This window comes from Ictidomys tridecemlineatus (assembly GCF_052094955.1).
Source record: "Ictidomys tridecemlineatus isolate mIctTri1 chromosome 12 unlocalized genomic scaffold, mIctTri1.hap1 SUPER_12_unloc_4, whole genome shotgun sequence".
NCBI classification, from domain to species: domain Eukaryota; kingdom Metazoa; phylum Chordata; class Mammalia; order Rodentia; family Sciuridae; genus Ictidomys; species Ictidomys tridecemlineatus.
Window position 1 is genome coordinate 269,303 of NW_027520962.1, and position 60,948 is coordinate 330,250.

The following is a 60,948-nucleotide window of genomic DNA, read 5'->3' on the forward strand; positions in this document are numbered from 1 at the left end:
TTCTTTGTAGAGGGATATCACAAGGCAATAGAACCCTGAAGACAGGAAAGAGGAGGAAGCAAGCCTGACCGGAACTCAGAGGCAGCAGGAGGTAGTATGACAACTAGGGGATGGCTCCTGGTTCTGCCACTTCTCAGTCACATGAGCCAGGACAGACATGGATGTTTCCTTTGGAAATCGAGGTTGAGAAACAATCCATTTGTCCCTCAAGGACTCTGGATGACATCTGTCTGGAAAGAAGGCATGGAGCCATCATCTGAGGATTCTGAAAAGTAAATGCGAGCAGAGATGAGGGAAGGAAACCAGAGTAAAGGAACTATCTTTAAAAAGAAAAGAAAGATGAGTTTCCTTGTTTTATTCTTCAGTATCTCTGAACCTAGATTCAAAGCCAATCCAAAACCTGCATAAGAGGAGGAACAGAGAAACTGGGTTCTCCATGTCATGAAGAGAACCCCGCGGGTTTTTCGTTTGCTTGCTTTTCTCTACCTATTCACTCATGCCATGGCTCCGGATGCAGACAGGGTCACAGTAAGTAGGTAGCAGAGTGGGAAAACTAAAACCTGAGGTTTCCAGCCAAAAGATCGGAAGCAGAGGACCTTGGGATTGGTTTAAGCATGAACCTAGAATGCAATTCTGGCCAATGAGAAATGAAAAGAGGCTCTGAGAAGCAGGGAGAGAAGGCAGATTTTGGTAAAATTTTCTTTGCTCTTATGAGGAAAGAGAACAAGACAGTCCTGTGCATCACACTGTGGACTGGGACCCCAGCAGCCATGTGCAGCCACCATCTGAGCCCACAGAGGACAAAGCTAACACCGACACAGAGCGAATGGGGAAAAAAAAAATAGAACCCGGAGCCCTGGAATAAACCAGTCTGGAGTGCAGGGCTTCTTGTGATGAGACATCATTTTTTTCTATTTTTGAGTCAACGAAGAAGAATTTATGGAACCTGCAGCCAAAACGTACCTAAGAGTCATGTCCTATAAGGTACATGCAAGACAAGAAGTTTGCTAGACCAGAAGCAAGGGTCAGGCCCTTAGCTTCCCAGCCGAATATTACATCAGTCTTCCCCAGCGCTCAAAGGATATGTTAACTTGAGGAAAAATGAGGAAATAATGTGTGGAGCAGAGAAGGAAGGGAGATCCCAGGTATTTGCAGCCTCCCTGAAATGGCTTCCTGAACAAGCCACAGGCTCTACTACAGGGATGACCCAGCTATAGAGATAGTGAGGTCAGTTCCCTACAGGAAGCCGGAAACACCAAGGTGCTAGAAAAGATAAGAACTTGTCTATTCTTCCCTAACCTATCATCTTTATCTAATTGATGTTCAATAAATGTTTAAATAAATAAAATTTATAGGGAAAAGTACCCCCCCATGAATTTAAAACTCCCAGATTTTTACATTCACCTACATTTTCCCCCCAAGACTCATGAAAGCACAGACACCATTTCCTTGAAGCTGTAGAAGTGGGTGTCTTGTTCTGCACTTTGCCTGGTGATGAACACAGACTTTCACCCAGGAGCACGGTTCACGGACTTGTCAATTTTAGTGATCACACAGAATTCTGATACATGATGGTTCACCTAACCATTCCCATTCACTGGGAATTTTGGTCACTTTCCATCTTCCCCTAGAATGAATATGCTGCCATAAATATCTTTGTACAGATGACTTGTTTTTTTCAATTTGGATTATTGCCTTAGGGCATATTCCCAGAAGTAGGATTACCAAGTCAAAGGGTATGAATGCTTTTATAGTTCTTATTACAAATTGCCAGCCTGCACTCCAGAAAAATGGGGACACCTTGCAGGGTGGCCAACAATGTATGTGGGTAGTCTTTGTCACAGAGTCTAATACGGTGGATTTTATCCATCTTATTTAGTTTTTACCAATTTAACATTGACGCTCCATAGCTGTTCAAATCCCTATTTCTTTCATTCTTATTTAGGCTGAACATTTCTTCATGTTCATTTACTATTTATAAAACAATAAAATAAAAAAACACATGCCCAGAAAGCAAATCTATCTATTATATGATCTGGTGACATTATAAGTTATAAAGGTGAAAGATATCATCTGCATTTCTTTATATGTAAGCAATGTCTTCATAGCTTTGATAAGTCATCATTCCGAATTCAGGTCTTAACTATAAGACTATATAATTCTTTATCTATGTTGGGCTGTAAGCCTTATTCATAATAGTTATAATAATTTTCTAATTTCTTCATTTCACTCAGTCCTTTCTTTTTTTTAACTCTCAAAAGTCAAAATTTTTAATGATTGATTCGACTCACCTTGTTTCTGATGATATCTTCTATTACCTTGAATAATACAAATATATTTCTCTTTCGCTGTAGATATAACTATTCTATTTCATCCTCTTTTGATTTTTTTATGGTTTATGTTACGGTCATTTGTAAGGGCAAACCTGAGGTAAACTTCATTACTTCCTGGACTTCTGAAATGCATCGCTAAGCCTTTCCCTTATAACATTAACCTGCAAATAAGAGCATGCAGCTATTTGTTTCTGCCCTGAGAAGGCTGGTGCAGAGCAGCTCTGGGTCCAGGATGCTGTGGTACCATATGCATGATTCCTTAGTGTGTGGTCCAGATCTTGAGGGTCCCTCCAAAAGCTCGTGGGTTATAAGCATGGTCCCCCATGTGACAAGGTTCAAAGGTAGAACTTTTAGGAAATGATTGGATCATGGGGGACATAACCTCAGTAATGAATTAATCCATTTGAAGGATTAATAATTTAAGTGGACTACTGGGTATCCGCTGCAGGCAGATGGGGACATGGCTGGAGGATGTAGGCCCCTGGAGAAGTGGCCATGGGGACTGTATCTGTCACTGGCCCCTTCCTGTTCCTCTCCTCTTTTTGATTCTTGGCTGCATGTGCTGAGCACCTTTCTTCCACCACATTCTTCTGCCATGATGTTTCTACCCTGGAGCAGCAGATCATGAGCGGAACCTCTGAAACTGAGAGACAAGATCAATCTTTCCTCTTCTAAGTTGTTCTTGTCAGGTATTTTGATCACAGTGACAAAGAGTTGATAATGTGCTTAGTAACCAGAAAGACTAAGTAGAGGGGTACTTAAGCATCCTAAGATTAAAAAATAAATGCACACCACACACACACACACGCACACACACACACACATACTTTGTATATCTTTCTGAACTATTTCTTACAACTGCATGCGAATCTATAATTGCCTCAAAATGAAAATTTTGAGAAAAAAAAACACATTTTGCTAATGTGAACATTTAGCAAAGTGTTTTCTCTTAAATATATAAATTTCCAAAAGTATACCCTGACTCTCAATAAAAGGCCTGACACTCAAGGCAAGGGACACCAGGTTGTGAAGTCTTTATCCTCAACCTCCCATTATTTAAGGAATCCGTCTTCCAACGCTGCAATGTTAAGGCCAAAGGTAGGTTTCGAAGTGCTAGTTTTTATCAAATTACCAGATATTTATTAAAGAGAACAAGCAATCTTGTTTGAAAGTGGGGCACCAGCTGTCAAGTAAACAACTTGGAACAGGGAAAATTAATATGTTTTAAGCTGCTACAGGTGAAGTTTAATTTTTGAAGCTGCGTAGCTGTCATTGGGGTAACCAAGTGGGGTTTGCATCCTTGAGTTTCAGCAGGAATTTGTCCTTGGTCGGGTTTCCTTTCTGCTGTCAGGGCCCACTCCGCTTACCTTTTCAGCCATGCAGATTGATAAAGCAATTTCTTCCTTCTTTTTCCTGAGAACATCCCAGAACCAGCCAGTGCTTTGGACAAAGATTGTTAAGTATTCTCTTCGCTCATGAAAATTTGGCTTATATCTCAACAGGACTGCCCTCACAAATCAGTTGTTTTAAAATGTGAATTTAAATGTCCTGGTCCATGAAAATTATTGCTTATTTATGAGAGAATTCCTTTTTTTTTTAAGTCACCAATGCTTATTCCCAGAAGGTTACCAGACCAGCCCTGGCCAGGTGAAACATAAGCCGTAATATCCTTGGCACAATGCAGAGACAGAACCTGGGCTGTGCTCAGCAAGTGCTCCCTTGGCCTATCCAGCTGGGACCCCACACTTGAGGCGCTGCCCCTTCTGCTATTTTTGCCTCCATCCCAGCAGTCCCAGGCCCTGAAACAATCCAAATAGAATAAATGTAGATTTGAACCTCAATTCCACCAGGGTGCAGCTGTGTGACCTTGAGAAATTCACTTTACCTCTCCTGTCTCAAGTTTCCTCATCTGCAAACAGGCGGTGGGGAATGTTACTTACTAGAGGGGTGCCAAGCAAAAGTTATTCTCTTTCCCGGGCCCCTGCCCTGGATTGGAGAGTTTGCCATCCTGTACATACAAGCTGCCCTCCAGTCTATCAGAGGGCTGGGCAAAGGCTCCAGCAGCCCAGGTGTCGTCCTTGGAAGACTTCCTGGAAACTGGGGCACCAGCTTCAAGTAAATGACTTGAAATATGGAAAATTAATATTTTAAGCTGCTAGAAGTAGAGAAATTCCTGCCCATCCTTCCAATGGACACACCAGCAGAATCTGTTCTTAGCAGGCAGTGAGATTTAACAAGTGTGGGGACAGCCTGGAACTCTGCCCGGGGTACAGGGTGGTGACAGGGACTCTGAGCCAAGATCCTCAGCTTGCATGTCTCCTCACAGATTATAGGGAAGATCTTCCCACACTCTGTCCCTCTCCCCCAGCACATAGAGTAGCAGTTGGCACCAAGGCTGACCTCGGTCTCCTCACATCTAGCAAAGAACATGAAGACCCTGGAGGGCAGTAGCCTCTGCCCAGTGGGCCACTGTCATTGATCTACCTGTTCAAGCTTCTGCTCAGTTGGTCTTCTTGGGCCAGAACCAATACCCAGGGCTCTTCTTCTCCCCACGCCCCTGCATCATCCCTCTGCTCCTCGAAAGAAATCTCCCCACACCTCCAGTCCTACATTCCTCAACACACAGACACTGATCTCTGCCCAGACCCCCTTTGCCAGGTCAGAGTGTCTGTCCCCGGGGTTCCTCTTCCCCAGTGTGCTTTGCTTCTGAGCGCTCTCACCCTGCAGTCTTCTCAGGATGATGCCTGGGCTGCTGGAGCCCTTCCCCAGCCACACTGACACACAGAAGAACCTCGGAGGGTAAGTCCCAGCTCTGCCTGAAGCCCATGCATGACAGGGGCAAGGGTCTCAAAACCAGCTCCATCGCCTTGATGAGGAACAAAATGGGGGTGACTTGGGCTCCTGAATGCACCAATAATCCAGCAGGTCTGCAGCTCCACCCAAAGCCACATTCTCTCTCTCCTCTGGGGTCACCCTACTCCCTCCCTGGCCTCCCGCAGGAGCACTGCCTTCATAAATCACTCACCTGCTCCCCCCATCTCAGATCTGCCCCTGGGTACCCTGATCTAAGGCACCACACTTACTTGTTACACTCTGATGAGACAGAGGGTTGGTCAGTTCACCACATATGTGTCATTGGCCGTGTATATGCACATGCACACGCACATTTGTGTGGAAAGGAGTATAAGAACAGGCATGTTTGTGTGTAGGGGTGGACGTGTGTAGGTGTGCTGTGAGTTTGCCTGCATTTGTGTGTATGTCCAGATGTATGAGTTTCTGTCTGCAAATGCAGGTCTAAGTATGGGGGGAGGGTGCGGGGGAGGAAGTGGTCGTGTGTGTACACATGTTCACACCTGTGTCTTGCTCTCCCACTGGGGGGGGTCAAGGGAAGAGGCAGCTTGAAGCATCTGAACACCCCCACAACCCAGAGCTCACACGTTTCCAAGGGTCCTGGATCACAGTGGGATGACATTTCACCATAAACACAGCCCCGTTGCTCAGTTGAGCAAACATCAGCTCCATCTCCACACATGTCCACTGACACATGAACCAAAGTCTCAAGTAAGAGAAGAGTCCTGGGATAAAGGAATCCTGGTGGCCAAGCAGCTGCTCCATTTAACTACTTCCCACACATCTGGGTGCCTGGGAAGCTAGAGCCTGCCCCCCACTACCACCCAGAGGGCTGGAATCACAGTCTTCTACTTGGTTTTGTACATTTAGATCCATAGCTTCTCCTCTCTGCCTCGGTTTCCTTGACTTAAAATGAGATTTAAATATTGTGATAATAGTGTATTTACTATGTTAATTTGCTACAGCTGCCATTACAAAGTACTAAAGCTGAGTGCCTTTAACAACAGAGAGTTATTGTCTCAGGGTTCCAGACAGTTTAAATCAAGGTGTTAGCAGCATCGGTTCCTTTGAAGGGCCATGAGGGAAGCCTCTTCCAGAACCCTCTCCTTGGTGTATAGATAGCTGCCTTCTCCCTGTGTCCCTTCACATCATCTTCCCTGAATGTATATCTTCATAACTACAGTTTCCATTTATACAAGGACACCATTCATATTGGGTTAGGGCCCACCCTAATAACCTCACTTTAACTTGATAGCCTCTGTGAAGACCCTACTTCCTAACAGGGTCACTTTCTAAGGGTTAGGACTAGGAATACAATCAACCCCTCACACTTGCCCATAAGGTTATTATGTGGATTAAAATGAGTTAGTTCTTATAAAGTGTTTAGATCAGTACCAGGCAAATAGGAAAGATTTTTCTATAATGATAATGATGACAATTATGTAAACTTCCTAACTTTCATGTCCTATACTTAAAAATAAAAATAAAGTAAGAGTAATCACTAAGTGACTGTGAGACAAAGTATAAAAAAAAAAAACTTCATAAAACACAAAAGGGGACTGGGTACGGTGGCACAAACCTGTCATCTCAGTGGTTCGGGAGGCTGAGGCAGGAGGATGGCAAGTTCAAAGCCAGCCTCAGCAAAAGCAAGGCACTAAGTAACTTGTTGAGCCCCTGTCTCTAAATAAACACAGAATAGGCCTGGGGATGTGGCTCAGTGCCACTGAATTCAATCCCTAGTACCCTCCAAAACACACACACACACACACACACACACACACACACACACACACAAGGTGAAAGAGAATACAGAATCCATCCAAAAGTGTTTACTCTCTGGTTATTGCCAGACCAATTTCCACAAGTTTAAGAATCATTTCAGCCTACTTTGTGCAAAGCAAAACTGAAGAGGTGGGCAAAATGAACTTACATTTAAATAATTCTTTTAACGAATGTCTATCACATCTGCAAGACACACTTCCCACAGATACCACATAGGAGCTCCCAATAAACAAGCAAAATCAACCACCATTGGCAAATCTCAGCAAAGACAGGACATGGGGCCTTGCCTCAAGGAACCTCTCTTTTCATTAACTGGTTCTCTTAGATCACAGAACCAGAGACAAAGGAGAGGAGATCTTTGAATGCACTGTTCAGTTTAAGGCTCAGGGGAGTTTCCAGGATAAATACTATAACTGTGTGTTTATATTGTGCGGGTCAATCAGGGAGCCCTGCATGCACGCAGGCCAAGAGAAAATGGAAGTGACGTCCCTGGGGACCCCTGGCAGGAATATAGAGGCTAGGTTTGCTGAATGAGCCTCCCAATCAAGGTGTCCAGCAGAGACCCTGGAACTGAATCCCAGTGTGCTCCACCCCACAGAGCAGCTTCTCTCACTGACCAGCATTTCTAGCTTTCCCCTGCAGGCCTGGGAACAGAAGCTGCACCCACAGGCCAGGCCAGAGGTCACTGTGGCCTCAGCTTTCAAAGGATTGGTTGACTGTAAGTGCAGATACTTAATGTAATGCAAATATTATTATAAATAGACTTTTCTAGGACTTGGATAAATATTGCATCAGACATATTTGTCTCTAAGTAACAGAAAATATCACTAACAGGTTCAAAATATGCAGACATTTATGATTTGGAAATAAGAAGATAAGAAAAGGGTGATTTTAGAGTCAGTATGCAGCCTAATTATGCTATAGGAGAACCAAGAGTTTTCTCCATCCACGCTCCTATCCTGGGTGGTTGCTCTTGGTTCTTACATTTGCAGCCTCACATTAGCATGATGATGGTCGCTGGTTACACCATCTCTTGTCCGTTTTTCTCCTCCAAACTAGGGGTGTTAATTTCTGGTTTCCTCATCCACTGCTTTTCTTTTCTGCTCCTCTATCATTGGCTTACACAATTTCCTATACTGAAGTCTTTCTGTTGTAATAATTGAAGTATTTTTTTCTCAGTTAAAACCCAACTGCCATATGGCTAAAGCAATAATAAATTCATACCCTTAGGAAGTTAGGTTTTAAAGCACATGCTTATGGCAAACACAAAGGTAGAAAATTTTCAATGCAAAGTAGTTAATAAGATCATATTGAAAATAAGACATAGTGATCATGCGACAATGGCAGTCCCCTTAACAATAAGAAAGTGGAAGAGGGTGGCATCCCTTTAAGTTGGTTCTATACAAGGCCCCTGGGCAGGGGATTGAGGGGGTCATTTCAGCCTGTGTTCCCCTCACTTTTCTTTGCACCCTGTGTGGGGATATTCCCCCAAGGAAAAGGCTCCTTTTATTACATGCCCAAAGATTCCTCAAAGTTGCCTCGAATTCCCGCAGGCTAGCCTTGAGCTAGTCTTGGCTCCATCCAGAGTTTCCAATAGTCATGGCAGCCAGGAGGAAGATGAAGAGGAACATGAAATAACAACAGAGCCTAAAATGCTGCCAACCTGAACCCTGAAGAGCTTTGTTCAAGATTTTTTATTTCCCAGGAACACAGGGGAAAGGATGTTTAAGAAGGAGGCTCAAAAAGAAGAAGAAGAGGAGGAGGAGGAGGAGGAGGAGGAGGAGGAGGAGGAGGAGGAGGAGGAGGAGGAGAAGGAGAAGGAGAAGGAGAAGGAGAAGGAGAAGGAGAAGAAGTCGTCTCCCCATCCAGAAGCAGGGTTTGAACATCAAACACAGAGTCTGTCCTCTGAGAAGCCTATGGTAGTCCACTGGAAGAGGTCTCATTAGAAAGGGACCCCATGCTTTTGACAAGTGTCCTGTTCCTCAGATAATGTAATCTGAATGTTTGTGTCGCTCCAAAATTATTATGTTGAAATCCTAACCCCTAAGGGAATGGCGTTAGAAGGTGAGAGCTTGGGGAGATGATCACATGATGAGGGAGAAGCTTCCATGAATGACATTAGTGCTCTTATAAAAGAGGCCTAAGGAAGCTTCTCACCACTTCCACTGTGGGAGGACACAGCAAGAAGGTGCCATCTGTGAACCAAGAGATAGGTCTTGTCATAGGCCAAATCCACCAGAACTCTGATCTTGGGCTTTCCATCCCTCAGAATGGTGACAAATTTCCTCAGATGCCCTCCAGGTTCTGGGGTCCTTGTAGAAGTGGAGAAGTGATTCTCCTTACCAACTCTGTGACGCTCCTCCTCATCTAGGTCCCCAAAGCAGCTTAGATGGTACCCAGAGCCTCATTGAGCATCTCCATCAACTCATGGACCACTCCACCCCTCAGCCCTGGGCCTAGCAGCCTAGAGAGACCCAGGCTTCAGAAGGGATCCCCTTGTCTTGCAGAACCCCCAGTCCAGCCATGAGGCCTCACTCCCAGTCCCCTGAGCTAACTGGACAATGACCTGGGTAGACACAACTGTACCCATCTGTTCTCCTCCTCTTCTTCTTTTACCTCCTCCTCTCACAAAAAAAAATAATATTTCTATGCTTTTCCAATGGTAAAGCAAACACTCCAAGATGCTGGTATGTCTGAATGAGAGAAACAGAGAGAACTCAGTATCCGACGATGCACTGTCTGGTGTACTTGGCAGAAAGGAAAGTGGCTCTACTCAGCAGGCAAAGGCAAAGCAGATGGCTGTCAGAGTGAAAAGAAATCATGGCAGAGACAACTATTTCCTTCTGATGGATCTCCAAACCCCCAAAGGTGGCTCAGCAGCAACATCCTAGGACAGCAGGGACTCCCCAGAGAGTCTGGAGAGGGGCCAGCTCTCTCTGGAGCAGGTAGCTGAGCAGCTCCCTTTTCTTTCTGTTCCCGTCTTCCTCTCCATGTCCTATCTCCATCCCTTCCTCTTTATTTCACCTCCTCTCCTTCCCATTCCTAAGCCTCCAATTCCTTGCTCTTCTCCACCTCCCTCTTACTTCCTTGCTCTCCAGAACCACTGTGGGCAGTATCTCTCCTACATGCTGTTGGAGGTGAAAAAAGAAATAGCAGACTCTGGCCACACCTCAGAGAGTGAGCGATACAAGAAGTAATGGCAGAGCCAAGCAATGCAGTAGGACTAAGCCAAAGATGACTTTGAGCCCTCTGTATCCATCTATTACCACCTACAGCATCCTTAGGGGAAGATTGCCTGAAGAGATAACTCCTTCTGGATCAAAAGACAAAAGGATGGTTTTAGAACCTCAATGACACATTGAATTATCTAATGGAATATAAGAAAGCAAAGAATTTCTATGAGAGACTCATCTATTTTCTTTTAAAATTTTAACCTGATCTAAACATTATGCAATGAATCCATGTGTCAAAATGGTATATGGTATCCCATTAATATGAACGATTCTTATGTTTTATGCATCAGTTACCATAATTTTTTAAATATTATAATATTCTGTTCAAATATTTTTAAAGAAAGGTCCTTATAAAAGCTTCCCACACCTTATTGTCAAAAGTCCTATCATACACAAGGACATAAAGCTTTGGGAGGGCCACAAATACTGTAAATAAAAGTTCAAAACTTCATCTTTTTTTATTGGTTGTTCAAAACATTACAAAGCTCTTGACATATCATATTTCATACATTTGATTCAAGTGGGTTATGAACTCCCATTTTTACCCCAAATACAGATTGCAGAATCACATTGGTTACACATCCACATTTTTACATATTGCCATACTAGTGACTGTTGTATTCTGCTATCTTTCCTATCCTCTACTATCCTCCCTCCCCTCCCCTCCCATCTTCTCTCTCTACCCCATCTACTGTAATTCATTTCTCTCCCTTGATTTTTTCCCTTTCCCCTCACATCCTCTTATATGTAATTTTGTATAACAATGAGGGTGTCCTTCCATTTCCATGCAATTTCCCTTCTCTCTCCCTTTCCCTCCCACCTCTCGTCCCTGTTTAATATTAATCTTTTTGTCATGCTCTTCCTCCCTGCTCTGTTTTTAGTTGCTCTCCTTATATCAAAGAAGACATTTGGCATTTGTTTTTTAGGGATTGGCTAGCTTCACTTAGCATAATCTGCTCTAATGCCATCCATTTCCCTGCAAATTCCATGATTTTGTCATTTTTTAGTGCTGAGTAATACTCCATTGTGTATAAATGCCACATTTTTTTAATCCATTCATCTATTGAAGGGCATCTGGGTTGGTTCCACAGTCTAGCTATTGTGAATTGTGCTGCTATGAACATCGATGTGGCAGTATCCCTGTAGTACACTCTTTTAAGGCCTTCAGGGAATAGTCCGAGAAGGGCAATAGCTCGGTCAAATGGTGGTTCCATTTCCAGCTTTCCCAGGAATCTCCATACTGCTTTCCAAATTGGCCGCACCAATTTGTAGTCCCACCAGCAATGTACAAGTGTACTTTTTTCCCCACATCCTCACCAGCACTTGTTGTTGTTTGACTTCAGAATGGCTGCCAATCTTACTGGAGTGAGATGCAAAACTTCATCTTAATAATCAAGGTAAACTCAATTTTTGTATTCAGAGAGAAAAGAACCAGGCAGGAAAAGATTACTCCTTTCTAACTTGAAACGGTACAATCCTAAAGATTTCTGGGGTCAGACATGCAAGAATGCTTAAGAAAGACAGAGTCAGATCTACTGAATACAAACACATCTTCTCCTTTGTACAAAGAGGCAGGGGTCTGAGCTCTTGGGGGAAGCTAAGTGTGGGCTGACAGTAAGAAACTCCCCAAACTGTCTAAATGTCATTGAGACCAAGGTTCTGGCACATCCCAAACAAGCAAGAAAGTGCCAACATCCTCTACTATCATCTGGGAGTAGGAACCATGGACAGGCAAGCTGGCTGGTTCTCCCATTTTCTTCTTTATATTTCTTTAAAACTCATCCTAGAGATAGTAGTCTAACCCACATATGTTGTGTTGATAAGAGATAACTCTGGGGCTGGGGTTGTGGCTCAGTGGTGAAGCCCTCACCTAGCACATGCGAGGAGCTGGGTTCAATCCTCAGCACCACATAAAAATAAATGAATTAATTAAATAAAGGTATTGTGTCCAACTACAACAACAAAAAAAATTTTAAAGAGTTAACTCTGCAGTGGTTTCAATTTCAACATAGCTATGAAAAAGAAAGTTAAATTCTCTTGCAGCTTCCCATAGGTATAGGAAGCCTTCTTTAAAAAATATATATATATATACATAAATAAAATATATATATATATTGTAGTAGTTGGACACAATACCTTTATTTTACTTATTTATTCTTTTGTGTTGCTGAGGATGGAACCCAGGGCCTCGCATGTGCTAGGCGAATGCTCTACCACTGAGCCACAACCCCAGCCCCTGGGAAGCCTTCTTGATGACCCCTGTCTCCCAAGGTGGACAGATGAACTGGGAGCAGCCTCCCTTAAGAGGATGCCTAGCATTAAGAGGTAACAGCAGATAGCTGTTACCTGCTAATGGATGGGTGAGGTGGGGACCAAGGAAAACCAACTAATCAGACCAATGACTTAGACAAAGCAAAAAAAGAGATGGATAACAGCCACATTTTCCTGTTGCTGTCCCATGGCTGCTGGATTAAGGATGATGGACAGGAGAGCTACCTTCTGCCAATTAATTCCAGAGTATAATTTGTAGCCTGGGCCCATCCTGGACGATCCTGGGCTGCTAACAAACCATGACACTGCTTTAATTTCTCCTTTGCCCCCACACTTTATTAAAACCTAGAGTGGGTTCCATCAAATATCTCTTCAAGGAAAAAAACAGAGAGAGGGAGAGAAACGGAGCAACATTTGTCTCAATGCAATTTGAAAGATTAGAGTTTGCTGGATAAAGAGGGAAAGAGGAGGGGGTAGGAATTCTTGTGAAACACACACACACGCACAGGGACACACACACACAATTTCTCTTTCGCAATGACCTCCTTATGCCCCATCCATCAGCCTGGGGTTGGCTTATTCTAAGGAGCAGATTCCTTTATTCTGTATAACAGGCCCATCAGACACAATCTGCATGCCAATTACTGGCACACACCCCTTGACACAAAAAAATGGAAATTAGCTGTCAAGAAAAGGCTTCAGCTCTCTATTTCCAGCTCATATACACCCTCACTCTGCTCAGCGCCTGGCTCTCACCAGGGAGTCCCCAGTGGAAAAAGTCATCTAAAAATACAAACATATTTTATTGTTATTAGTATTAGTTGCTGACTTTCTCAGTACAATGTGAAATTCACCAGTGGGCAAAAGCTGCTTAGGGCAGAAATGGGTGAGAGAGGTTGATTTCTGATAATTGCATTTCTTTGGGAGCAGATCAAGACGTCCCATGAAAGGACATTCAAAGAAATGTGAGGATAAGGGCAAAATAAAACAGACAAGGAATGGGATTCTGTTACCGAGAAAACAATCGGAACTTCCACACTTAGGAATGGGCCTAGGCAGAGTTGAGGGGCAGAGGTGAGACAAGCTCTATGAACAAGCCTGCATTTCCGCTCCACATCCTAATCAGCTCTCACAGAGCCAGGCTGCGGCCAACCTGAGGGCATCCCATGGACAGCATGCTCCGCTGTGTGCTAACCCAAGCAGGCTACCTGCAAGATTTCTACCCCGCTGCTCCCAGAATCTCCAGAAGGAGCAATTTTACCATAGATTTCCTCTTCTTTTTTTTCCGAAATGAGCCAAAAAAGAGGAGAGAGTTTATTTCCCATTATCAAAGATCCAGGACCCCACTGAGTCTCATCTCGTAGGACAAAGGAATCCATAGGGAAGATTAAGGGTAGTACCTTCACTAAGGAACACATACAACCCAACACTAAAATGGCACTTATCCTTAAAATTTTGATTAAGGAGGGCTGGGGATTTAGCTCAGTGGTCGAGTATTTGCCTAGCATATATAATTTTTTTTAAAAAGTGGGGGGGGTGGTACTGGGGATGTAGCTCAGTGGCAAAACATTTACCTAGCATGTGCAAGGCCCTGGGTTCCATCCACAGCAGTGCAAAAAAAAAAAATTGATTAAGGGACATCCCTTTTTTAATTGCTCAAGGATGACAATTTTATTTGTATGGATCCATCCAATAACAACAATTTTTATTAAGTATTTTTATGAGTTTTTATTAAGATTAATAATTTTATTAAGTATTATCACTATCATAATTCAAGACTTGCTCAAAATATGAATTTCTTCATGGGCAAATAGAAAATGGTGGTACTTCTAAATAAACTGTCTCTTCTTCCCAAGCTAAAATTGTCAGGCAAGCGAATCTGGAGCTTTTTAGATGAACAATTTTCAGAACATGATGTATAGACAGCTTAATTCATCCAATATGTATACACTGAATGCCTGCTTATGTGCTTAGTGCCTCAGCATGCAACAAAGGTTGTAGAAGAAATGAATAGAGGCAGGTGCCGTGGTACACACCTATAATGCCAATGGCTCAGGAGGCTGAGGCAGGAGGATCACAAGTTCAAAGCCAGCCCCAGCAACAGCAAGGTGCTAAGCAACTCAGTGACACCCTGTCTCTAAATAAAATAGAAAATAGGGCTGAGGATGTGGCTCAGAGATTGAGTGCCCTTGAATTCAATCTCTGGTACCTTCCTCCCTCCGCAAAAAAAAAAATGAATAGATGCCAGGTGTTGAACTAAGTACCACAAGTAGGTGGTGGATAAGTTGCATACTCTGCCCTGAGGAGCTCTATCTAGGCCAGACCTACTTTAAATCCCACATCATCTTTTTTTTTTTTTTTAAATCATGATTAAGAATGTATTTTGCAGTTGGTGTTAATAAAGAATCTCCGTGCCTTCCACTGGAGGGTGACTTATGTGTCCTTTATCCAAATGCTCATTAGGTTCCCTATTTTGAGTTACCAACTTAAAAAAAAAAAAAAAGTTAATGTCTCGAATCACTCCAAACTATTATTGACATAGAAACAAAAGCCACTTGGCCTAGGACCTCCTAGGGTTCTCCCCCTTCTCCTGTATTCAGCCCCCAGAACAAGAGAGAAGGGAAGGAGAGTCAAAGCCAAATCTCCCTCCCCACCCCCAGGTTTCTGGCTTCATCAACGGACAAACAGAGATTCTAGTCAGGAATTTTGGATTGCAAGCAACAGAAATGCATGCAAACTAGACAAAGGTTTTATGAGGTCTTAAACCATCTCAGCCACTTACAGAAAACTCTGGGCCCAGGAGAAGACAAAACCCACACTATAAAAGTACAGACTGTCACCTCTTCACCCTTGAGTGGCTCCTCAGCTTCTCCAGTTCCCTCTGTTCCTGTCCACCCTCCCCGTCAGCCAGCTCTGAATGTCCCCTTCTCTCTAACTTCAGTAAGCCTCAATTGCCACTCCAGACATGACTCTACCACAGCTTTCCTACTCCAGTGCCAACCATGAACCGGAAATCTTGATCACTTAATAGAATCCTCAGAATAGGGATCTGATCAGCCCAACACGTCTCATCTGAGCCAGCCCAGCTTCTCAGTGAGCTCCCTTAGGGATGGAGCAGACCCTAACACCTGCCAGATGTGACTGATGTGGGGCCAGGTGGCCTGCTGTTCACTCCTCTGGGATTGTGAACAGAAAAAGAATCTCTAAAGGAGGGGTTTAGGTGATGTGGGTGTCCCCAAGGGTCCAAAATTCAGTGATATTCTTAAACATCTAGATTTATTCTGTCAATATTCATTATGAAAGTGCTAGACGCAAGACAAGAGAAGAGGGTTGAGGTTTAAAATTCCCCTGTTTAGGAGGACAGAATGAAAAGGACAGCAGAAAAAGCAGAAATTTTCTATTGTTTGGCTATGACGCTCTTGGGAGAAGTTTGAACACTCTGTCGTTTTCTCCTATTGCTGCTTTAACAGATTACCATATACTTAGTGGCTTAAAGCAAAGCAAATGTATTCTTTATAGTTCTAAAGGTCTGAAGTCTGCGTGGGCCTTATGGGGCTAAAATCAAGATGTCAACAGAGGCAGGTAAAGTGGCACACACCTGTAACCCCAGCAACTCAGGAGGCTGAGGCAGGAGGATCGCAAGTTTGAAGCCAGCCTGGGCAACTTAGTAAGATCCTGGACTAGAGATGTAGTAGTAAGATGTCCCTGGGTTCATTCTCTAGTACCCAAAAAAGACACAAAGCTATCAGCAGGGCTGTGTTCCACTTGGAGGTCCAGTGGAAAATCCACTCCTTACCTTCCCCAGCTTCTAGAGGCTGCCAGCATTTCTTAGCACATAGCCCCACACTTATTATTCCACAATGAATATTCATAGATTAGGTCTATATATCCAAGAATACCACTGTCTTTGGCACATTTGGGGGATGCCTGCCTCACCCACATCTGCTTCATGACCTTGCATCATTTCTACCTCTTTTTCTATTATCTCATCTCTGATGTGACACTCTCCTGTCTCCCTCTTTCTCTCACAAGGACCCTCGTGGTTACCTTAGGTCCCCTCAGATAATCCAGGATAATCTCCCCATCTCAAGATTCTTAACTCAATCACACCTGCCAAGTCCCTGCCATGTAAGGCAACAGATTCACAGGTTCCAAGGTTAGGACGTGGACAGAGGGCCCAACACAAATACAATGATCACATGGGTTAAATCCTACCACGAGGCTGTGGAAAAATCACCAGGTCTAGGCTCTACCATCTGATCTGCTTTCTTCAAAAGCATCACTTGAATAAAGTAGGAGTTAAAATTAAATGCCAAGAGATTAGGAGTATGTGTGATGGTACAGAAAAGGAGGCAGAAATTCTGACCTCTCCTTGGAGAAGTCTAGCGATGGGAGAAGAGGAGAACACTGTAATCTGAGGAGTCATCAGGCCAGAGGAAGAAGTTGTGATTTGCTTGCCACAGCCTAGTAAGCCCCTGGCCACCAGGAAGGAAAGGTCATCCCATCAGTTTTTTCCAAGGTTTCCATCATTATTTTGTTCTATGTTTTTCAGGAGGAGCGAAGGGGACAATTTTATAAGACATCTTGAATGGCTAAATTCAAGCAAAACCTAAAAACATGTCTCCACTTGCCATGCAAATATTTACCCAAGCTTGTCAGATGGACCCCGACAGAAAGCACATTTTGCCACCAGAGTAAAGAAAGATGTCACTGAAATTAACTTGGGTTTCAAGGGTGACATTAATACAGCTAGACTGTGGAGCATCAGGTCCCAATTTACATGTCAGCTTCTGTGGTGTTAAATGGAAATCTTCCCCTTGTTGAGCCAATTATGTAGGTGAGAAGCCCCCTGCTTCAGGGCCCAGTGCTGGACTGTCTGTGAGCCTAAGGGCCACTTATCTACTCATGTGGGTGAATTTTTTGATGCTTGGCTCTAGAGGAAAATGCATCTTACATAAGGTGCTGCTCCATAGATAAGTCTGTTGTTAATATGCCTAGACTGCCTTTGCCATGGCTATTATCACAGATACATGCAACGTACATCTTTTTTATCGGTGTACATTGTACTCATGGTAAAAATAAATAAATAAATAAAGCAAAAGAGACCACAGGATGTCATTTTTTTAAAAAAGAAGAAGTTTTGCTACAGATTCAACCCATACCACATATTATTCCTGATGTATAAAACTGGAACACCAAACAGGCATTAGTCAAATTTGTGAGATTTTCAGAATGGAGTTCTCTACAGTTGGTGTGCTTCAGCAGTATTTCCAGGATGCGTGACTAGCTGAATGAACTGCTCTGTACTTCCTGTTATGATTCTGACTGTCATTACTGTTTTAAAATGTGTGGAGGTGTTTTCTGCCCCCCACAGTTCCCCCCTCCAAAAAAAAAAAAAAAAAGAAGAGGAGGATTTGGTTATGAGCTCTTTTAGCTCAGGAAATAGCTCAGGGAGTAGAAAAATAGGGGCAGATATTCCTATCTTCTCTGGGCTATTTATTCTTTAACATCTATTTATTCTTTAACTTCTCACCCAGGGAAACTGAGGCAGTTCCACCTCATGCCTGTTCCAATGAAAGCCTTCAGCAGTGTGAGCCCCAATGACATTATGTTGGGGGAACTGTCATGTCCCTCTGGTGAAAACTCCCATCTGCCTGGGGGTTCAGAGGCATAGCCGGTAACCCACAATCCAGCACCAGTTTTAAAGGTGTTCAGGCAGTGGTGGGACAATAATTGTGCTTCCCATTTTACTGGACCCAGGAAGGCAGAAACTTGAACGCAGATGAACAATACTGAAATCAACCAAAGCAGCCAGAGCCAGGCCCAGAGGCTCATGGAGGCTGAAGAGGCAGGTTGAGAATATCATTTCTCTGTGTCCTCACCTGCGAGAGTCCTGGAGTGGAGTAGCTGACCAGTGACAACTTCCACATTCCGACTGCATGCACGCAATCCTCCTGGACAGGCTTCATGGCCACTCTTAATACATTTGAAAGCAGCTGAAATGCTGGCCAGGGACCAAAGTCAAGCCCTGGCTGACCCTTCTGGCCTGAGAAAAGCCCAAATGCCTGATGAGCACTGATACTGAGAGGAAAGAGCACAAGGCACATGTTAGGAAACCGGGACAGGTGGTGAGACTGGCCGGGCCGGCCTCCTAAGAAACAGGAAGCCTCAGTAGAGGCTGGGAGTGTTCTGGCTCATCACTTGCCCCAAGAGGGTGCAGCTGACAGCTTAAATTTCAAACAACAGAAATCCAAGGGAGGAGACTCAGCACCCCACTCCCTCCCCTGGGCTCTCTCTCTCTCTGTGGGTCCTTCTCCTGGCTGCACTAGGCTTTCGCTCTAATGGCCTCCTGTGCTCCACCTCCAGACTTGACCCCCTATAAACAGAGATCGGTTTTTAGAGTCCTAGACAGGAGTGGACACTAGGAGAGAGTCTTAGTCACTTCCCAGAGCTCAATCCAGACCACAGAATTCTTCTCAGCCCAGAACTCTTTGTGTTCCCAGCTCTCCCCATCCCCCGCCCTCTGCTGCTCCCATCCACAGCTGACTCTCCACCCACTGGTGAACCCTAAGTTATGTTGCTATGTTGCCTTCTCCAGAACATGGAGCATAAAATGATTCAGTCAAAAGCTCCTGCATTCCCCCCCACACACACACACCCACAAATCCCCTTCCTAGCCCTCTGCTGTTGGCAGCATAGTAAATGGTATCATGCAGACTGTGCCAGGGTGCCCATGTTTTGCTCTGGACCCAAATGACAATTCTTCTTCTCAACATATGTTTAAAGACCTCTTCATTGTTGATTGTAGCAGCAAATAACACTAAGAAATCAGGACAAGGAACCCAACAAAAAGGCCCCCCAAACAGACTGAATGCTCCGGTTTAGAGAGGGCAAAGGATGAGAGGGAGAGATGGTGGGAGGAGGTGAAAAGGATGAACAAGAGCACCATCATCCGCCCACCTAGCCTGTCAAGCTGCCAGCCAGTTCTTCTACAGAGCACAGACAAAACACCCTGCATTTGTGAATTTAAAAACCGACATCAATTGCCTCTTGTGTGCCTTTCCATAAAAATCAACAAATAAAGAACCAATGTTTAGAGATTTTTCTTTGAGCGTCTGCAAACACAAAGATAAGCAGTTTACTGTAAGTAGGTCCAAAAGTGAGTCCAATAGCTAGTAAATTATATTGGCTGACTGTCAATGTGGTAAGGATAGCATGTCATCTTGGGACCCTTGGAGATCCTTATTAGTTATGCCAGTAAAGGCTACACATTTTATGTAAATATGTATATTTATATATTTCAGTAGATGATGCAGAGGCCCTCGGGGACATAAGGTGAACAATCCCTTATCATTGATGCCCTGGAGGACTGTCACACGATTTTGTCGTGCTGTGAAGACATGTTCCTGCCCGAGACCCCTAGAACTGCTGAGCTCAGAAAAGAGGTAGACAGTTTGCAGGGGCAGCTCAAGCCTTGCAGGAGTAACAAGTTTATTAAGATCCAGACTTGAGGCTAGGAAAACTGTCAGGATAGACAAGCCTGGAGGCAGGGAAGCCTAAGGTGGGGTGGGGACTCAGGCTGCAACAGAGTATCTGGGGTCTGAGGATTTGGGAGAACTAAATCTAACAGGGTGCTTGGCTGGGGCTTGTGCTGGGCTCTGAGAGTAATAGCTGCTTACATAACATTGACACTAGCTGACAATTCACTCTGCAGAGTACAAGCATTTACCCATCCAAGACCAGACTTTGGCAGGGATCAGGATCAGCCCTTGTGGCAGTAACCACACTGGTGCCCAGGCGTGACCATCTGTGGTTTAGGAAGAGCACGGACAGGGTATGGAGGCCTTAAGAGGTGATTCTCCTGACCCAGTATTAAAAGCCCATGGGTACTTGCACAGGTAAGGTGAACATCAAAGCAAAAGTTTGGAATTTTTATTCCAAACTTGCGATGTGATTCAAACGTTAGAATGCTGATTCTGAAAAATAAACTAAAAAAAGGGAGAGGGGGGATTGTTTGTTTTTGTCCTCCATGGGGTGCAGTGGAGAGACCAGGAACCTCCTCCACAGCCTGGGGGCCTGGACTTCGCTCCTAGATGCGGGAGAGGGCAGCCTGCTCAGTTTTTCCAGCCTCTCACTGAAGGAGGCAGAGAGGAAGCGCTGTCCTCCAGTTGCGAGCCTCATTCTCCACCTCAGGCAGGCGTGGGTTTTCCAGACTCACTTGGTTTGTCCAGGATTTGAGGACCTGAAGGTCCCAGGAGCCAGAAAAAGAAGGCCATAGTTTGGGATCAGCTCTGATGTTTCTGGTCCCAATTTCACAGACTAGGTGTCACAGTGGCGCCCCCTAGTGATCCGTAGCCAGAGGAACACCCCCAAGAAAGTCAGTCTGGCCCAGGATGGTTGGAAATAGGACACACAGCAAGGAAGACATCAAAAGAAGTCTTTTTTTTCTTTCTTCTTCTTCTTTTTTTAAGAAGTTGGGAATGGTCACAGTACAGAGGGCGAGCCAGGCACTCTGTGAAGCCACCAATGTGCCAGGGACAGATAGAACACAGACACAGAGGGAAGAGATAGGCCACTAACGTCTCGACTCCACAACTGACAATGGAAGTTTGTTAAAGGCAGAGCCCGTGGGAGTTTTCCAACTGAGTCCTCATTTGGAAAAATGGTCAGAGTCTTCCTTTATCCCGGAGGCCCAGGGAGTTTCACTGCGCTTGGAAACAGCAGAAGGAATTTTCCAGGACTCACCACAAGGTGGCGCCAGACACCCACGGACGTCATGAGGTCCTCCCGTCCAGGTGGCCCCAGAAGCTGACGCTGGAAACTCAAAGAGATCAGCACTTACATAGTCAAAGGCCAAAGGATGAAATAAGGCATGGAGGAAATAAGACACCCTTTTTAAAGAGATGGGGAGGAGTGGCAGAGAGTGTCTACAAAAGGAACTCAAAAGAACTTTGCCATAGAACCTCTTGGCAGGACACGATGTAGGCGTGGGCAGACTAGAGATGGCCTCTGGAGAGGCTGTACAGACCTTCAGGTGGAAGAGGGCAGTGACTGGGGCCAGAGATTGGTGGTGAAGGAGAAAACACGTTCTGAATTGTGCATTTACATTTACTAGTACTTTTTATTGACACAATAAATGAGTTAATAAGCCCAACCCAACTGAAATACATTCTATTCAATTATTTTTTGAAAATTCATCTTGTCAGCTCTTGTTGGATATCATTAGGGACTGATGAATTCAAATGTATTGTACCAATTGATGCCAGCCAACCCTCTCCTGATGTTCCCACTGCCAAACCTTTAGCTAGTAGGAGCATTTTGTATAGATGGGTTGTGGATAAGTTTGAATGACTCAATCATTTAAAGCTTTGTTTTATGATCCAACAAATTATAGGTGTTCTAGAATTACCTTGTACCTTTCAGCCCCCAGACTTGTAGAAAAATAGCATCAGAAACCAAAAATCTGGGAATCGGGGTGCATTTTGGCAGTGACATTTCTAACGGGCTGTTTCAGTGGGGAATAAAAAGCCAAAATACGTTTGATTTACTGTTTTAAGCAAGCATGACTACATATTAACTTTTTTGATTCAGTCATAACCACATACAGTTCTTATTCAAACTGTGAGATCAACAACTGGCCCTCCTTTTCACTAATCCTGAAAGCTAGGTTCCCAACAAAATAAACAATTATTTCTTGCTCTAACTGATAATTTAGGAGAATAACATTTTTAAATGAACTATCAATAATATTAACAATGCAAATACTTAACAACATTTTTGCATTAGTCTACATACCTCCAAACATTTGTTGCCAAATTGCTTTGTTATTGAATCACTGGTAATTTGTCACACTGTATGGCTATGAAAAAAACTTACCCAACAGATATCTTAGGTTCCATTGTTTGAGTTCACTTTCATTTTGAGAAAGCTTCAACCGGCTGCCAGGCTCCATTTTCTACTCTACCTTTCATTTTTCCATAAGCCTCATAAACTCCCAATATACTAATTCACTAAATAATATACTTCTTTATTATCGCATTATTAGTATTCTTCCCTTGTCCTGTTGGAACATAAGCCTCATGGAATAGGGTTTCTTCATTGGACACTGGGAGATGTTCCCTGAAGGCAAAATCAGGACAGCTGGGCTGGACTCTGGGGCATCCTAGGGACAGCTCCTAGGAGGGCAGTGGCAAAAGCTGCAAGAGACATCACTGAAACCAAAGAAGCCACCCTGGGCTACTCACAGACACCCAGTGCCCTCCAACTCTTCCCCAGAAGTCTGTAGGTCTCAATGACAGCTGTGAGAGGAAAGCCAGCATTAGTGCTGAGCCTGCTCCTGGGCCTGGTAACTGAGCATCTGGAAGGCTAAAGCTTCCAGAAGAAGCATGAAGTCAGAGCTCTGCCTTATAACTAGGGTGACCTCACTCCTGGCTCACCAGAGTAATCCCAGTTGATAGCTCTTGTCCTGTTATCATTAAATGCACCCCACGTCCACTTATTAGAACGTCCTGACTTAAAGGACCAAGTGACAGGGATAAATTAGTTGAAGGGAGAGGCTCCAGGAGGGAGGAAATCTTCAGCTACAGAGGAGGCAGCCCCTCTATGATCAAGAACTAGTTCAGTGCCTGGTGCATGGTTGGGGCTCAATAAACACATGTGTTGGGGACATGGGGAGACAACAAAGAATTGAGAGAAATTTCCATGTACCTATACAGACTAGCAAAAATGGATGGAATCCTGTGAGAGATTCAAGCAGAGGAGGTCAGGGGTCATTTCTTGGTTCTGGGCTTGGTCAGGTGATGGAGGGACGATACAGATTAAAGAGGCAGGGAAGAGGAAGGATCAAGTATGACCCATGTAGTCATGTGGTCTTTATTTTTTATAAAATGAACATGATTCCAGTTCAGGCACAGTATAAAATTCACACATAAAGGAGTCAAACCAACAAGAAGAACATAAAGGCAAAGCACTTAGGATATCTCACTCTTGGACACAGCACTGCCCAATCTACTTGAGACCCTGCCAGGTGGAGAGAGGATGGTGGGGTGGTGGTGTTACAAAGGGGAAGACAACTAGTTGAGGCAGTTAGACTGTCCCCACCACAGGTTGGCTGGAAGGGCCAGGAAGTGGGGGTAGAGAGGAACCCACTCAGAGGCTCCAGACCTGGGAGGGAGTGGGGAATAAAAAGGTACAGGTCTTGATCAACAATCAATCCTTCACTCCTCAAGAAACTTCCTCCCTCCACTCCTCTAGTCTTAGGCTCTCTCTCACCTGGTTGGGGAGAGGAGAGAGTAGTGGCTTCCAGAGTTGAGAACAGGAAAAGCAGAGTAGAAGAGGCAGAGTCTGGATCTCTGAGTGGAATGCCTAAAGGAAAAGGAAGTCCCCACATAAATCCTATGGAAAGGGGCCTCTGGGAAAAACCAAGAGTGCCCTGGTCAGGTGATCTTGTTGACACCTGAGTCAGTTGGAGCTCTTGTGCAGTAGAAGCTGTCCCCAAAGCAGGCAGCCTGTGACTATGGGCTGAAGCATGAAGCCAGAACTGTGTGTATTTTTCGCTTCTCTGGACCCAAGGCTGGTGATGTAACTAAAACCCCAAAGCCCATTTTTTTTTGCAGGAACCAAAAAGACCACCCCTTTTGATTTTTACTTCTGCACTTTGACAATGCCACAGGAAAAACAGATGCTGCAAACATTACACTTGGAACCGACCACCTCCTGCCCTCTCATCACACCACACACACATTTTACCGGCCGTCCTCAGGATGTGCACTCAGTCCACACTTGATGGTGTTCTGTGGATCCCCAGCACTGGTGCACTGCCTACGTTGTGGGGCTGTGGCCTTCCAGGTCACCCACCATGGCTAGCTGAGCCCTCCACCTCTGCATAGGCATTTGGCTTGAAGTGAGATCAATACTTGCTCCCATCCTTCCTTTCCTCTTCCATTTCCTCTGGGAAAGCGGGGAGCCCAAGCCAACTCACGTATGGCCTTTGGTCCTTCTTACTCCACATTTATATCCTGCTCTCCAGGAGCGCTGGCCTTTCCCAGCATGAATGCCACCCGCAGACCTGCAAGGGCTGAATGTATTTACATACATAGAAAGAGAGACAGAGAGCAGAGACAGGTGCGTAGTTAATCCCCATTGCAGAAGAGAAACCTGAGAACCAGAGGGTTCTTTCCCCAGGGTCATTCAGCTAGCAAATGTCAGCTCTGGGTCTGGAAGTCACATCTCCTGAACTCTCACCAGTGCCATTGGCACGACACTCAGCCTCTGACAGTTGCTCCCGCACATGGACACGGCAGGCTCTTCAGACTTCTCTTGTCCTTCATCCGTGGAGGAAAACAGGAACACAGCCTCACCCCTCACGAGTCCTGTGTCCTGCAGGCCAGTCTGTGGGCCCTTCCTCAGGTCTAGATCCAGGCCTTGAAGAGTTCCTCAGAAGACAGCACAGCTGTGGCACAGACATCCACCTCTTCCCTTCTGCAGCTGATTAACTTCTGGGGTGAATTGGTTACTTTCTGAAAATTAATTTTCATCGATGATTAGATGTCACTAATAGAAAGTAGTGAGAGTAAAGAGTGTCACAAAAATCCCAATTATTTGATGAAATTTCAAGCTGTTAAAAAAATCCCAAAGACAATTCCAACCCCTAGATCAGTGACTTCCAGCATTTGCTGAGGTCATCTCCCAGTTCACTGCCAAGCTATTCCCTCAAGGCCCTGATGCGTCAGTGCTCCAAAATTCCAGAATTCGGGGGGCAGGGGTGGGGGGGAACTAACCATTTTCCACCAAGAGCTGAAGAACAATGAACTAGTCTAAGATGCTTCATGAACAGCAACTATCACAGTGCCAAGTCCAGAGAAGGTGCTCATAAATGCAATCTCTTTCTTAGTCATATTTTTTTTCCTGAGACCCTGGTGCATAATCATTGCTAGTTGCAAACATGCAGATACCCATTTATTCAAAGGGACTTCATTGCTAGTATGCTCACCTCCACAAATTCTCTGTGTTCTTCTATAGTTACCTTCCACTGACCTCCTGGTCATCACTCCTAAAGTACATGCACACAAATGAACAGGCATGATGGTTTCCACCACCTTGGTCTCCTAGACATCAGCATCATCCAGCCAATCACTCTTGATCCTGTTTCTAAAGAGGCAGCTTCAGGGGTTTACTCTTGGTGTCCAACCGACAATAAGAAAAGATATCATACAAGAAGGGCTCTCTGAGCAGGAGTGTTAGCCTGGAGCAGCCATCAATTCACTGCTGCTGGTCCTAGTCAGATTCTCAGGACCCTGACTGCCAAACCTGTAGTGGTTTGCTTGATTATTTTTAAATCCTAGAGCAGTGCTGTCCAATGAAAGCAATGAGAGCCGCATATGCAATTTTTAAAATCTAGAAGCACATTTTAAAAAGTAAAAAGAAATAGGTGGAGTTATTGTTAGTGATATACTTTATTTAACAGATACACCAAAATATTGTCATTTAACATGCAGTAAAAAATTACTAAAATTTTTCAAATCTTTTGTACTGTCCTCCCAATCTATCACACATGACTTTAAAGGACAGCACAATTCTAAAACATTTAAATTAAATAATCCCAGCAGCTCAGAAGGCTGAAGCAGGAGGATTGCGAGTTCAAGGCCAGCCTCAGCAAAAGCAGTGTGCTAAGCAACTCAGGGAGAATCTGACTCTAAATAAAATTCAAAATAGGGCTGGGGATGTGGCTCAGTGGTCAAGTGCCACTGAGTTCAGTCTCCGGTACCCCTGAAAAAAAATTTAAACATTGTTGCACAATTAGAACTAACTTTCAAGCAAGGTTCCAATGATATTTTAAAAATATGTGTTATCATTTTTTTTTTAAATTTAGTTGTAGTTTATTTATTTTATTTGTTTTTATTTTTATGTGGTGCCAGATCAAACCCAGTGCCTCATGCATGCTAGGCGAGTGCTCTATCACTGAGCCACAACCCAGGCCCTCCAAAATATGTTTTCAATATTTAAAAATCATGAGATTTCTCATAAGGATCTGGACTTCGAGGTTTCCTATTTACAACTTGGAGATCTCAGACTGGGGTGTAGCTTGGTGGGAAAATGCATGTCTAGTTGGGTTTGATCGCCAGCACTGCAAAAAATAAATAAATGAATCTTGGAGGTCTGGCAGCACTGGCTCAGACCTTTGTGGCAACCTTCTGGAGCTAAAAAGCAGCTGCTTTCTTTAGATGGAATGATTTTCCCTGGGTCCATCACCTCTTCTTATTGAGTGATGGTCATTGTACTGCATTGACATTTTTTTCCAGTACCTATTTGATCCCCAAAAGCATCTGAACTCACAAATGCCACTTTCTGTGAAGCACACAAGGCCACATTTGGGGTGGTCCATTGTTACTAACTTGGGGCCATCTCTATGCTTGCCACCCACCTTATAGTAGAATATGACAGCAAGAAAAGAAAGAATGAAGTCAGTCACAGAAAGGAAAGAAAGACCCGTTAGCACCAAAGCCCCATCCCTGGGAAGCAACTATGGATGAAAGACATGGGGAAAAATTATATTTTTAAATAGAGAATATACACTGGACCGAATTAACATGATTGTCCTTGCATGGGTACTTTTGCTTTGACTGTTACATGGTGATATAAACTTTAATGGAAAGGAATTCTTCATGGCACATTTCAAAGTGCAGCCATCCCAATTGTAAAATTGTAGATATAGACATGTAACATTTCACCCACACAGATAAAATAAGCACAAACCTGGAAGGACATTTTGGAGAATTGCCAAGGATTTCCGATTGGTAATTTTCTACAGTTTAATTGGCAAGATGAGTGGATTTTGCAAGGCTGGCTGGAAATCGCTTTTTTTTTTTTTTAACAGTTTGGAGGATTATGTATAAACAATGCAACTGTCGGAGAAGCTAGGCTCTGCTGAGAGAAGGGGGATGGTGGTAGTGACGCCCGGCTCCAGAATGTGTTTGGGATTTAATGGACACTAATGATCTATCTCTCACACAGCACCGTGGGGAAATGCATTGACTCAGAGAATTTGTCCACTTTAGAAATCCAGGGGAAAAAAACAGAATAGAAGTTGGAATATCCAGGGAGGCATCTAGAGAGGTGGCCAGATGCACCGTGTGGGAACTGCTGGCTTCTGCTTCTCCCCACCATGGCCCCGGGCACACTCACTCCTGTGCTCTGTGTTCCCTGGAGTAGAATAAGAATCCTAGGCTAGTGCAGAGCTAGGAACACCGGCAGGGACCCCTAGTCTTTGGGAGTCACTATGAAGTCCAAATTGCCCCCCATGTCCCCACGCCATCCCCACCAAAGACAAAGCATAGTCCAGACTTCCCATGTTCCCACACATGCTCTTTACCCTGATGCCCTTGGCGGATCAGTTGAATATATTGAGTTGGAGTATGTTATTGAATGTAGCCACTGTTGGAACTGTAGAAAGGGACCAAGAAGGTTCAGCAGGACAGTTCAGAAGAGAAAAACTGTGTATGACTCCTGAAATGGCAAGCATCCTGGGCTGGGCAAACACCAGGTTGTGTTCATGCCAGGTCCTGGGAGAAAGCAGAGGTGGCCTCAGGGAGGTGCCTATACCCTGGAGAAGGGAGATCTCTCCTAGACCCTCTGATTAGAAATTGCTGTGGTTTGAATATGTTCTCCCAAAAGCATGTATTGCAAACTAAATTCCCAAGGCAACAGCCTTAAGGTGGGACCTTTGAGAGATGATTAGCTGAGGGCTCTACTTTCACCAATGGATTGATGTAGATCGTAAAAGGACTTGAGAATGGGAAGAAAGAACCTACAGAATAGGAGAAAAACTGTGCTGCTTCTTCTTACAGAGGATTAAAAGCCAGAATATATAAAGAACTCAAAAAATTCAGCATCAAAAAAACTCAGCCAGGCTCTGTGGTGCACGCCTATAATCCCAGCAGCTGGGAATGCTGAGGCAGAAGGATCCCAAGTTTAAAGCCAGCTCAGCAAAAGCGTGGTGCGAAGCAACTCAGTGAGACCCTGTCTCTAAATAAAATGCAAAACAGGGCTGGGGATGTGGCTCAGTGGTTGAGTGTCCCTGTATTCAATCCCTGGTATTCCCCCCCACCAAAAAAAACCCTCAATTTATTAATGAGCAAATGAATTAAACAGATCTCTCAAAAGAAGAAATGCAAATGGCAAACAAATACATTAAAAAAAGGTTCAACATAATTAGCAATTGGAGAAATGCAAACCAAAACTAAAATGAGATTTCATCTCACTCCAGTTAGAATGGCAACATCAAGCACACAAACAATAATAAATGCTGAAGAGGACATGGAGAGAAAGGAACACTTCTATACTGTTAGTAGGATTGTATATTACTACAGCCACTACGGAAATCAGCACGGAGATTCCTCAAAAGACTAAGAATGAAACCACCATATGACCCAGCTATACCACTCCTCAGTATTTATCCTGAAGAATTAGTTGTTATACTATAGTGATCCGTGCACACCCATGTTTATAGCAGCACAATTCACAACAGCCAAACTGTGGAACCAGCCTAGGTGTCCATCGATGGAAGAATGGATAAAGAAAATGTGGTATATATACACAATGGAGTTTCAGCCAGTCATAAAGAATGGAACTTAAGAATATTATGTTAAGCAAAATAAAGTCAAACCCAAAGGTCAAAGGTCATATTTTCCTCAGAACCAAATGAACTTCTATTGTTTATGAATTACCCAATCTGTGATATTCTATTCTAGCAATACAGACTGAGACAGGTGCTCTTCTCTAAAAACCAAAAAACCCACAAAAAGCATGCCATGCCCACCTAAGGCCTAAGGTACAGCCCTCTGATCAGCGTCATGCTGCAAGGAAAGAGGAAGCTTATTTACCAAGGTGTCTGGGAGGACCACCACGGGGCAGCAGGAGTACTGGAGCAGCTGACCCATTTTCCAGATGGAGAACGGCACAATCACGAGGATCAGCATGAAGCCAAGGAAGGCAAACAGGGCCAGGGCCAGCGGGAGAGCCTCTTCTGGAGACAGAAAGACAAGAAGACGCTTAGAAACCACAATGAAGGGGAAGCCTCCAAACCCAGGCCTCCCCTGACCCCTGGAGTTGACGCCGAATGTCAATCAAGACGGCAGAAGCCAGAAACCTGAGATTTGATAATGTGCCCTGGTGACCAAAATTGCCGCCATTTTTCTAAAATCTAAATTTTAGATTTAATCTAGAAAACCTAGATTAAGGTATGCTTTCCAGAAAGCTCCAGAGAAAATTAAAATCTCTTTCTCAGGAAGGGGAAGGGAGGAGCATTGTGTGTGAAGGCAAGAGTGGTGTTAGCACATACCTGGCACAGCTGCCAGAGGAAGGCACCCGGCCAGGTCCCAGAACTGGCTGGTGGTAACCGAAAACAAAGTGTTTCGCAATTTGCTCTTAGCACTGATCCATCTTATGGAGGAGAATATTAAGTCCGGAAAACAGTCACATAATAACTATGATATATCAAGCCCCTGTTATGTGGCTCCTCCTTCCATCTCTATTCTGGGGGCTGGGTGGTAAACCCCTGTTCTTTGCAATGGGCATGAGTTTCTCTGCTTTTATAAGATGATTCTATGCTCAGAATGGTTAGGCAATTTACCCCAGGTCACACAGATAGGGTTAGCTCCAAAGCCCATAATTATTGTAATTGTAAATGTAGCAGAAAGGACCAGACCTGGGCATCTGGAGATGCAGAAGGGGAATGCAGTATTTTCCCATCTCCGTTCTGTGTAACCTGGAGTAGCTCATTTAAGCACCCCCTGGTCGGGTAGTTAGCTCACAATGTGAAGGATAACTTAGCCAGGGAGGTTGTGGAGAAGCTGGTAGTCACACAAGTGGCTGGGGCCATGCATATTGTTTCAAAGATTTTGAAAATTATTTTAGCAGTGTACATTGAGAGATACACAAATGTTCATCCCTTTCAATCCACTCCTATGATTTCAATTCCAAAAAAATAATTCCAAGAAAGGAAACAATTATATGCATCGGTCTGTTCATGGAAACTTCTGGAATACAGCAACAGAACCCCCTTCTCTGCCCAGAGTGGTCCCTGCCCCTCCCACCCCTCCAGGCCTGTTCTGGTACATTTTCCTCATGGAACCCACTGATACCATCCCATCTTTTGCTTGTTGGGAATCTGTCTCCACTAGAAGGGAGGTTCTTGAGAGCAGGGATTTCCCTGCTGTATCCAAGTGCACAGGCCAGGATTTGGCACACAGTGAATACTCAGTAAATATTCATTTAATAAAAGAATGAATATCATCTTCAAAAGCAAATGAAAGCTGGGTGTGGTGGCGCCTGCCTGTAATCCCAGCAGATCGAGAGGCTGATGCAGGAGAATCACAAGTTCAAAGCCAGCCTCAGTAAAAGCAAGGTGCTAAGCAACTCAGTAAGACCCTGTCTCTAAGTAAAATGAAAAATAGGACTGGAGACATGACTCAGTGGTTGAGTGACCCTAAATTCAATCCCTGGTACCTCCCCTCCCCCAAAAAGCAAACAGAAGTGATTCAAATACCCAATAAAGGGGATTCACCAGAATGGTAGGCTAGTCATTCAGCTATTAAAATGAGAATTGGGACAGATACACACTTGGTTACTACAGCATGGTTTATAGTGGCAAAGGACTAGAAAACACAAAATATTCTCATTAATAAGGAGATATTAAATATACTGGTTTACTATGCAGCATTTAAAAAAACTGAGGTGGACCCAAAGATACCGACATAAAATGATGCTCATGATATATTGCCAAGTGAAGACGAGCCAGGCACAGAACACTAGGTATGGGATAGGCCCCTTTGTGTGTGTGAGCACTGGAATCACACAGACAGTACTGGGAGGATTAAATGCCAGACTCACCAAAGGAAACCTCCTGAGTGGTATATGGGGAAGAGTGAACAATATTTAACTCTGACCCTTTTTAAAATTTCTGTGTTGATTGGATTTTTTTAAACAAGACATGATTTTTTTTGAAAGTGAATAAAATAATAATCAGAAAATTTACATGGGAACAGTTATAGATATGTTAGTTATTGGGGAAAAACAGAAAAATAGGCACAGTGTTTATATGCTATAGAACTCCGACGTGTAGGTAATGACTGAGGGCTACGCTCCTTTGGAGGGCAATTTGAAAACAGCAATCAAAATTAAAGGTCTATATCTTCAACCAAGTCAATCTACCTCGAATAATTTATTCTTCAAATAAATGTATACCAGAAAAATTATCTTTTTTTTTTTCTCACAATGTTGGGAGGGTCAAACTTAAGGTCTTGTGCATGCTAGACAAGCCCTCTACCACTGAGCTACACACCCATCCCTGGCAAAATAATCAATGTATTAGCAGAAATTAATTAGAGCATTGGCTGTAATAGCAAAATATTTTGGGAAAAACTAAGTGCCCATTAATAGGGGACTAGTTAAATCAGTTATTTCATATACATATAATGAAATAGTATGTAGCAATAATGAAGGATAAAGGAACTACTTTATTAATAAGGCAAAATCTATAAGATACATAAAATGAAAAAGACAAGATCCAGAAAAATGTATAGAACATGCCACCATTTTTGCTAGCCTCAGCAACAGAGAGATGCTAAGCAACTCAGACAGACCCCTGACTCTAAATAAAATACAAAATAGGGCTAGGGATGTGGCTCAGGGGTCAAGTGCCCCTGAGTTCAATCCCTAGTACCCACCCCACAAAGAAAAGGAAAGGCAATATATGTAAACATATTCTCATTTACTTGTATATGCATTAAAAAGTCTTCAGAAGTATATGCAAGAAGTCCGTATCTATGGTAGAGAGTATAGGAATTTTATGGGTGGGGAAAATGGATATGGAAAATAAAATTTCCATGTGTCTCTTATATTTTTTGCACCATATGAATGTACTATATATTCAAGGCTAAAAGATCACTCACACACACACACAAGTGGTGATATTTGAATGGTAGGATCATAGGATGTAGAATTTTGTTGGGTTTATTTTTTCCAAAAGGGTTTTCAAGTTATTCAAGTTTTTAGACCATAACATTTCAAGGGGGGTCTGGAGGTGTAGCTCAGTGGTAGAAAACTTGCCTCGCACCTGTGAGGCAATGAGTTCAATCCTTAGCACCACATAAAAAAATTAATTAATTAATTAAAGGTATTGTGTCCATCTACAACTAAAAAAAAAAAATTTTTTTTTTTAATGTCAAGGGGGGAAAAAAAAAGAGGCTTCTGGAGACACTCCATAAAGCCCCTTCCAATAAAAGAAACTGTGGCATTGTATGGTGTATGACCTCCTTCCCAGGCTCACCAAGGAACCTGGTGGCCTCTCCTGCAGCCACCTCTAATCACAGGCAGTATTCATCAGCCTTGACACATCTGGCCCAGGGAGGAGGAAGCTCTCACAGGGAGAGTGACAGCTGCTTAAAGATTCCCACCCAGCACTAGGATGGCCTCCTGCACACATTCACCGGAACCCACCCAGGTCTGTGAAATCAAGGGAAGGCTCAGAATCAAAGGCACCTGAGCATGCACCAAGAGGGGCTGTCACCTCTGCGGGGCCCAAGGGACAGGCAGATCTTCTTTACCTTGCACCTCCACACACTCTGCCTGGTTGAAGGCACTGTGCCTCCCGATGACCTTCACCAGAGACTGGGCCTTCACACAGTATGTGGCTCCTGGGTCCATGGTTTCCAGGTGCACAGGAACAACGCCCCTACTCCTCACCACTTTGTTCTGTTCCTTTGGGAGAATAGAAAACACAGTTATTCTCTGAGGGTAGCAGGACTGGAAAGGTTGAGGAGAGCCAGGAAGGGAACACTGCAGAAATTTCCTATCTGGGGTACATACAGAATGTTCCCTGTTACTCACGCATGTTTGCACTCACTTGCTCGTTTATCCACTCACGTTTATTAGGCACCTAATAAGTATCAGGCACTGTTCCAGGAACAGGGACAGAGCATATAACGAAGGAGGCAAAGTCTTTGCTGTTGTAGAGCTTTCGTGGGGAAGACCAACAATATATACATACATGTCAGGTGGCCATAAAAGCTGTGCAGAGAAAAGGCAAGGGGCTAGAGAGTGACAGGGAGGCACTAGTTTAGACAATGTGGTTAGCAGAAACCTTTCTGAAAGGATGATATTTGAGCAGAGACTGGAAATTTGGAAATCTGACTGGGCAAGGATTTGGCATGGTCACTACTGCCACAGAGATCAGTGCATAAAATCAGAGAGCTGGTGGGCCATGCCTCCCCACTTGCCCATCCATCCCTCTGTCTATGCACTCCGCTGTCCACCTTTCCACATCCACCGCCTGCCCCGGGCCTGTGCTCTGCATCTGAGCCTGCAGAGGCTTGTGTAGGCTGAGCCTAGGTGACTCAGGGCACATACTTCTCTTTCAGCACTGGCCCTGCCAGTTACAAGGGTGGGGAGCCACTCTGTCCCAAAGAATCAGGGAGCTGTGTGCTGCCTCCTGCCAGGTGCTGACCCTGTCCCCAGCACCACTCCACCTGTCTGGTTGGCAATGCCATGTCCTATCAGTTGGCTCTGACCTCATGGGGATAAGGGCTGGTATTATTGCCTGCCCTACCTGCCCCCACCCACCTTCCAGGGGACACTTCCCAACCTAAAGCCCCTATTGAGTGTGTGGCAGGGCATATACACTGCCCTCAGACACCACTAAGTGATCTGGGATACCTCTGGTGTGAGAAGGGTCCTATCAGAGACCAACTAGCTCCCTGCAACCACTAAGCTTGGCCCGATGAGCATGAACAATGGGATTCCTCTCCAAAGACTTTGGTCTTGGGAAACTAAATACCTAGATCTGGAAGTAGGGATAAAGGGGAGAGGATACTGTGAGAGGCCTCAGGCTCAGAGGCCTTGAGTGGCTGGGAAGGCACCATCATAGGCATATGTTGGAAGGTGTGATGAAGGGCAGGGCCTGGGAGTAAGCTGGGCAGGGAGCCACAGGAAGAGGACTCAGCGGAAGGAAGCAAGGCCACCACAGGTAGGGGTCCCTGGAGAAAGGAGACTCTGCCACCTCTCCTCAGGGATTCTGTGAGAGCCCATATTAATACTCTGAGAAAGCCCATTACTTCCTGGTGCTGATGGGAGCGGGCCTCTAGGCCCTGTCTCCCTCTCAGCTTGGACAGGGGCTCCATGGATTTGAGTGTCCCCTCACTTTCCATTGGTGCCCCACTCCTTCTGCTGCTGCTGTTTTGTGAGGGCTGGACTCTACTCACCTGGACTACAGCAGCCTTCCCACGGGGAGGGGCAGCTCCCTCCCGGGCTTTCTGCATGGCCTACCTGCTCCTAATTAAATGGGCTTATTCATAAGCCAGCTCCTGGCTGGCTGCCCCCTTCTGTTCCCTGCCAAGATCCACACCCTCAAGAGGCTTGTACCAGCCTCGTAGGCTCTTGAAATCATCCAGTTGATCTGGAACACCCTGGCCTGCTTCCCTTAACTGGCTGAGGAGATCAGCTGATGAGAGAGGGGAAAAGTCCATTCAAAAGATGTTCCAGGTCAATCTAGCTTAGTTTGGGGCATGAGACTGTCCCCCAAACTTCAGCAGATCTGCCTGAAAATGTTCTCAACCAAGACCAAAGTGGACTTGGCATTTTTATTTTTTAAAGAGGCCCAAGGAATGGTCAGCATCTAGTCATTTCTCCCTCCACAGGCTTCACCCAGAGCTGCTCATTCTCAGGCTGCCCAGACAGTGAGCACTGCAGGACCTGGCTCTCCTCACCCACCCTCAGAGAGCTATGCCATCTCCCCGCAAAGCCCGACTCACCTTGGCACCAGGCTCCCTCCTCCAGTAGGCCACGAGGAACTCAAACTGTGGCCCCAGGTCTTCCAGTTCAATAACCAGATGGAAGCCATCCTTGGACACCTCCATCCTGGGTGGGGTAAGGATGGCTGTTGGCAAGACAAGGGCAGAATCAAAGCCAGTCCCAGGCAGGACCACTTTTTTAATGATGAATGAATGAAACCCAAATGGCAAAGATTTACTATGATTCTGTTTTTTTTTTTTTTTTGGCCTCTTAACTTCGATAAAGTCTTCTATTCTTTTCCAGAAATATATATACTCAAGAAAAGAGGAAAAGGGATTACATACTCAAGTAGACATTATTACTTTCCCTTCTAAAATTGTGTGCTCCAGGTTCCACTAACCTAATATTTTAGTAGACATTGCTCTTCACCTTGGCTCATCTAATGAGCAGATGCCGTTTCTTAATGCTTGCCAAACACCTGCCTGAACTTGGATCTATGTGGAGCATAGCTGGGCCCCATCTTTTCCCCTTAGGAATGAACATACCTAGCAGGGCATGTGCACCCCTATAGTTCTCATAGACAGTGGCATGTACAGGCATTTGAATACTTTCAGACATCTGCAAACCACCAGAGGCCTGTGGATAGGTTAGCTATTCTGTTCTAGGCCTCATCTCACATCTTGACAGAGGGATATTATTGGCAAGTCAAAGGCTTTTTACAAATTTTAACATTGACTCTAGAAATTACAATTTAAATATAAATATCATCTTTTACATTACTTGGATCCCAAAGAGAGAGGAATCCCCACCACCAGGCCAAGAACAGAAGGGGTCACAGAGGCAGCTCCCACCCCCTCGCTACTGATGATGAATCCATATGTGCCTTGCAGATCCAGGTCCTCTGACCTCCATCTTTATGGAGGATAGATATTATTAGAGAAAATGACCCGAAGTTCAGAGAAGAATTTTTTGACAGTGTTGGGCCAGAAACCTCTGTCCTAAGCATTCTGCATACTTGTCTCATTTAATCCACCCAGGAAATCTAAGAGGGTAAATATTATTCTGTTTGTATGGAAATGTTAAGGGACTTTCCCAGAATCACAGTTAATGACCAGAATTTGAGCCCATGTCTATGTTTCTAGCTCCCCCATGAGGGGTGTTTATTCTTTGTACCAGGCAATCCCAAGTCCATCTATAATTAAAATAACTAGGAAGAATTTTGAACTCCCAATGACCAGGATGCACACAAATCAGTCAAATCAGACCCTCCAGGAATGGGCCCCAGGAGTGTGGTTCTCAAGCTCCTCCTCGACTTCAGCATGCAGTTGAGGGTAAGAACCTCTGCTCCCAATAAGGTTAAGGGCAGAAGATCCTCTATAGGGGAGCCTTAAAGAAGGATCTTTCACATTCCTGGGGAAAAGTCAGAGTGGCCTTTTACAAACAGAAAAGGACAGATGGAATGCCTTGAAGAGATCAGAGAGACCACTCAACACCACGGATAATTCAGAATGGAGTTCTAAGAAAAGAATAAGCCACACGCAAGAAGGAGGAAAGAGAACAGAGGACAATAGGGAGAGAGAACAAAGCCGGGCTCCCTCCCAGCCCTAGAAAATAAAACAAAAAAGAAAAGCAGGCAGCAGACCCAGAGGCTTGAGGCTCCCCCCGACGCTGCAGGTGTGGGTGCACCTGCCCTGTGAGGATGGTGGGTGCTGGGAGGACGTCCTGGATTGGCACTGCCCAGGCTTGACAACAGAGCTTTCCTTTTGTAATAGGCTAGATTTGTTAAAGAAGCCTTCAAAGAGCAAATAATGCATTTTTCTAACTATTAAATGTGATGTAAAACTTCTCGATTTCAAACTCTGATAAAAATTAATTTCATAAATGAGCTTCTAGGATCTGGATATAAAATGAATCCCATATTTTCTATTATTAAAGTGAAATTCTAGTTTTTCTTTTCGGTTCTCATGTGAGAACAGGAGAGTACAGCAGGTCCTCTCTTCTTGGTCACTGCTGACACCTCCTGGCGCGTTTGCGGTGGTGCTTTTGTGCACAGTAGCCCTGTGGTCACCCTTACTCCAAGTTCAGGTGGAAGAAAACCACCAGGGCAGCGCCACACCCAGTCCTCTCCCAGGCCTCCCTACCTGTGTGCGTGTGACCATGGTCTATCCAGGGGTGGATGTCTGAGACCTACTGCCCGCTCCACACCTGCTCTCCCTCCACCCTCCACACTCAGCCCACCACCAATCCCGTTGATTCCCGCCTCCTGTATCTCCCCCCACCTGATCTCTACCCAAGATGTAATAGTCATCATTCTTTTGGTTGCACTTATTATGCTCCATGTGTTGTTCTCCCTGCTTTACTTATATTAACCCAGTTTGCTCACATTGATCCCAGGAGGTACAAGAGGAGGAGCCTGAGAGCAAGGTCAAGGTCCCATGTTGTGCAAATGCCAGCACCAGGAGCAATCCTAAGCAAGCTGGATCCAGATTTTGCTTCTTCAAGATGATGCCTATTGTCCTCTGCCTGCCATGCTGTGCCATGGCCCTGCCCCCAGTGGTCCACTTGAGTCCCCTCTGGCTGCTCTCTCCTCCCTTTAACTTACCTTTTCTATTTATTCTTCAGAGAGGAGCCAGAGATCTTTCCAGAACATGAATCTCATCATGTCACCTCCTTCAGTGCCCTTTGCTGTTTTTAGGACAGACGTGCACTGCTTCTCACACTGCCTGCCTTCCAGACACTCCCCGTCAGGATTCCACACTGGCGGCCACCCTGCTCCCCCTGGAGTCCCCTCCCCAGAGGGCCTCTGCCTGCATGTCCCTATGTGAGATGGTCAACTCAGTGAGCTTACCTTACTGCCATCAAACAGACAGAGGCGAACATGTCTGCTGAGCACCTGGATGCTCATTCCTGGGAGAGAAATCATCTTACAGCTCCACAGGGTGAGGATCAAGGAAACACGACTTGGCCTTGACTTAATCTGAAAGAAAAACACAAAAACCTATTAATAGTAGTATAAATCCATTTCCAAAGCATCATTTGTAAAATACAGCTTAAGAAGATATACATAGAATACAAAAAGGAAAACTTTTACATGGATATACATACACAGAGTTTCAATAGTCTGTTCAAAATCAAACCCAGTTATTTCAGGTAAATTTTGCATAAAGTTATATTTGAAATATTTGCATTTTTTTCTTAACTACTTAAAAACTTCAATGAAAGACTACTAGTACTAGCAGGTAAAATATATGACCTGACCCTTGAATCACTGTATTCTAGTCTCCAGGTCCATTCCCATACGATGTGTGGAATTGAAGACAGTTACCCTAGCATGACAACCAAGATACCTGGCATGAATGTCACCCAGCTACCTCCTCTTTGGCTCTTAGATGCTTTGACATAGAATGTCATGTTTGGTCTGACTGTTCAAATCTATTTCACAGATAAAGGTCAGATTGTGAATAAATAAACTGGCATTCTGTATTTTTATTTTTAAAGAACAGCTTCAATTAGCTAAACTTTACATTCTGCTTTATGATCACAAGCCTTTTCATTTAAATAATTTATATTGTTGTAAAAGATAAGATAATATCAATAATCTGTCACCTTTTTATTTAAGTAGTGAGAGCTGGGTTTTTAGTTCCCGGGCACAAGTTCACGGCATTAACTGTGATCTGCTCAGCACTGGTGCACCAAGCAGCCCCTCTGCCCACTTGCAATACAGCACCTCCTACTAAGGCGCCAGTTGATGCTCAGGGTGAGAGGATTAGGGGCACCAAGTTCTGCAGCCCCCTTCCTACCACCCCGGCCACCACTGAGGGGTAAAGTCAAGGTAAATGGGAAGGGAGTGACATACTCTAATGCAGTTTATATCTGTTACAGGCAGATATAAAGTAGAATTAAAGATCAAGAGCATATTCTACTTCAAATACTGGCATAGCAAAAATCTTTTTTTCTTGGTGGTACCCAAAAAGTGTGATCATGAAGTTCTGCCGACTTTTTCATTCCCACTCAATTAAGATCATGTCACTTCCACTCTTCCTGACTGAGCTGGCAGCTTCCCACTGCAAGAGATCTGAGATGAGCAGCTTGCAGAGAGCAAAGTCTGCTTAGCTCTTGGTCTCAGAGGTCTCAGTCCATGGTCGCTTGACTCCACTGTTTTGGGGCCAGTGGCAAGGCAGGGAATCAGAGCGGGGAGCACATGGTGGCGTGATGTGTCACCTCGCAGCAGCCAGGAAGCAGATGGGAGAGAGGCAGGGGCTGGGGTCCCACAATCCCTTCATGGGTGTGGCTCAGCCATGTAACTTCCCCTCACTAGGACCCAGCTCCAGGTCCTACCACTTCCCAATAGCCCCCAGGCTGGCAGCAAGCCTTGACCCATGGGCCGTGGGGCACCTATCCAAAGCACAGTGCTGGCCACAGTATGACTGCGTTCTCATACTCTGCCAGGCACTGCCAAAGCCTTCATAAATTCTCACAACTGCTCGATGTTAGGACGACTGTCATCCCTGTTCCCAGATGAAGACACTGAGGTAAAGCATGATGAACAGGGAGACGCAGTATTACATCCTTTGTGGCGTTGGGAGGAGGGCACAACCGCTAAGAGAAACCAGAGTCAGGGGACCAAGTCTAGGTGCTGCCTTGACTATGTAAACATCACTGCTTTAAAGCCATATGTCACTCATGTGCTGGCCCCAGGACAACGGCAGCCAGGCTGCAGCTTCTCTGCTGTGGCTGTACTCACAGTGCCTGTCTTCGCGTCCCACATCAGATCTCTGAAGGACAGCTGTGATGCCGTGAGCTCAGGTTGCAGAAAGTAACTTGCTCGAAACTGATTCCCTGAAAAAACAGCTTTCCTTTATTTTCTTATAAAAAGAAGAATGAAATTCAAAACCAAAAGTCTAAGATATTATGCTACAAATTTAGGAACAGATATTTCCAAAATGCCAAGGGGCTTACTAGCAACTTGCTTTCCAAGACAGATGAACCAAGATAGGATCATGCTCAAAATTTTAAGATAAAAACTGATAAAAGACTACTTTAAGATAGTTTTAAGGAAGATCTTAAAGAGTTTAGACCAACAACATGCTTCACAGTGAAGATGATTTATTCAAATATTTCTATAAAATGCAGAAATCTGTAACATTTTTTATATATTTTAGAAAAAATACATAACCATTAGTTTGGATTCTTTTTAAAATTTTTTTAGTTGTTGATGTAACTTTATTTTTATTTATTTATATGTGGGGCTGAGGATGGAACCTGGTACCTCACACATGCTACGCAAGTGCTCTGCCATTGAGCCCAGCCCCAGTCCCAGCCCTGCTTCTTTCTTCACATATATGTTTTTAGTTATAGAGGCACAAAATACCTTTATTTTATTTATATACTCTTCCGTGGTGCTGAGGATGGACCCAGTGCCTCACATGTGCTAGGCAAGCGCTCTACACTGAGCCCGGCCCCAGAACCTAGTTTTACTTCTTAACACAAAAGTACAGGAATCCATCCACAAAATGCACGAGGATCTTTTCAGCACTGAAGCCAGCGAGGGGGTAGGTCTCATATTTGGGAACTTATAGTGGCACTTCTGCTATCAAGACCACCCAATGCAAGTGAACTCCCCCTCCACTCTGCCAAAAGGTCCTGCGCAGCACTGGAAATGGGTATGACCTGTCAGGAATGGAGCAGCCTACCTGTCCCCACTTCTATCCTGCTTTGGTGAAGAATTTTCTACCAAAAGTCTTTGATGTGTTCCAATATAAATAAAGCAAGCGCGGGCTCCATTCTTTGTTAGGAGCTAGACCCATCTGGTCAGCTTTGCCCTTTGATGCCCCTGCTCTGAAACTGCTTTCCTGTGTTCTGAGGTCATCTCGTGGTACTTTTTTTAAGTATTAATTCCCAGCCAGCCCATCCCTCTGGAGGGAAGCCATTCCCTTGCCCACGCAGGCTATGGGAGATACCTAAGAATTTTTATACTTCTCTTCGATACTTTATCATGAAGAACATTTATTATAAAATCACTTTTTTGTTTAAGAAATCATTTGAGGGCTGGGGATGTGGCTCAAGTGGTAGCGCGCTCGCCTGGCATGCGTGCGGCCCGGGTTCGATCCTCAGCACCACATACCAACAAAGATGTTGTGTCCGCCGAGAACTAAAAAAAATAAAATATAAAAATTCTCTCTCTCTCTCCTCTCTCACTCTCTCTTAAAAAAAAAAAAAAAAAGAAAAAAAGAAATCATTTGAGTCCCTGCCCTGTGCCATGGGCTGTGCTAGGAGCTGGAAATGGAGCCAGAGAATCCTTGTTGACCACAGCTGAGTGAGGGAAACAGAGAAGTAGGCACATGAGACTAGTGTATGTGCTCACAGGGTGGGAGGGAAGCCGCGCTGCCAGAGCGGGCATCGCTGCCAAGGTGGAAGGGACCCTGAGACTACAGGATGGGAAGGGGCAGGAAGAACCTTCCCAGCAGAAGTAACCTTGAAGCAGCCCTTCCACCCGCAGTTAATGGCTCAGGCACCCAGGAGCCAGCCTGCCCCTCATGACTCCCCTTCAAAATGAGCTTCTAGACAAAAGTTGCCAAGTAGCGGGAAATCCAGGGTGAACAGGAATCAGAAAGCCCACTGAAGACTCTCCAGGAGAGCCCTTGCTGTGAAGAGGAGCAGAGGAAGGGAGGCTTCCTCGCTGGGACGGGATGGGCTGGTGGCACTGTGCTGGGACGGAATGGGCTGGTGGCACTGTGCTGAGACGGGATGGGCTGGTGGCACTGTGCTGGGACGGGATGGGCTGGTGGCATTGTGGTGCGCTGCTCCCAGGGGTGGCAGGGGAAGGCAGGACACGCAGGCTAAAGAGCAGGAAAGGGCTGGCAATTAAAGAGAATAGGGAAGGGCTGGAGTCCACAACACATGTAAACAGATGGTCCTCTCATAGAACTGGAGTCCTTGCTTATGGTCACAAGAGGGACAAGGAAAGGACGTGCTCCAAAGAGAAGTGAGACTCGGCATCTTCCTCAACTTGTTTTAGCTACCAGAGAAAAATTAGCCTCCAAGCATGGCTGCAGAGGCCGAGCGCCACCGTACCTTCCTCCAACAGCTGGGAGAGTGTGGAAGGCCTGAAGCCTGCGGGGATAGCCCCCATGCTGGTTAACACATCCACGGTGTTCATCTGCCGAGGAGAGGACAAACAAAAGAGGTCTGCTCGCTTCCATCCATGCTTCCTCACCTCCCCACTGTGTCCCTTCAGCACCACAGCAAGCCCAACCCAACGGGAAAACACCACGTGCACATGTCGAGAAAGTGCTGCAACGTGACCCAATTCCTGAGAGGACATGGCCATCACTGGATCTGCACTCTCACAAGGATGTGGGGCCCACATAGTGCTGGGCGCAGAGCTTTGTGTTTCTAGATCACTGCTTCAAGTACATTCTGACTGTAATGCTCCTGCTCCAGCCCCACCCCAACTGCACTGCCTTTCAGCAGATGATACCACTAGCATCTCCTTGGGAGTTAGAAGAGCAGTAGAAGGTCAGGAAGATGCTAACTGAACCATTCATGGTGATGACTCACGGGGTGGAGAATTTTCATTTTGTCATGTCATTTTTTTTAAATGACAGGATTACAGATAGTGTCTTACCTTTCTGGGTTTTTCAGACTTTTCAAATAATAACTAAAATCTAATGCCAGCCTTTGCCAAATTGATAAATAATCTGAATAGGATCAATGAGAAAGATTTCGAGCTCTGAAATCACACCATGAATGAAATGATCTACTCTTTTTGTACAGAAGCCCTAATGAGAAATGCTGGTTGCAGCTCAGGCTTGCTAAGGCAGAAAGAGAAGCCTTCTGCCCTGCACCTTCCACACCTGAGCCTGGGTAGATCTAGGCAGTCTCGAAGAGTCTCCATCCTGGTTTGAATCTGAACTCAACCAGAACTAAAGGTAATAGAACACTTAAGACATCCCAAATGTCTTCATTGCCAAAAATATTATAAGACATCAAATATAAAGTATTATTAATAAGACAGCAGATACCAACCTCTGAGATAGCTTTTTGAACAGCGCTGCGGCGAGTATTAGTTCTGGGGAAATGAAAGAGCAGGTAAGTGCAGGCGCAGCCTCTGCCTCTCACCACACGAATCAGAGAACAAGTACAAACACTCAGTAGATTCTGAAGACCAAACAATCTCTAGGCGAGGCCAAGCTAGAACTAAATGCACTAAAAATAATTGCAAAACTAAAGTAGCCATGACCTTTAGGTCAACAATAATATGAAAAGCTCTCTAGGTATAAGTTGACTCCATTTCAAGAAAATCTTGCAATATTTTAATAGTAAAAATAAATAAAAATTTGGCAGAAGCTGCTCGCTCTCCCGCGCTCTGTACCTCTGATTAGCTTCGGATTCACCCTCCGTCCCCCCGGTGTCCTCCTCACTGCCCTCTTCACTTGTCACCTGCTCCTCTTCTTTATCACAGGGCTGGAAAAGTGTTGAAACAGGAAGTGCTTTCCAACTAACACAAAAATCAACCAATAAAAATGCTACGACTTTCAGAAACTTTCAGGCACAGAGGGGAATTTATATGTGACAGGGAAAAAAATTTCAACCCATGACTGATAACTTCACTATGTGAAACAATGACAAAGACTAAAGTAAACAGCAAATTCACCAAAATAAATCCCAGGTAGAATTTATTCAAATGAAAAAAATTAAAAGAATTACCTTTGATAGGAGAAAATAAAGGTGGGGTAAAGCCCTTTGCAGTTACGATACCAAAATTTAAATAATCATAAATGGAAATGCTAGCAGATTTCACTAATAAAAAATACACGCAGCTGAAGGTCAATAAAGAAACCATTAACACCAAGTTCTAAGGGTTGATTTCATAAAAAGCTCTTATAAATCAAGAAAAAGATTTTTTTAAAAAATTCATTTGAAAAATGGTCAAAGAAACTGAACTGGTTATCCACAAAGAAGAAACGCAAATGGTCGTAAATCATATGAAAGGATGCTCAGCCTCATTCGGAGTATCACAAGTACAAATAAAAACTATGAGGCTGTTTTGTTGATCACATTGGCAAAGGCTAAGAAAGACTGGTACTGGCCAGCCTCGGCAGATGCACGGGGAAATAAGCCCTCTTGACATTGGAGGCCATAATTTTGCCAAGAAAAAATTGGCAAAATAAATCAAGATATAAAGGTGTAAACCCTTTGAAGCACTGACAAGCATGTAGGATTTCACCCAAGAGCAACAACCAAGAGTCTACAAAGAGGTACATGCAGACTGATCCAAACAGGCTGCAGGTGGCCACCCTCCACCTCTTCCTCTCTAGCAGAACTGCTGACTCATGGAGCCTGCTGAGACTCCATCTGGCCAGCCAGCCTCCCTTGCAGCTAGGTGTGGCCTGGGGACTAAATATGCTGGTCCTGGAGACGTGGCTGAAGTTTTCTAACTTCCAGAAAACTTTTTACCTCCTTAGATAGCAGCTCATATTTCTTGATTCTTTCCTCTTTTCCCTTTTGCTGCTCAGAATCATTAAAGGATTTGGCCACTGACTTAACTAAAGAGGTAACCCAGGAAGAGCTGCCTCACTTGGAGCTATGGAGTTCCAGGTGGGGCCTGAACCAGCACCAGAAAGCCATCTCCACACTCCTTCCATGCGTGGGAGAAGACACAGCTACCTCAGGTGAGCTGCTTTGGGGAGACTTTTTGGTAATTCATAGAAGCTAATTTTAGGTTCTTTGTGGCATAATTGACGGTGATTATAGGTTGCAAACACCCTGAATAAATGTCACCACGAGCTGAAATGCTTGCTGCCTTCCAAAGGACGACCTAGACCTGTCCTGCGTGGTGCATAGCCCTTCGCCACCCGTGGCTACTGAGCTCTTCACATTAGCACAGGTTGAGATGTGCTGTCCACGTAAACACACACTGGATTTTGAACCTAATATAAAACAAGTAACTCAATGTCCAAATATAGATCATGTGTTGAAACGATATTTTTGATATATTAGACAATATAAAATATTAAAAATAATTCCCCCTATTTGTTTACTTCTTAATGAGTGTAATGAAAATATATATTTGTGTCTTTTGCTGGCAAAGAATTCCTAAAACTCTTGGAATTTCCTGAATTCTTATCCATAAGAAGTTTTCTTATTCCTAAGAAGTTCAACCATTCTAGTGTGCAGGCTAGTGAGGTGCCTCTAGAGGACCCCTAGAAAGCTTCAGGAAGGGATTAGAGGTTGGAACCTTCAGCTCTTCCTTCCAAACTTTAGGGAGGATGGAGGAGCTAGAGACTAAATTCATCACCAATGGTCAGTGATTTAGTTAATGAGAATAAACAAAATTCCATAGAAACCCCAGGGAGGCTGGGGCTTGGGTATCTTGCAGGTGGGTGAATACACAAAGGCTTTGGGGAACAGCATGCTTAGCTCCTGCATGCCCCACCTCAACATCTTGCCCTGTGCGTCCTCTTCACTGGTGTTCCTGAGTTGCATCCTTTATAATAAACTGGTACATCCAAGTATAGTTGTCCCGCAGTATCCTCAGGGGATTGGTCCCAGGAATCCCCATGGATACTAAACCTAAGGATGCTCTAGTCACTTATATAAAATGATACAGTATTTGCATATGACCTGTACACATCTTCCCACATACCTTATATCATATACAAAATACCTATGATCTCTAACACAATGTAAATGCCAAATAAATGATTATTATATTGTATAGTTTATTATAAAATAATGACAAGAAAAAGAAATGTACATGTTCAATATAGATGCAACTGTTTTAAGATATTTTTGCTCTGTATCCTCAGATACAGAGGACAGACAGGAAAGTGTTCTCCCAAATTCTGTGAGTCACCCTAGGGAATCATCAGACCCCTGCAGAAGGAGAGGAGACTTCTGAATTTTTGGCCAATCAGTCAGAAGTACAAGTGGCTGCTGGGACATGTGACTGGCATCTGAACAGAGGGCAGTCTAGTAGGACTGTGCCCTTACTGTGTGACACCTGTGCTAAATCCAGGAGTTAAGGCCAGAATCCAACTGAGTTGCTGGACACTGGCTGGTGCTACGGAGCTGATATGGAAAATGACACCCGTGGTGTCAGAGAATAACCCCGCCCCCCCGTCAGGAACTCAGTGTGGTCACTGGAAGACTTGGAATCCCGTGTGTGGGTTTTCTTATTTCCATCCGACAGAGCTCATCCAGACAGGTGTCTGCACCACGCAGCATGTGCTGTGACTCAGGACAAAGCAGGCATGGACAGTATGCTGATATCTTGGTAAGGGGGTCATGTATTTGTGGAAGTAAACACCAAGTGGACAGTGGCCATGTTTTATGATAATAAATGCCCCTTAGTTGTTATAAAACCACCAGCTCACACAGCCACCTCCTGCTGAGAATGCTCCGGGGCTCACTTTCACCCAAGCTCTTCACAGGCCCCCAGGACCTCAATACGCAATGTCCTCCCCACGCCCTGTCTCTGTAAAACTAAATTTAAATTTCAAGTCATTCTCTAGTCAACTGATCCAAGAATATAGCTTAATGTTTAACTGAAAATGAGATCTATCTGAAGGAGAAAGCATAGACAACAAAGACTCACCTCCAGGTAGGTTCTGGGAATCAGACCTTCGTTTCCTTTGCTGTCCTTAGCTATCCACCAACCAGCAGGCTTCTTCTCAATTACAAGAAGAATTTCTCCTTTCTTAACGCAAAACAAAGTACAAATTTAAAAATGAACCTCACTAGTCATGAGTAGCATTTCATTACTAATGCTTTAAAATATACACTGAAAAAAGGAAATATTTCCTTAATTCAATATTTATCCTAATTTTTATCAAATGCTTCCCTACTGCCATACCCCAATACCTTTGTGACCATAAATGAATCATTCCTTTGGGTTGCTCAACACACATTCAAATTCTACATGCAAATGGGGACCATTTCCACAAGCATTTATGAGGACCCGTACTTATTCTAGCAATTTGATTATTGCAGAAAATATTTTTGAATTTGTAAGTCTCTCTTTGGAAAATTTCTTCCAGGAGTATCATATAAATCCCTGAAGAAAAATGATTCTATTAAGTTAAGCCCTATTTTGAAACAAAAATAGTTTACCCAATGTTCCTACCTACCTAATCCATGTTTTCAACAATACTTGTCCATTGAAAACAATACTTGTTCATGTACGAAATATAATCCATCCTTGAAAAACAGTAATTTCCACTACTGAAGACATGTAAAAGCAAAGACTTTCTTAGAATATACATTATTATTTAGTATTGGTGGCATTTTTCCAGGAAAAGTTAAATAAAAACCTATGAATTAAAATGTATTAGCTCAGTGCAGTAGCACATGCCTGTAATTTCAGTGACTTGGGAGTCTGAGGCAGGAGGACTACAAGTTTGGGGCCAGCCTCAGCAACTTGGCAAGGTTCTAAGCAACTTAGCAAGGGGTCCTGTCTCAAAGTAAAAATAAAAAGGGGTGGGGACGTAGCTCAGTGGTAAAGCACTCCCAAGTTCAATCCCTGGTACCAAACCAAACAAAAAACAATAAAGATATTACTTGTACAATATTCTTGCATATTTTACTATTAATGAGTGTCACATTTTGAACAAAAGATCAAGATTTATATATTCAATAAAAATTTCTTTGAATCATTTCACTAGCAGAAAACTGTCTCAAATCCTTTACAAACCACACCTGCATGGCTGAGGCTGTAGCTCAGGGGTAGATCACCTGCCCGGCTAGGCCAGGTCTGATCCCTGCTCTGCATAAACAAACAAAACCCCACAACTTCACTTTTCTATCCCACCTGCCACTTATGTATGCACAGGCCTAGAATGGACGTGCGCCCCTTCAAGTCTAAGCCAACAGGAAGAAGTGTGATAGTGCTCCCCCTACCTCAGCTAGAACACTGCCTAACCCACCTGAATAACTTGGTACATATGACATTCAGAAACTAATTATAAAATTTTACCCCTTGTTAAGATTTATCAACACTAAAGCCACATCTTTAGAACAGGTAACGTTAATAATAGACTCTCACATAACTACTGCTTGTAAATCATAATCCCTTATTTAAACAGACTGAGCCTTTAGAAACATTCTCCTTACACTAGGTCCCCGTCTTCTCTACTTACCTTAAATGTAAGGTCCCCAACTTGCTGAGCAGTAAAATCTCCAATCTACTTGTTTGTTTAGGAGATTCATTTTCTTGTTCCTCTTCCTCTTCCTCTGCTGATTCTTCTTCTTCTCCACCACTTTCTTCCATTTCGTCATCATCTTCATCTTCTTCATCTTCCTCAGAAGAATCCTCATCTTCCTCTTTGTCAGTAAGCACATCAGTTCTACAAAAAGCATTTATGAGATCTCTTGAAAAAACATGCGAATACAAACCCAGTTGGAGCAGAACCTCTGTACCTTGAAGAACTGTTCCATTTTTGGAGCTGGCCAAAAAAAAAAAAAAAAAAGCAATGAAAGGAAAGTACAACTAATGGTTCCCACAACCGTGCTGAGCACACGTGACCTGAAGGACTGAGGGTGGACAAGGAACCGGCTGATATGAGCGAGGCCTGGGCTACAAGAGCACCCCACCCACGGCCTGGGTCCCCCATTCAGGAGTGCTCAGCTGCTTGAGCGCTCTCACACAGTGCTTGAAACACAAGTGGGGGTTTTGATTCTGGCTCTCTCTCTTCCGTGGGTGACCTTCTTGTAAGCTCTCCCTTTCTCATAAATAAAGTTGAGATAACAACAGAACCTGACTCCTAAGGCTATCATGAGGATCAGGTGAGTGACAATCCGTAAAGTGTTTAGAACAATGTCTGCCTGCAGTGAGCTTCCCATCAGAGCCAGTTAGGATGAGGGCTGAGGCGGTGGCTCAGTGGTAGAGCTCTTGAATGTATACTGGAGTATCTGGATATACCTAGAGCCATTTATCTTCATCACTATTGTATTTCTTTCCTCTTAATCAGTGTTGCTAAGAATTTATCAGTTTGATTAATATTTACAGAAAAGTCAATGTTTGGCTTTGCTGATTGCACCACTGTTTATCTGTTGATGTCACTGTTTTCTGTTCCCATTGTATTTTTTCCTTTCCCTTGGGTTTACCTTATTCTTTTTCTGGCTTCTTAAGTTAACAGCTTCAATAATTGATTTTTGGTATCTTTTAAAATTATTCATTGAAGCTATGAATTCCTTTCTAAGCACTACTTTGGCTGCAACCCATGAGTTATACATACTTTTTAAAATATTTTTTTAGTTGTAGTTGGACATAATAAATAAAGGTATTATGTGGTGCTGAGGCTCAAACCCAGCGTCTCACACGTGCTAGGCAAGCACTCTATCGCTGAGCCACAACCCAGCCCCAGAGTCATACATTTTTATCATTTGAAATATTTTCCAATTTCCAGTGCAACACTTTCTTGAATTAATGCATCATACAGATAAAGTATGTAACTTAATTTGCAGACTTTTAATGATATCTAGTTATTTTTCTGTCACTGAGCTTTAATAAAATTCTAAGAGATCAAAAAATATATACAATTTCTATTCTTTGAAATTTATTGAAAATTGCTCTCTGGTCCTATATGGCTCATTTTGACTAATGTTATATTTTCATTTGAAAAGAATGCATATTATTTATTTGCACAGATTTTTATAGTTGTTTGTGGTGGAAAAGTTAAGTAAAATATCACTATTCTGACATTCTTAATGCTAGAATTCAGTGAAAATTCTAGAATCTTCGAGTCAATATTCTTAGCATTTTTCCCACAGTGTAAAAAGCTGGGGAACAGCATTTGAAGGGTCTAAATAATTGATATTTTATTGCTCCCTACAAATTGGGTTTGTTTATACCTACAAGTCTTTTGTAATTTGTAAGAGAGATTATTAACATTCTCTCCAGCAGAAAAACAATTATGTGTCTACTTCAAATTTTTAAAAAACATTTATAAGAAAGGGGACCCTGGCCTGGGGATGTGGCTCAAGCGGTATCGCGCTCGCCTAGCATGCGTTCGGCCCAGGTTCGATCCTCAGCACCACATACCAACAAAGATGTTGTGTCTGCCGAGAACTAAAAAATAAATATTATTAAAAAAAAAAAAAAAAAAAAAGACAGGGGACCCTGTCAGTAGACACTGCAAGTCATTTTCCTTACCCATCAACACTGACACTCAGGGCGTCATCCTAGTTATTTAACACTTGTTTACGTAGCTTCTCGCACCTCTGTTTTGCTTTCCCAACTACATCTTGAGTAATCTGAGGACAAAGACTAGGACGTGCACATCTTTACATCTCTCTTGGGATTTGACATGTCCTATCATGCACAATAACTGCTCATTATTCAGACCATTGTGGTCATTTCTTCATATCTATGCTGTTATAGCATATATTTATTTCAGAATCAAATGTAAAAATGATAGCAACATAATATCTGAAAGAAAGGAATGAAGGCAAGAAGATGGCATACTCAGTTCTATGTTCTCTGCTTGTGGTCACAGCAAGCGCCTGCAGCTGTTGAGTGAGCTTGTCCAGAAATTCTGCTCCTCCTCCTTTCTCTGATTATAGTTCCCGACGGGTGCAGACTCATCCGCCTAGGAGAGAATATTTCATTGAGAAATGAATTTTAGTTTCCTAATTACATTCATCTTAAAAAAATAACAATAAAAACCACAGTAAGTGCTGTAGGACAAAATAAAGACTAGTGTGAGATTATACTTACCTTAGGGAAATACATTAGAGTTACAAGAAATGTAGTTAAGTAATTGAGTTGGAATGCAAGCCAAATGAAAACACAAAACCACATGGTTTTGTTTTCGTTTTGTTTCTTGCTGAGCACTGCAGACACTCTAGAGTCAAGTAGGGGACAGGGTCTGACAGGATATTGGCTCCAGAGTCAGAAAGGAGAGGGCTGGTCCCAGGTTCTGCTGCTTACTGACAGAGACATTGTTTCTTCACCTTTGAAGGCTGTTTTCCCATCTGTGGGTTAACTAAGTTTTCAAACTCGGGGCGAGCCTGCCTCCTGCATTGAAAAGTTCTGTGTTACTGCAGATATGCAGAAGAGATACTCAGATGCAGTAACAAGGATTCAGACACAGGCAGGGGACACTTTCAGGTGACTTCCACTTGCTCCATGAGCCTCTAGCCCTAGACACGTAGATGAAACTCAGGCCCATAGGAAAAAAAAAAAAAACTCCTGAAGGGATGGCCAAGGGTAAAGCTGGCTCCTCCAATCTGGCAGTCATTGCTGTGAGAGCCACCACTGAGACCAGACTTCCTTCCACTCACCCGGGGCTAGACTCTACCCACAGTGGGATTAAAATCAAAATGGCTCCAAATTGCACCTCATCTAAATTATACAATGCACACATTTGAAAGGCAGTGTCTGGGTTTCTGGGTCCTTAATGCTGAAGAGCTCAGCAGGGCTGGAGGTTCTCTTCTGCTCTGAAGCACACCTGGGAGACCATGCCCCCACTCAGCACCTCTGGGTTGGGCTTTATTTCTAATGCAAACCCAGGAACTTACCGACTCCAATTCATTCCTCTTAGTGAAAATATTTATATAAAAAGTTTTTTTTCTAATATGATTCACATAATACTTACTTTTCTTAGCTTTTGAAGAACATTTTTATTCTCATCTATTGCCTATGTTAACTGGATACATCTAAATTTTTAAAAAAGAAAGAAAATATAACGATTTTTCTGTTGTCACAATTAGAAAGCTATTAAAAAAAATCATTCAATCACTAAGCAGGCAAGGCCATTGGCTACTGTTAAAAATAATGTTTAAAAATCCACATGTAAAAACCTTTGTACCCATTGCTTTAGATGATCCAAGGGGCGCTCCAAGGCCCTGGGCAGGAAAACCAGGCTCAGAAATGTCAGGGACCTGGGGCCTCAGTCTCCTGAGTCTAAAATGAGGAGGGGCTCTGGGTTCTAAGACGCCTCCCCAGCTCTACAGTTGCCAAGGCCAAGGAACTGGACATGAGACACAACTGACCCCCACCACAGCTGTGTAAGTCTCCCAACAAGCCCGACTCCAGGCAGAGAAAGTAAGGTTCTAAAAAGAACCACAGTGGGTCCCTGGGAGGGCAGCAGGGAGGGCAGGTAGGCACCCGGACTCCGAGTGGGCATGCAGACTAGTGGCAGTGGCAGTGGCTGCCTCTTCCTGCCACTGCCACTGCCACTGCACACCCCTTTTGAACAGGCTCTCGGGACAGGTGCAATGCTTTGGGCTACAGAGACAGCTCATATAACTCAGTTTAAGTCTCAGACACCCAGAGAAGAGATACAAAAAATGACCAAAAATGGGGTACAACTGATGATAGCGGAGTTTTCCTTCTTTTTCTTAATACTAAGGATTGAATCCAGGAGCACTGAACCACAGAGCTACATCCCCAGCCCTTTTCTGCATTTTATTTAGAGACAGGGTGTCCCTGAGTTGCTTGGAGACTCACTAAGTTGCTCAGGCTGCCTCTGAACTCATGATCCTCCTGCCTCAGCCTCCTAAGACACTGAGATCACAGGTGCGTGCTGTGGCACCCAGAGGAGTTTTCAAAAATCAAATCTTTTTTTTAGTATTCGGAGCCCTGGCTTTTCTCTCACTCTCTGAAGAAAGTGACTTCTGTGTTATTGGAGCTGTTTTTCTCTTACAGATGTGAGTGAAATGACATAAAGTAACATAAAAGGGAAAAGGGGTAGGAGTCAAAAATCCTTTGTGAAATGGGCAGAAAAAGAGAAATGGCAACATGAAACTGGTTCACCCTGCCAGGTGCCTGCCCCAAACCCTCCTCTGGCTTCCTCTATCCTGTGACCTGCCCTCTGTTCTCAGCCTCCACTGCAGGTGGTGGGGGGACACCTGGGCTGGCCAACAGAACATAAAAGAGCATGCTCAGGATGCCCCCTGCCCCCAGCCTCTATAGCAAGGCATTAAGAAACCCCCTCCCCTTCCTGCTCTTAAATACTGCCCCCTAAGGACTTTGCAATTCTGAGGACAGACATCATCAACAAGCTGAGGCTGGCAGAAGAGACAGAATTTCACCAACTGCTGGTCTTGGGACATCAGGAGCCACTGACCCACCCTGGAGAATCCAGCAGCAGAGTTTTGTCAGATGAGATTTAGTAAAGCTGCTTATTTTGACAGATGTCCTGTTGAATGAAAGAACTCAGAAATCTCACTTGAGAGCCAGAGTGCAAAATGATTTTTTTATAATACACAATCCAAGAAAATAATTATAATTATCTCTTTCATATCTATAAAATTATCAAATCCTCAAACAGCCCAGATACTTAAGATTCCTGGTTCAGGATAAAAACTAAGCACACACCCATCTTCGCTGCCTCCTGAAACAGAACAAAAAATGACTAAAGTGTTTTCGAAGGTAATAACCCCAAACAGCAAAGAATGGGAAAGGATCATGGGCCAGCAAGAGAGGGCAACAAATTTCTGCTGCATGGAAAAAACAGAAGCATGTTCTTTTATCAAGTGACACTCTTATCAAGTGTCACACAGGCAGAAATCCTGAGCCTGTTAGCTCTCTTCTCTTATCTCACCTTCTGTTTTCCCACTGAACCAGAAGATTCTTCTTAAATATAATAATAATAATAATAATAATAATAATAATAATAATAATAATAATAATAATAAAATGATTTGGGGAGAATCATAATTACAAAAGAACTTTCCAGCACACCTATTCCTGCACTGAAGGCTCCTCAGACTAAAGGCTGGTTCCTGACCCCATGATGAGCCCTGTCCACCTGCAAAGAACTTGATTTGCATTCAGCATATGGTGCTAACAGGAAAGACACCAAGATATGCCACAGTGGAAGAACCCGAGAAAGGGCTCTAGAATAATCAACCCAGGCTCACATTCTCAAATAAAAATGAATAGCAAAGGGCCACCAGACTAAATAAAGAAAACCATCAACATAAGGATAAAATGTAAAATTAATAAATAAATAAATAGGAATCCGAGCAACAAGGAAGCAAAGACAATTCAAAGAACAGAAGAAAACTTAAAAACAAACCTAAGCATGGAAGGAGAAAATCTGAAAGCAGGAATATGATAGTATAAAAAAAAAGACTGAAAACAAGAAAAAACACTAGCAAATGAACAACATGATCAGTAAAATAAAGCATTCATAGAAGTTATAAAAATTTTTGTTAGTGTTTTATTTGGAATGTCTGATGGAATTAATTGTGGCTGCTACACAAAATACTGTCAGTATTTGTTACCCAATCCTCAATTAGAATTCCATTTAGGAGGGAAAAAAAAAAAGTCAAGAGAAACTCCCAGGCATAAGAAAAAGACAAGCAACAAAAGTATTCATGAGAGGTTTAGAAACCTAGACAATCTATCCAAGATATTCAATACCCGACTCAAAGATGTTTCAGAAAAAATAAATAAATGGAAGTAAAGAAGTGATCTTTAGTAAAATAAAATTTCCCAGAACTCATGAGAAATATATGAGTTTTCAAAGTGAAACTATCCACTTGGTGCTAAACAGATAAAAACAATGCCAAAATATATTGTGCTAAAATTTCAAAACACCAAGGCTAAAAGTCAACAGGCTAATTATTAAGGAACGATAATTGGACTTACCAGCATCACTGCATGCAATGAAAACTCAACAATGCCTTCAAAAGTTTTAGTAGCAATTATTTTAAATTCTATAACCAGCTAACTATTAATCAAACATAAGGGCAAAATGACATTTTCAGACTTGCAAACATCAGTGTGAATTTTTAAGGGACTGTGAAGGGATCATTTTATTCACAAGCTAACTATGGCTTAAAAATACTTATTATTGCCAGGCAGAGTGTCACACATCTACAATCCCAGCAACTCTAGAGGCTGAGGAGGAGGATTGAAAGTCTGAGGCCAGCCAGGGCAACTTAACAAGACCTTGTCACAGAAGAAAAAAATAAAAAGGACGAGGGATGTGACCATGTGGCAAAGGGGCCTGGGTTCAATCTCTTCTCCCCATAAACACTTAATATTTTTTATTTTGAGAGAGAGAGAGGGGGGGGGAGAGGGAGAGAGAGAGAGAGAGAATGAATTTTTAATATTTATTTTTTAGTTTTTGGTGGACACAACATCTTTATTTTATTTTTATGTGGTGTTGAGTATCCAACCCAGCGCACCAGGCATGCCAGGCGAGCATGCTACCGCTTGAGCCACATCCCCAGCCCCAACGCTTAATATTTTTTAAAAGAAAATTCAAAACTTAGCTTTCCCCAGGGCTTCAAATATAGTCTGTATATATTATTTTGTTTTTAAATCTAGCAAAGCAAGCACGATTTCTTTTATTATTTTCTTCACTATTATTGATTAACTTAATTTGAAATAATTCCTTAAACAATCAATCCTGCCAATAAATGGTAAATTAAATTCCATTTGACATTTTAAAAATTATTTATATTTTACTTTGCCTTTAGGCATTTTGAATTGCTGGCTTAAGTAACACTTTTCCAAATACTTCTAATAAATAGTTTAAGTTAATAGAATGAATCTCATGCTCTTTTCTTTTCTTCCCCATGGTCTTATTACTTAAGTATTTACTATTTATCTCCTGGTGCCCCTTCTCATGTTCTTCTGAATGCTATAAACTCTTCAAATACCCCCAAATTTGCAGATTTACTTAATGATGTTCTGATGTTCTGAACTTAATGCAAAAGTGTTAGCAGTCTAGTTCAGTTTAGTTCGTTATGTCTATTTAATGTTAAAATTTCCCAGGGATTAAAACCAGAAACTACTTACTCATATAGAGAACACAGTATCTTTTCAAGAAAATTAAAGGTCATTATCCCAAGCAAAGACAAATTGCTTCTAGCAAGATTTCTGATCATTTCTGGGCTACATGAGCCAAGGGCCTAGGGTGATTCTGCGTGAGACACCACAGTGCATTCTGAGCAGATTTTAGTTGCTGCACAATAGCAACAAGCCCACAACTACTAGGTGTAGCTGGTTCCTTCTAGACCTTCATGACATCACCCTGCAATCCTTCCATTTGGTTGTAATGGACTAAACCCTGCACCTCTGAGGTTCTCAAGTGCTCTCCCTTGCTTCAGGAATTCTGCATTTCTTAGCCACCTTAAAACATTTTCATAGGCTCCCAACTTTAGTGTCTTAAAGCCAAGTAATGCTAGATGCATTAACTAACTGCTGTGAGCCTTGATTTTCTTATTTATGTTAATAAGTACCTTATGGTATTATTGAAAAAATTTAAGAAAAAGTTTGAGGAGTACAGACTATAACGCCCGGCACATACAGGGTATAAAATAAATGAAGGGTGCTTCTTTTTAATATTTACTATTCTTTATTTGATCTTATCACTTCAAATTAAGACCAGGTAGATTTAGATAATGATAGGAAATATTTAAAAGTACATTTTAGAAAATCTTATTCACTGTTACCTCAATATTATCTACCATTATTATTTTGTCTTTCGGGTGAAACATAGATAAATAAAAAGAAAAAGCAAGAAAGGAAGGGAAAGAGGGCAAGAAAGTCTCAAACAACTTCTGTGCCTTAAATCAAACTCATTGAGATATAAGCTTAGTCCCGAGAAAACCCAATAATTGAGCATACTTTACCTTTGGTAAATATCTCGACTTTTATTAGGTTCTAGAGCTTCTTTCAATCAGCTCTCAGAAAGCAGACTATCAACCTACGGCAAACGGAGACAGTTTAAAACATCATATTAAGTTATGATTCTTACATTTCAGTTATGTCTATTTACTTTTCTCCCCTTATGAAATAAACACTTTTAGGCATACAATAAAGTCAAAAGAATTTTATACCAAATACCTATATGCCACTACCTCGATTCTACTGTTCACATTTTACCCTACTTATTTAATCTATCTATCCATCAACCCACTTTATTTTTATGCATTTCGAAGTCAACCGCAGTCACCAATACACTGCCCCCTAAATAATGTGCTATAGGTACCACTAAGAGAGCTGAATATTTGATGCAAAACATACAAAGACATGCACAAACCTAAAAGGTATATCTGCTGCATTTTGACAAACATGTGTGTTTATAACTGAAACCTCATAGAAGAACTCCAATGTCCTTTCTAGTAAATTCCATCCCATTCCTCCTGAGACAAACTTGTGTTGATTTTTGTCCACCCTAAATTTTGCCTGCTCTTGAACTTTTACATAAATGAACTTGTACAGTATGAACTCTTGTCTACATGAACCATGTAATGTTATGCTTCCACACTGTTGTATCATAAGTTTATTCCTTATTACCAAATAGTATTCATTGCATCGAATGTTACATGACTTTGTCTTGACTTCCTGTGTTACTAAAGACTACTTGCATCTTTGTCAATGTACCCTCCAAAAAGGCACATCTTTCTTTGGTTTCTTTTCTTGCAGATTATGTGCAAAAGATAAAGTAGATAAAAAAGTAAATTCCACTAGCTTCTTCTCTGTCCTTATTATTTGGCATCCACCTGAGTTATTTACAAAATTCATACACTCAGTAACCCAAATAGGAAGCTGATTCCTTGTCCCATGGATACCATGCTGGAAATTTATTCCACTTTCTTTTTTTTTTTTTTTTTGAGAGAGAGAGAGAGAAAAAAAATTTTTTTAATATTTATTTTTTACTTTTCGGTGGACACAACATCTTTATTTTATTTTTATGTGGTGCTGAGGATCGAACCCAGGTGAGCACATTAGCGCTTGAGCCACATCCCCAGCCCCGTCCGTCCACTTTCTTTTCAGGTCTCTTTTGTGGATACAAGAAAGAATGAGCTAATACTATTAAAACATCCTTTCCAGATATTCAAGGTATCAAGTGGTTCCTGAATCAATTTGTCCCCAAGTTGAATAATTTTGTAATCATCTTTTATTTTTGCTTTACTAACTGCTTTTATAGTTTACTTTTGAAAAATTTCCTGGTTCTCTTAATGTCCTACTAAATTTAAAATTAAGTGCAGAACCACAGTAAATTACCAGTAAGTAAGTCAATACTCCATCAAGTTTTATTTTTCATTTCTACCAGGAGACAATTTTGCTTTTGCTGTACCACTGTGATTCCAATACAAAGTCACTTAAATATTTATGTGCCAAATTCTTTGGTACATTTTAAAATTTATTTTTTAAAATTCTTTTTAGGTACCAGGGATTGAACTCAGGGGCACATGACCCCAGCCCTATTTTGTATTTTATTTAGAGACAGTCTCACTGAGTTGTACAGCACCTCATTTTTGCTGAGGCTGGCTTTGAATTCACCATACTCCTGCTTCAGCCTCCAGAGCTGCTGGGATTACAGGCCTGCATCACCGTGCCTGGCTTATTTTTAACTGATATAAATAATTTTATTTAGAGTAAAAATCTTGGCAATAGATCCTTTTTACAAAATAAAATTTGCAAACTGATAAAGAATCTTAAAAAAAAAATGAACCTATTAATTGCTATTTACTTTTTTTTCTCGAAAGGTAATAGACCTGGGATGAAATGGCACACACCTATAATCCAAGCTACTATGGAGGCTAAGGCAGGAGGATCACAAGTTCAAGGCCAGCCTCAACAATTTAGCCAGACTCTGTGTCACAATAAAAAATAAAAAGGGCTAGGGATGTGGCTCAGTGGTGGAGCACTTACATGCCTAGCATGCACAAGGCCCCAGACTTATCCCCAGTACCACAAAAACAAATAAATAATAAAAGAGCTGGGATGTGGCTCAGTGATAGGGCACACCTGGGTTCAATCTCAGTACTGGAAAAAAAAAAAGGCATAGGCATTCGGTGTACTTAAAAATGAGAAAAAAACACTACTCCCAGCATTCCACCACAGAGATACCATTTCAGCATGTTTTCTTTTATATCGTTTTCATGTACTATATATAGAAAAACGTCATTAAGATACCTTTTATTCCGTTTTGTTTTTGTTAACTTGCCATTTGATCACAAATATTTTCCCTAACACATTAACATTTAACAAAAGTTTAGTAATAGTAGTATTATATCCCATCAAAAGTTATTCATTCCCCTATTACTTCTCATTAAAGTGTATCATTTTTTCTATTAAGCAACAATGAGCAAAGTACTTTTACTATCTATCAATCTCTGTCCCAACGTTTCATTATTACATAGGGCAGGTTTCTGGAACTCCACTACCCAGCCTGGGCGCATGCACATGGGCTACACCTCCTCGCAGTGCTTTCCAGAAAGCTGAACCTGACACCCTGGAGCAGCAAGTCTAGGTGCCAGGCAGGTCACGCCTCCCCAAAAACTGAGAGTGGTCATTTTCACAGTCTTTGGGAGAGTTCATCTCCTTTGCCACTGGTTTAGCTTTGAAGTTAACTTTCATGCTGACATCACTTGTGTGTCCTCTAGTTAACGTCCCTGCTCGCCCTCCAGGTCCTGCAGTCCTGACACAGTAGGACTCTTCCTGAGGCTTGGGCCCCAAGAGCGGTGGCTCCAGGGACAGGGACCCCGGAAAGCGCGGAGCGGGCGCGGGTAGGGCAGCTCCAGCGAGGCCCTGGGCTGCAGACCCTGCGGCTGGGGCCGTCAGGGCAGGGGACGCGGTCTGTCGTGGACGGTCGGGAGGTTCCGTGGCTGGCCCGGCCGGGCGCAGCGCGGGCTGGAGCGGGGTTTCGCGCGGGGTTTAGCGCGGGCTGGAGCGGGGTTTGGCGCGGGGAGGTCGCGGGTGCGGAGCGTTTGGGTCGGACGCCGGCTCCCAGGGACTGGGGTCGCTGGGAGGAAAGCGCCGTGGCGCCCCGCGCCCCCTCGCCCACCCCGGGGTGTGCCCGGCCCCACCGTACCTGCTGCTTCAGGCCAGGTCCAGCTTCTTCTGCGTCGTCGCCAGCTTGTCCTGCAGCCTCTGCTTCCTCCAGGCCTCCTTAGCCGGTTCGCCTGCCAGCCGACGAGCACTCCGGAGACGAAACCACCAGCACCGACACCTGCAGCGTCCTCTCCGACAAGTCCGCCATCGCGGCCGCCCAGCGTGCACCGCGGCCTACGGCGCTGCGCGAGGGTCAAGCAACGCCGCGTTCACAGCGGGCACAGGGTGAAGAGCCAGCGGAGCAGCGGCTTGCGCGGGGCGTCCTGCTGGGTGTGTCAGCAACAGGTTGGCCTTCTCCAGAGACCTTCCCAGTGCTTGGAGAGCCCCTCTGCACCCCTCTAGGCCCTCCACAGTGTCCCATCTATCATTAATCAGATGTTTCCCTGCACTATTAGCTGACATTGGTGTCTTGCTAAGTGTAAGCTCAGCACCTCTTTATTTTTGCTCAGCAATAGAATTTGAACCACGTGTGCAACTTAAAATCCTCTGGTAACTCGTTTTTTTCAAAAATAAGTACAAGCAGATAAAATTGTTTTTAATAATATATCTTATCATTTCAACATCACTTTGGAAATTATTTAAGAGATTTCTGGGTTTTGTATTGTCTTTGAAACTTGGTGTATATCTTTACAATTAACATCAATCATACTTTTTAAACACCGAGTTTTCAGTGGAGATATTTGATCTGTATCTAATTTTATAAAATTTACAGTTGAAAAAGAAGTCTCATTTACTTACACAAATTTTTTTTTTTCCTGACACTGAGTTTACTATGGGTTTTTAAGTTAAATTGATCATTAGCTTTCTTTAAATTGAAAATGAAGTTCTTAGGGCTGGGGCTGGGGCTGGGGCCCAGTGGAAGCGCTCTTGCCCAGCATGTGTGAGGCAC

At 43.4% G+C, this 60,948-nt stretch overlaps 1 protein-coding gene and 1 pseudogene across 1 annotated transcript; both read right to left on the minus strand.

The window, feature by feature from the left end:
* Nucleotides 1-33,073: 33,073 nt before the first annotated feature.
* Nucleotides 33,074-46,861, minus strand: LOC144372315 (nephrocystin-1-like). The gene is made up of 8 exons (XM_078035696.1): nucleotides 46,854-46,861; nucleotides 43,629-43,754; nucleotides 43,283-43,325; nucleotides 42,329-42,413; nucleotides 39,999-40,093; nucleotides 38,103-38,231; nucleotides 35,275-35,399; nucleotides 33,074-33,226 (listed from the first exon to the last, which is right to left on the minus strand). Exons 4-8 carry the CDS (start codon nucleotides 42,411-42,413, stop codon nucleotides 33,208-33,210), a joined length of 453 nt encoding a protein of 150 aa, XP_077891822.1. The 5' UTR covers nucleotides 43,283-43,325; nucleotides 43,629-43,754; nucleotides 46,854-46,861; the 3' UTR covers nucleotides 33,074-33,207.
* A 1,532-nt stretch (nucleotides 46,862-48,393) lies between these two features.
* On the minus strand, nucleotides 48,394-60,434 carry LOC144372314 (mitoregulin-like; annotated as a pseudogene).
* Between the last annotated feature and the right edge of the window lie 514 nt (nucleotides 60,435-60,948).

Bases quoted from the DNA above. Each gene is read 5' to 3' on its own strand.
- LOC144372315 (XM_078035696.1), bottom strand. From the start codon at position 42,413: ATGAACACCGTGGATGTGTTAACCAGCATGGGGGCTATCCCCGCAGGC. The intron at 40,094-42,328 runs GTACGGTGGCGC...CTGTTTTTTCAG, and splicing joins CTCCCAGCTGTTGGAGGAAG to GGAATCAGTTTCGAGCAAGT. The intron at 35,400-38,102 runs GTAAGCTCACTG...TCTTGCCAACAG, and splicing joins GTCTGTTTGATGGCAGTAAG to CCATCCTTACCCCACCCAGG.